This window comes from Carex rostrata, chromosome 26 (assembly GCF_964058835.1).
Source record: "Carex rostrata chromosome 26, lpCarRost1.2, whole genome shotgun sequence".
NCBI classification, from domain to species: Eukaryota; Viridiplantae; Streptophyta; class Magnoliopsida; order Poales; family Cyperaceae; genus Carex; species Carex rostrata.
In genome coordinates, this window is record NC_135943.1 from 1,569,474 (window position 1) to 1,641,562 (window position 72,089).

Below are 72,089 nucleotides of genomic sequence, written 5' to 3' on the forward strand. Positions count from 1 at the left end.
GATGAGTTAGCTAACCATACATAGAATCTGGACATGCAGATGCAGTTCTCATCAAGAATTATAAATTTGAATTCTATACCGGTGCTGGTCAAAAGCTGAACTGGTAGTGTTGCTCTTTCAAATCCAATCCCAGGTAGTTCTGACTGCAATTTGATTACATTATTTCATTCATAATTCATAATTCATAATTTTAAACGTTCGATGGATAGTAGAAGATAACATTACATATATTACTATATATTTCATGGTACACAGATTTGATAAATGCAGTGGTAGAATCAGGAATGATCGGTAGGGGGTCTAACCAGAAAACCCACGGCGTAGAGAGAGACGGAGTCGGAGGTGCCAAAGGGGGCAATACAACAGAATAAATAGGAAAAGGTCAAGGGAGCTCTGTATATTTTTCTGGGCCAAGTGGGGGCCAGGGCCTAGGCTAGTCCAGGCCTTGGTTCCGCCCCTAGATATATGAGCAAAACTAGAGTATGACGTGCTCACCAAGAGGGGTTAGTGAACACACATCAAAATTACTATTGGATTGACTTCGAACTGCGAATTCAAACTGTTCAAATCTAAGTACTTCGTGAGTGATGCATGTACATGCAAATTTTTTAAAGTTTCGAATTCATTTAGTACATGGTCAAGCGGTTAAAGGAATAATGAAAAATTAATACATAAAATAATTAAACTTATAAAATGTTCATTATTTTGACCGCTTGACCATGTGCTAAATAAATTCAAAACTTTAAAATTTTTGCATGTATATGCATTACTCATGAAATACTTGGATTTCAATAGTTTGGATTCGTAGTTCAAAGTTAATCTGATAGTCATTTTGAGGTGTGCTCACCAAACTCTCTTTGTGAGCACATTACATCCTAGTTTTCCAAACGATTATATTATTTATTTATTTCATGCGTAATTAATAATTTTAGGGGTTAATTTCTTATTTACCCTTCAACTTGTCTTGACTTTCTTATTTCTCCTTCTACAGTTCAATATATTGTATAGAGTGAGTCTATGGTACTATGCATATTACGATTTGGTACCGTGCTACGGCTCTATATTTGAGTTTTCAAATTCTAATAGTCGATCCGAACCGTTCATCTTGTTCTCCATATTAATATGTGTTTGGAGACCAAATTTAACATTTTTTTTACTATTTTCTTAGATTTATTGAAAATCACTGTTTTTGGATGGTCTAGAATTTTCAGATCAAGTGATTTTCTAAATATCTAAAGAAATAGTAAAAATTTTTCAAAAAAATGTAAAATTTGGTCTCCAAACACATATTAATATGGAGAACAAGATGAATGGTTCGGATCGACCGTTAGGATTTGAAAACTCGAATATAGAGCCGTAGCACGGTAACAACCCGTGATATGCATAGTACCATAGACTCACTCTATTGTATATGTCCTCCAACTCTTTAGCATATTTATTATTTCTCCTTGTAACAGTAATAAAAAATTTATCCTAATTAATCAAATGATATAAAGAACCATAATTTATATTTGGTTTAAAAGAAATGGACGAAAATGCCCTAAGAACTTGAACACGGTTCTTTATCTTTTTTTCGTTGTCCCCATAGATGGCATTATCTCGCATTGGACAGATGCAAGAGTTATGGATCCCAAAATTACCTCTGAGAGATGAGCGCTTTCTCCTCTTTTGAAGGTTTAGAAGCTTTCCACCAAAACCGAGACCAAACCAGAATCTGTAGAACCTAGCTTGTTGATGTTTTCCATATTGCGGTACAGAGTTAATTAATTTGAGAGGAGAAATGTTCAAAGCTTGAGAAGAGTAAGTGGATTGTTTAAAAAAAGCGCTCAGCATCTTCATGAGGAGAGTTTCACCTTAATATCTCATTCGATCAAATCTGGATTGTAAATTTTCTTTAAAAAAATAATATTTGGGATGGAATCGTCAACTTTTTTTTCCTTGTCAATCATGCCTCCATGCCGTTTATCAATAATCACATAAACATTAAAAATTAATCTGAGCGATTGCAGGCTTTTTTTTTATTGAATTCTTGCTCTTGATATATATATATATAGTGGTAGGTTAATAAACAATCGATTGTTCCTAACCTCTCGTGCAACCAAGTCGTTTTTCAACTTTTAAAGTTCAAATGATCGATCCAAACCGTTAGATGTGATCTCCATATTAAAATGTGCTAGGAGACCAAATTTTACATTTTTTGAAATTTTTTTACTATTTATTAAGCCACTTTGAAAATCGCTGATCCAACGGTAGCTTCTGATTTTACTTATTGGTTAAGCCACCGTTGGATCAGCGATTTTCAAAGTGGCTTAATAAATAGTAAACAAATTCCAAAAAATGTAAAATTTGGTCTCCTAGCACATTTTAATATGGAGATCACATCTAACGGTTTGGATCGATCATTTAGACTTTAAAAATCGGAAAATGAGTTGGTTGCAAGGGAGGCTAGAAACAATCGATTGTTTATTAGCCTACCTCTCTCTCTCTATATATATATAGAATGGCTAATATCAAAACGTTTGCACCTCGCCTCCCGTGCAACCGATTTATTTTCCGATTTTTAAAGTCCAAATGATAAATCTAAACCGTTAGATGTGTTCTCCATATTAAAATGTGCTTGGAGACCAAATTTTATATTTTTTGGAATTTGTTTACTATTTATTAAGCCACTTTGAAAATCACTGATCCAACGGTGGCTGTTTGGAACAGTAAAATCAGAAGCCACCGTTGGATCAGTGATTTTCAAAGTGGCTTAATAAATAGTAAAACAATTCCAAAAAATGTAAAATTTGGTCTCCAAGCACATTTTAATATGGAGAACACATCTAACGGTTTAGATTTATCATTTGGACTTTAAAAATCAGAAAATGAATCGGTTGCACGGGAGGCGTGGTGCAAACGTTTTGATATTAGCCATTCTCTCTCTCTCTCTCTCTCTCTCTATATATATATATATTTGAAAAATAGTGGTATATACCATCGATTTCATTGAAATCAAAAAGCCATAGCGCATCTGACATGGTACCTAAAATTGGTACCAAAAAAAAATACAGCAAGTCATTACAGCAGTTCAAAATAAAAACAAAACAAAAACAGAACAAAAGAAAATGCCAAAACATCATAGAATCCACACAACTAAAGCAACAACATAAAAAAAATACCAAAACATTATAACAAACTTAAAACTAAGTACTACAAATCTAATAAGTCTTATTCCTCCTCTTTTTCAAACATTGGATATGAGGGGTTGCCATCCCCAGAATCCTGCATTAGGAGGGTCCAAAACTTGAGTCGTATCAGGACTTTTTTGCTCGTCCAACATAATAAAATCTAGGAGACCCTTAACATCAAAAGACATTATAATATTTAATTTAAGGAAATAATCATCTCCTCTAGATTTATACCAAAACTGAATCATAAAAATAATCTTAGCACCAATAACCTAATAGAACACGAGGAACTATCATTAAGACATAATATATTTCTTGCTCTTAATATTATTCTAGCAACTAACGGGAAGGCAAAAGAAGAGGTTAACTTCAAAGTAAATATAAATTATTAGTTTGATAAATTATTAGGTTGATAACTTCTAAAGGGAATTAATGCACATAAATTAATAAATAAGAAAGAATTTGGAGCGTTGGAGGTCAAATATGAAATATTAAACTCTAGAGGGAGAAATAAAAAAATTAAGCAGAGTTGAGGATTACGTGAGAAATTAACCATAATTTTAGAAGTTCGATGAATAGTAGAAGATAATATTACATGAGGAGGGTTCAAATGCACCCAAATTTTTGTGCACCCAAATGCATCATATCTTTTTTCTCCGTTTTCAAAGTCCGAATAGTCAATCCGAACCGTTAGATGCGATATATATATTAAGATGTGCTTGGAGACCAAATTTTACATTTTTTAGATTTTTTTTACTATTTATTAAGCCACTTTGAAAAATCACTAATCCAATGGTCCAGAAAATGTAAAATCAGCGATTTTCAAAATGGCTTAATAAATAGTAAAAAAATTCCAAAAAATGTAAAATTTGGTCTCCAAGCACATCTTAATATATAGATCGCATCTAATAGTTCGGATTGACTATTCGGACTTTGAAAACGGAGAAAAATGATTTGAAAGATAGGGTGCATTTGGGTGCACAAATATTTGGGTGCATTTGAACCCTCCGCATATTACATATATTAGTATTTCATGGTGCCACTAGTGGAAAAACATGAATCAGGATCGGCCTATCTGGATCGGTTATATGAAACAACCGATACTAATACCTATCTGGATCGGTTTTCTGAACAAAACCGATCCTAAAAACTAGTTAGATCGGGTTTTTTAGTCAACCGATCCAAATTTGTGAACTATCAGGATCGGTTGTTCTAAAAAACCGATCCTGATACTATCAGGATCAGTTGTTCTAAAAAACCGATCCTAATAGTTAAACTATTAGGATCGGTTGTTTAGAACAACTGATCCTGATACTATCAGGATCGGTTTTTTTATAAAACCGATCCTGATACAATTTTTTTTTCAAAATTGGTTCTGCAAAAAAAAAAAAAAAAATCTGGGTCGGTTTTTTATTAAAAACCGACCCTATTTTTTTTTTTTTTTTTTTTTTTTTTTTTTTTTTTTTTTGCAGAAATTTTTTTGAAAAAAAAAATTGTATCAGGATCGGTTTTATTGCTAAAAACCGATCCTGATAGTATCTGGATCGGTTTTTAGCAATAAAACCGATCCTGATAGTATCTGGATCGGTTTTTAGCAATAAAACCGATCCAGATAGTTTTTTTCTTTTATTTGGAAAATCTTTTCATATGGTTATGTTTAAATAAATATAAAAAATTACATATTAGAAATATAAGTTAATTATTTAATAGAAATTTTAGAAAGCGTGCATTTTTTTTTCTCAATCCAAAATTAATGCATGTATCTAATAATCATGACTCATGAGAGATGAACCATATATATTATACGAGTAAGGCTGGGTGCTATGGATAGCATAGAGGCCTCTATGCTACGGCTCAATATTTCATATTTTAAAATCCAAACGGTCGATCCGAACCGTTCATCTTATTCTCCATATTAATATCTGCTTGGAGACCAAATTTTACATTTTTATGAAATTGTTTACTATTTATTAAGTATTTTACAAAATTGTTGATCCAACGGTGGCTGCACAAAACAGTAAAACCGTTGGATTAGCGATTTTCAAAGTGGCTTAATAAATAGTAAAAAAATTCAGAAAATTATAAAATTTGGTCTCCAAGCAGATATTAATATGGAGAATAAGATGAACGGTTCGGATCGACCGTTTGGATTTTAAAAACTTGAATATTGAGCCGTAGCATAGAGGCCTATATGCTATCCATAGCACCCCAGCCTTACTCATATTATACTTACCACTATATGTATATGAGGCTTACATCATTTGTCATATATATATATATATATATATATATATATATATACATTAATTAAAAAAAATGTAAAAGTTTATTGTCTTATTATTAATGATATTTGAGAATCTTAAAGTCATTTTGGTCGTTCTTTTGACGACCAATAACAATTCTAGTATAAAGAGCAACAATATTGGTCTTTGCAAATCTGATCATTTCAAACCGGTCAAAATATACATAGAAATTAATGAATTTGACATTGGTCGTCAATTGTTATAAATCAGAGAGAATCTCCTACATAAAAATCATATAAATAGCCATTGTTAATTTATTAACCCGATAACTGTTGTTTTAATAAGAAAGTTTCTTCCATAAATTATTATTGTAATTATACATATACCACAATATATATCTAAAGATAATCAAATTAAACATATAGCTGAAAAAAAAAAATCCCCTTCCTTCATTTTATTTAAGTGTTGAAATGGAAAATAAAATATATTATATGGCACAAGTCATTGATGCATAACCATATGAAAAGAAAATATATTATATGCACAAGTCATTTGAAAATTAAATCAAATTTTTATTAAATAATTAACTTATATTTCTAATATGTAATTTTTTATATTTATTTAAACATAACCATATGAAAAGATTTTCCAAATAAAAGAAAAAAACTATCTGGATCGGTTTTATTGCTAAAAACCGATCCAGATACTATCAGGATCGGTTTTTAGCAATAAAACCGATCCTGATACAATTTTTTTTTTTCAAAAAAATTTCTGCAAAAAAAAAAAAAAAAAAAATCAGGGTCGGTTTTTAATAAAAAACCGATCCTAATAGTATTAGGATCGGTTTTTTATTAAAAACCGACCCTGATTTTTTTTTTTTTTTTTTTTTTTTTTTTTTTTTTGCAGAAATTTTTTTGAAAAAAAAAAAATTGTATCAGGATCGGTTTTTTATAATAAAAAACCGATCCTGATACTATTTTTTTTTCAAAAAAATTAGTATCAGGATCGGTTTTTTTATAAAAACCGATCCTGATACTATTAGGATCGGTTCTTTATAAACAACCGATCCTAATGATAACTTTCTATATAACCAGCTTAGCTAGGGTTCTTCTTATTTTCATTTCGCGCCTCTCATTTTCAATTTAGCGTCTCTGTCTCTGTCTCCGTATCTCCCTCTCAAATCCTCAGTACTCTCTCTCTCTGTCTCCGTCTCTCTCTCTCCTCCGTGTGTCTCTCTATCTTTCTCTCCGTCTCTTCCTCTCAAATCCGAGCATCTCGCACCTCCGGCTCAATTGTGCCAATTTTTTATTTTTTTTATTGTTTCAAAAATGAATTAATGGTGTTTATATATTGTTTTACAGTTTTGAGGACATCTCTCTCAAGTTACTTAATCATCCGGCCGATCAACTATCATGGTATTAGCTTTATCTAATTTTCTCATTATTATACTTTTAAAACACATTTTTTTGTATTTTTTATTGGAAAATGTTTTTCTATCTAATTGTTACCTTTGTTTTTGTTTTTAGGATTTTTTTTAATCTCAAGTGATGTGATTGCAAAAGAGGTAATTATTGATTTTTTTATTGTTGTGCTTTACATTAATTGCATAATTGTGTATATTGCATAAATGTGTGTTAATTGAAGAAATAGCCCAATTAGTCACTTGTATGTTTGTTAATTAATTTTTTTTTTGGATTTAAATTTCTTGTTATAATATGCAATGCTTCACAAAACTTTGTATGAAGTACATGAATTTTTTGTAATAGTTTAAGATGTGTATGATAATTAATTTAGAATGTGTATATGATATTTAATTGATTATTGCTTCTTACTGTGCAAAAAAAAAAAATTTAGGATGCTGGCCAGCAAAATATATATGGAAGCTGGTCAAATAAATAAAAATATTTTTTTTAGCCTCAATAAAACATCAGGATCGGTTTTATATAAAAACCGATCTTGATAGTACGTATCAAGATCGGTTTTTATTCAAAAACCGATCTAGATATGTAATTTAAAAAAAAAAAATCGAAAATACTATCAAGATCGGTTTTTATATAAAAACCGATCTTGATATGTAATTTTTAATTAAAAAAAAATTCGAAAAAAATATCAAGATCGGTTTTTATATAAAAACCGATCTTGATAGTACTATCAGGATCGGTTTTTAGCAATAAAACCGATCCTGATACAATTTTTTAAAAAAAAAAAAAAAAAAAAAAAAATCAAGGTCGGTTTTTAATAAAAAACCGATCCTAATACTATTAGGGTCGGTTTTTTATTAAAAACCGACCCTGATTTTTTTTTTTTTTTTTTTTTTTGCAGAAATTTTTTTGAAAAAAAAAAATTTGTATCAGGATCGGTTTTTTTATAAAAACCGATCTTGATAGTACGTATCTGGATCGGTTCTTAGTCAAAAACCGATCTAGATAACAACTATTAAGATCGGTTTTGTTAAAAAACCGATCCTAATAGTTTCTATTTGGATCGGTTCTTTAAAAAATATAAAACCGATCCTGATAGTATCAGTATCGCCTTCAACAGGATCGGTTGGATTCCGATACTGATATGTGTATATAACCGATCCTGATTCCATATTTTCCACTAGTGTGCGTACACAGATTTAAGCTCACCAAGTTTTTTTGTGAGCTTTAACTTTAAAACTTATCAGATTGGTTTCAAACAACGAATTCAAACTATTCAAATCGATATCTACGTACTTCACAAGTAATGAATTTACATGCAAAATTTATAAATTTTGGATTGATTTAGTGTAAAGTCCAGTGGTAAAAAAAAGTTTATAAGTTAATTTTAATATATTTATTTTTATCAAATTTTTGACCGTATGACTTCATACTTAATCAATTCAAAAATTTATAGATTTTATATGTAAAGGCATCATTCGTGAAGTAGATTTGTTTCAACAGTTTAGATTTGTTGTGCGAAGTTAATCCAATAAGTTTTGAAGTTAAAAACATTCTTGGTTCTACTATATATGCAGAGTTAACAGCAGCAATTAACTTTGACTTGAGTGCATATATTGTTTTTCTGGGTTTTTTTTTTTAATTCCCCTGCTGTTTTCATCGCATCTTTAATTTCCTGTCGTTTTTTGCAGTCAGCGTTGTGGATTTTGTAGTACAGAGCAAGTATTGTACTGTTGAGAGGTTACATGGCTCCTCAAAATTTGAACGGTTAATGATGTAAGCTTGAACAAACTTTTCGAAGTTGGCATACCTAGCTAGGGTTTGACTATATCTAGATTGGTTTCACAAGCATAATTGTATTTTCTTAATCAGGAAGATCTTCGTAGACCAATTAGTTATGAAGACAAAGCAGATTGGTCAAATATCTCTTTCAGCATGAAAATTAAAATTAAGTAAATTAAATAACTAATAAAAGAACAATGCAATGCACAACAATGAAGGAAATTTTTGCGTTTTTATCAATGAAAACGAAGCAGATTGGTCAACTGTCTCTTTCAGCATGCAAAGTAGAAATAAGTAACTGATAAAACAACAATCTAATAAACAAAATTTAATGAAAAACATATAGACTCGTACGAACTATTATATATCAACCAAATCTATTGATTACCACCTTACACCTTCCTCGCAGTATTTATTGCTTATAATTTGTTTTATTTATTGGAACATAGAAACAATGTACAGCCATGTTATATGAAAATAAGGAAGAATATCAAACAAAGCATTACATAAAAGAGAGAGAATAGCAGTACATGGGCATGCACATGTATATTAATCGAGGGAATAGCAGTACATTTTAAAAGTATCAAGATTGTCTTTGAACAACGGCACGATCGCATCTATGCTTCCATCTCCCAAGCAAGAAGGGAGAAGGAACAACATTCCTTCAGTAGCAAAGTATGTAGGCATGAAATAGTGTGGGCTGCCGCTGCCGAAATCCAAATCGAAGAATGGAAATGTTAACCAACTATCCACCTCTAAGTCAGGGCTCAAAATTCTCTTGTTGATATCTTCCTTGCTAATTAAACCCTCTTTATTGACTGTGTCAAAGCTCGCAAAGTCTATGAATGACTGGAAGTAACTGCCGTTTACCTTTACCACCTCAGCACGCATCAGTTCTACTGCAAAACGGAGTGGTCGGTTAATGAGGTCTCTAACCTTAGAGCGAGGGAAAGCCCACAAAACAAGGTTGCCAAAATACTTGTTTGGCACCTTTGGATCCATTCGCATTCGTCCATTCACCGATATGCGTATTTGGGTAGTCTCGTGGCCGTGAAGGCCACGTGCTTTGGTTATAACCCTCCACAGATGAGCTAATGTGGTCTCGAATCTACTATAGGGTTTTGAGACCCCTGCAGAGGCTTTAGCCCGGAGCTTGTTGATGAACTCATTGGTGAAATGCATTTTGTGGATTACTATTTCTTCTTCATTTGATTCGTTACCAGTAATTGACATAGTTTTTGCATATTTTTCATTCATGTACTCGATATTGCAATGATCATATTGTACAAGAGGTGGCTCACGGGGTTTGAATATGGTATCGCGTGCGCGCAAAGGGATTGGATCAATTGCAAGACCTCTAGTTGCAAGACCCCATGCAACAAGAAAGTTACTGGCAGCTTGTCCGTCTCCAACTTGGTGGTGAGCTGTGAAACCGACAACAAGGGAGCCACACGTGAAACGTGTGAGTTGCACCTGCACCAACTCCTCTACACCATAGAGGCCTGGGTGGAAGTTTTGGATTTCTTTGGTTGGTTTAGAAGGAAGCACATTTCTGAGATTAGAGTCGACCGTGGCCTCAATAAATCGAACACCCTGATCATTGAGGAAAATGACCAAATTGCCCTCTGCATCCTCACCAAGCCTTCCGGCCCACTCCCGGTACTCTGCAAGGACCTTAGAGAGTCCCTTCTCAATGGCAATGTTAGGAGGAGTTGGAGGGTTGAAAGCATAGATAACCGCCATGTGTGTGCTGGAGGCAACATTGTCAAAAACACTCAAACGAACATGATTCTTTGTGCTAGGTGCGCTGCCCTTGTAGGTGGGCTTGACAATTCTAGAACTTTCTATGGTGATCTTCATGTATAATCTTGGTGGTGGATGGTATATGTATACCTAGCCAGTATGCAAAAGCCTTTTGTGTATAAGTTGTAAGCCTTTGTTTGTTGCTTTTCCTGTTTGATCTGGGTCCTTATATAGGGGAGGTACTTAGGAAGGGATAACTTTTGTACCTAATCAATTAGCTAGTGTGGATAAAATATTTGTTATGTTGCATTATAGGCTTTTCCTGCAATAGATCTTGGTCCTTATATATGGGAGGTACTTAGGAAGGGATAGCTTTTGTACCTAACCAATTCGTGTGAATAAAAATATTTGTAGGTTGCATTATAGGCTTATAGCTAGTCGATCAACTGGATTGGAATAAGGTTGCAGCACATCATCAATTTGTTTGAGTAGTTGATTTTATTTTGTAGGTGTTAGTTGTTCGAGTAAAAAAATAAATGGTGACGTTATAATTAATACTAGAAGTATATGAAGCAGTTGTTTTTACATTTATTGAATTAATCTTATATGCCACAGATTCTAAGCACACTTCTCCTTAATCACTGTATAGAGATAGACTATAGCTTGTTGTGTCTGCCTCTCTAATTCATAATCTAAGTGTCAAACGTCTCAAGTTTGTCAAGTACGTAGACTTAATTCTCAGAAGTGGAAAAATTAAAATTTAATTTGTATAAAATACTTAATTAAATTTTTAACGGACAAAAATCTCTCTAATAACATATAATCTAAAGTCTACATTTTTTTCATGATTCTGACGGTCCAATTTATTGGCAAAACGAACAATATGGCAGAAAGCTGCACATATATATTTTCTTAAGAAACATGAAGGATGAAGTTCTTATGATTTTTTTATAAATTAACCATAATAAGTTACATGGTGTACGGCTTATGTGCCAGGACAACTATATATAGAAAGTGGATCCCTTATGATAATTTTTGTGTTCAAATCTTAGATAAAGATACTCAAGTAAATAAAATTTGCATTTCAATTTTTCAGATGAACAAAATTAAGCTCAATATATAAACGTTTGTTGTATGCAATATCCCACGGGTTGAATTTAACTTGAAGAACTATTAATTAATTAAATCCAGATTAGACTGTATCAAAAATCGACAGAACCTGCTGTCATCTACTTTTGTTTTCGGAATTATTCCGGACTCTAATAGCAGCACTGTGCTGAACTATCCAATTTAAAACAGACATATCAGATCCATTTATAACATCACTGAAAAATCATCTTAAATAATGCCAGAAAGTCGATCGGGAGTATTTTTAGATTGGATGATCCATAATTGAATAGCACGATTGTGTGATCCAAATCTGGAGTAACATTAGTTAAGGAGTTAATACTGTCATCTATAATTGAATGACAGCGGCGATGAACTCGTAAAAGTAATTGAGTGCTTCCTATCGGGGTCGTTTTTATAGTAGCGTTAACTTGGATTGATTGAAACCACCTAATTATAATTTATTCATTTGGATTACTGAGTCTGATTCAGGTGAAGAGTACTTGTTATTTTTACACTTAAATTATCCGATCATATCATGTTTAGGTAGATGATTAACAATTTTTTTTTTTGAAAAAATATTTTGTGGGGCCTACCAGTTTGATTGGAATTGAAGAAAGTACACTTAGCTAAATCTAAAAACAGTACATATTTTGTTAAAAAATATATATAGATAACATATAGAGTGAGTCTATGGTACTATGCATATCACGGGTTGGTCCGTGCTACGGCTCAATATTCGAGTTTTCAAAATCCTAATGGTCGATCCGAACCGTTCATCTTGTTCTCCATATTAATATGTGTTTGGAGACCAAATTTTATATTTTTTTGAAATTTGTTTACTATTTTTTTAGATATTTAGAAAATCACTTGATCTGAAAATTCTGGACCATCCAAAAACAGTGATTTTCAATAAATCTAAAAACATAGTAAACAAATTTCAAAAAATATAAAATTTGTTCTCCAAACACATATTAATATGGAGAACAAGATGAACAGTTCGGATCGACTGTTAGGATTTTGAAAACTCGAATATTGAGCTGTATTATGGATCAAATTGTAATATGCATAGTACCATAGACTCACTCTAACATATATATATAAAACCAGGATTGTCAAAAATATGGTAGTGTTAGGTAATGACCTATCAAACATACAGTTCGCATATAATGATGGCGAAAACAAAATCATTTAGCACTATTTTTTTTTATTGTGTTCTATTACAAATGTTTTACGAATTTTGAATTTTGTAATTCTTACTTTTAATCAATATGTATCATTGATTGGCATTTAGTTTAGCTGTACCAACCATAAGTGAATTAATAAATAAGGCCAGTTTCATCCCAGAATAATCTAGAAGAAAGAAAAGGAAATTAGAAAGTGTCGAGGATTATTTAGCTATATACTAAGCGTATATCCTGGACAGTTTATACTGGTACCGACAAAAATTAAACCAAACGAAGGACATTCCTATAAAAAAACGTAATCTAGGGATGTGATATTGTGCTGAATCTTGTGCAGAATGAATCCAAAGAAGAAATTCCATTGTTTTAAGTAGATCTTCGCAGAATCTTATCCAGAATGAATACAATTTTCTTTGTAGCTTATTTCTGCAAAGAAGTTGAATGCATGGTTAATCAGACCTGTAAATTTTTTATTTAGTATTAGTAGATACATGTTTATCCAACCTAGATATTAAAAATGGGGCACCAAATTGGGCCTAATCTTTTGTTGCTCGTTTCTCAAAAATGATGATATTTCATAATCCTATGTACACCACTCCTGATCAAAATAAACTTTTTTGTTTAGTGCAATAAGTTGCAAGCCATCACCTTGCTAATTTTTTAATACTTGATTGCTGCAGGGCACCTGATTTGGTGCAATGAATGATATGTAGGTATTTGCATGTCTGAACCCTACTCTGATTATATTTAATATAAATTAAATGTCAATTTGTCATCAAACAAACACAATGTATTGTACTACATTGTGTCCTGATCTTCTACCCGATCTAAATAGGATTTGATTGCAAAACACCAAAAAAATTAAGATAATGAAGCAGATACTGTCATACAGTTATTTAATTAATTTTGTCATTTAGAGGCACAATATATTATTAATGAATAAATAGTATTAAACTCAACTTTCATCTCCATTATTATTTTCTTAATTGGCATTTATATAAATTAACAAATTATAAACCGTACCTGGTATATTAAATAAACCCAAGAGGATGAGAGTGAGTACCGGGTACTTTGAGAGATGGTGGATGTTTAGTTATTGGTTTCAGTTGTATTCAAATTCAGCTACGTACTCCAACCTAGTACAACAAATTAAATAGAAGTCCAGTGTAGTACAGGTACAGCAATATATAATATTCAATCAATTTATTGAGATCAACTACTCCAAACTAGTACAGATCGAGTAACAGCTTGATTCGAAAAATTGATAATGTGTAGTCTTACTACAATCCTGCTGACTAGCTATAGTGCAACCTAAAGATAACTTTGTATACACGAATTGATTAGGTGCCAAAGCTACCCCTTCATAAGCCCCTTCCCTATATAAGGACACAGCTGATCCATGGAGGAAAGACAATAAAGAAGACCAGCAGCTAAATAAAAAAAGTTGTTGCATATTAGGTCTTAATTTACAATCCACCACCAAAATAATACATGAAGATCACCATAGAAAGTTCTAGGGTTGTCAAGCCAACCTACAATGGCAGTACACCTAGCACAAACCAACATGTTCCTTTGAGTGTTTTTGATAAGGTTACCTTCAACACACACATTGCAGTTATCTATGCCTTCAACCCTCCAACTCCTCCTAACATTGCCATTGAGAAGGGACTCTCTAAGGTCCTTGCAGAGTACCGTGAGTGGGCTGGAAGGCTTGGTGAGGATGCAGAGGGCAATTTGGTCATTTTCCTCAATGACCAGGGTGTTCGTTTTGTCGAGGCCACGGTCGACTCTAAGCTCAGAAATGTGCTTCCTTCTAAACCAACCAAAGAAATTCAGAGCATGCACCCGGGCCTCTACGGTGTAGAGGAGCTGGTGCAAGTGCAACTCACACGTTTCACGTGTGGATCCATGGTTGTAGGTTTCACAGCTCACCACCTAGTTGCAGACGGACATGCCACCAGTAACTTTCTTGTTGCATGGGGTCTTGCAACTAGAGGTCTTGCCATTGACCCAATCCCTTTGTGCACACGTGATACCATATTCAAACCCCGTGAGCTACCTCTTATACAATATGATCATCGCAATATCGAGTACATGAACAACAAATATGCAAAAACTATGCCAATTACTGATAACGAATCAAATGAAGAAGAAATAGTAATCCACAAAGTACATTTCACCAATGACTTCATCAACAAGCTCAGGGCTAAGGCCTCGACCGGGGTCCCAAAACCCTATAGTAGATTTGAGACCACATTAGCTCATCTCTGGAGGGTCATAACCAAAGCACGTGGCCTTCACGGCCACGAGACTACCCAAATACGCATATCGGTGAATGGACGCATGCGAATGGATCCAAAGGTGCCAAACGAGTATTTTGGCAACCTTGTTTTGTGGGCTTTCCCTCGCTCTAAAGTTAGAGAGCTCATTAACGGACCACTCCGTTAAGCAGTAGAACTGATACGTGCTGAGGTGGTAAAGGTAAACGACAGTTACTTCAAGTCATTCATAGACTTTGCGAACTCTGACATCGTCAGTAAAGAGGGATTGGTTAGCACCGCTGATATGAAAAAGGTAACTTTGAGCCCTGACTTGGAGGTGGATAGTTGGTTAACATTTCCATTCTTTGATTTGGATTTTGGCAGCGGCAGCCCACACTATTTCATGCCTACATACTTTGCTACTGAAGGAATGTTGTTCCTTCTCCCTTCTTACTTCGGAGATGGAAGCATTGATGCAATTGTTCCGTTGTTCAAAGATAATCTTGATAGTTTTAAAATGTACTGCTATTCCCTCGATTAATATACATGTGCATGCCTATATATGTGCTGCACTACTGCACTACTGCTATTCTCTCTCTTTTATGTAATGCTTTGTTTGATATTCTTCCTTATTTTCATATAACATGGCTGTACATTGTTTCTTTGTTCCAATAAATAAAACAAATAATAAGCAATAAATACTGGGAGGAAGGTGTAAGGTGGTAATCAATGGATTTGGATTTGGTTGATAATAGTTCGTACGAGTCTATGTTTTTTTCATTAATGTTTGTTCATTACATTGTTGTTTTATCAGTTACTTATTTTTAGTTATTTTTTTTTTCCACGTGAACAGTATTTTCGGGATTACATCCGAACAGGCCCTATAGATTGTTATATGGGATTAGACAACTTTTACGTAAGTTTGGTACCACATACTATTTTATATATTTATTATACTTTGCAAATTCAGATCAGATAAGGTACCTGACCTTGTCAGGTTAGATCCGGACCATTTACAGAGGCGGAAGGCAGTGTTGAGAGAAGGGTGCTAAGCCCTCCCTCTTATAAATTCAAATTTGTAATTGTGGCCATTAATTAATTTTGAAAACTCTATATGCATTTTAATATCTTTTAACCCCCTAATAAAAAATAAAGTTAGATTATATTTGGAGCAAAGCTAGAATGTGATGTGCTTACTAAGAGAGTTTGGCGACCATAACTCTAAAAGTATTACGGATTGACTTTAAACGCCGAATCCAAACCGTTGAAATTCATGCACTTCATGAGTAATGCATGTGTATGAATTTTTTTGAAAGTTTCGAATTTATTTGCTACGAGGTCAAGTGGTTAAATAAATAAACTTTTTATAAGTTAATTTATAAGTTGTTTTCTATATTCAATTTTTGTTATTTCTTTCACCGTTTGACTGTGTAACAAATAAAATCAAAATTTTCAAAATTTTGCATGTACATGTATCACTCGTTAAATACATGTATTTGAACGGTTTGGATTTGACGTTTGAAGTTGATCCGATATACTTTTGGAGTTGTGCTCACCAAACCCTTTCGATAAGCACATTACACCCTAGCTTTACTCTTATATTTGAATGTTCAAGCCTCCTCCAATCTCAATTTTTTAGTTCACCGTCTGTTTAATTTAAAGTAGCAAAAAACTTAAAATTAAAGCGAACCCCTATATTCCAATTAATAGACTCGAATAGGATTTTGGCTCCGCTTTAACTGACCTGATTCCATCAGGTGCCCGGGAATGTGGAATTCTTTTTGCATTCTTACATGCGGGATGGAAGCATAGATGTAATAATTAGTACTCTTGGCTCGGTCCATCCCCTCTCTCTCATTCTCCTCTCCATTTGAGGAACTAGAGACGAGAGAAGGGAGAGAGTATCATTATTTCGAAGGTGAGGCCCGAAAGGAGTGCAAGAGACAGAATTGAGAAGTGAGAAGGGAGGGTGTGGGAGTGGCAGCTAGGTTTGCTATTTCTCTTTTTCATTTTTGGTTGGGCTCCGTGCAAGTTGTCGCTGTTCTTTTCTTTCCGGTACATGTGAATTTAATAAGCATAACAAGGGAATAATTTGGGTCTGATGCCCCATTCGCTCGGACTCAAATTTGAAATTGAGCTGTATTTGGAAATGTAAAAGACTCTTTTGTAATTAGAAAAAAAGCAATGGCTAATTAACATATATAAACATGAAACATATGTAAACTCTGTTAAAAAAAAATTTCAATCAATACAATGACCAATTTATGTTTTCAGTCCTTGCTCTGCTTTATTGTCTAAGTATTATGCAGAAAATTATATTTTCTTATAATTGTTGGTCTAGAAAGAACTTACTAATTATTAAAAACAAGAGCATGAACTCTTTTATTAATACTACAGCTAGATCTAAATTTTTTTTAGAATCAATCTTTGATCTAGTGATAAAAAAATCATGCTCTTTATGTAGAAGGTCACATATTCAAAACCTGACAATGAGATTTCTTGTGGATACATGCAAGAAAGAGTGATTCTTAATTAGCTGGTACGGTCAGCTAGCGAAGAATCATTCGGTAAATAAATGCTTTAGGGACCTCTTATTAAATGTATATCATCCTAGGTACTGTCAAGCATTATCATCCAAGGGACATTTAATTATTCTGTAATATCACCTTGACAGTTACTGTCAAGCATTATCCAAGCTATTAACAAATTCACTATCGTTATTGACATTTATCTGCCAATGCATCTATCCAGCTTTTAAACAAAAGTGACATTTTATATGCCAATTCAAGAATTATACATAGTCTTTTATTTTATTTTTTTGGAATGCTGACCGTGGCCATTAATTATGCAAGTCAAAAGACTTAAATTAATGTTAATAATTTAAGATCAGGGTTGGTGTGAGATTTTGCTAATAATTTAAACAGTTATCGAATTTGACTTTTATTAAAAAAAAAAAAAACCACTTCCTCGTATAAAGTGGACAGCCCCAATTAAATCCGTTCCAAGTCCAAAAGTTGATGAGAACTCGTTTTCCTGATATTAAAAAAAGAAAAAGAAATTACAAATAGGAAGAATTGATAGAACCCAAATTTTAATAGGTATATGCCGCGTATATACCTTGTCTACTAGCTAGAAGCAACTTATTTGAACTGAATTGGGACCAAATTTTAATAGTTCATCCACCAACTCCAATTGTGCCAGCTGTCAATTCTGTATGATTCTGATAAGTATGAACTCCATGTAAATTTGAATTGAGTGAGGCTATACACTACTAGAATCTGCACTTTTTCTGAGGGTCAAAAAATGGCTTTTTCCATCGGCGTACTCATGGAAAAAGCCCAAAAGGCGTCATTTCTGTGCGCCACCCTCAGAAATACTACCGTCAAAAACACTCTTGATGGAAATACCATTTTCCTGACTTTTTCCATCGGTTACCTTTGGAAATACTACTTTCTGACTTTTTCCGTGAGCCCCCCGACAGAAATACTACCGTCAGAAATACTTTGGCATCAAGCCCATGACTTTATTATTTCTGAGGGCAAAGTGCGTGGGTCCCACTGTATTATTTCTGAGGGCAGGACGTGTGGGTCCCAACAGGTTATTTCCAAGGTTATCTTATGTGGGACCCAGCATAGTATTTCTGAGGGCAAAGTGTGTGGGTCCCAACAGGTTATTTCCAAGGGCATCATATATGGGACCCACAGTAGTATTTCTAAGAGCAAAATGTGTGGGACCCACCGTATTATTTCCAAAAGCAAATTGTATTTATTTTTCCGTGGATATACCCACGAAAATAACTTAAATGACATTATACATGTAAGCTCTCATCTACAATTCTCCCTGTACCAATCAGGTACAATCCTCCCTGTACCAACCAGGTACTGTATTACATTCCCCACTAACACCCATTGAAACAGATAAACAAAAACACACTAATACCCATTGAAACAGATAAACAAAAACACATTTATATATAGATCTATGGAAATCATTTAATAAGCATTAACATAACAGTCTTGAAACATTGTACCAAAATATGTACAAAACAAATTACAAAATCAAAACTGTATTGCACTTGCATTTCTAGCTATACCTAAATATGCCCACCAGTAGTTAACCAAGTTTGTTCCCATTGTAGGCATAATGCCAGCACCATTAGCCCATTGCAGCTTCATTTGTGGGTAAAACCTTGCCATCCTGTGAATGAAAAGGAAACAATCATGTGTTATTTTTAAAATAGAAGAATGATATAAAATGTGGTAAGTCTTAAGTTATTAAAAAATGCATCTAATGAACTGTAACTTTACACTAATGTTAATTGAGCAATGTGTATATATATATATATGAATTTCTTAGTTAGTTATATCTCACTGTATATTGAGCACATTTCTTAGTTTAGCCTAATATACACTAAATAGCATCATATGCCATACCTAGAGTCCATTTGTCCTATACTAAAATCTAGTATTTGGACTAGGGTTTGTTTACAAAAGTCTAAGAGAACATTATCAAAATTCAAGGAAAGGATGAGAGTTCAATTCTCTGTCAAATCTAGGGTTTGTTCATGAAATAAAAAACTCAACATTTAAACCTACTTCATAGCAGGTTTTTTTTACTTTCTAGCCCACATCTTTAAGGAAAACAAAATAATGGTAACTCATTAAGTCAAAATTTTGTACCAGTCCATCAACACATAACCATTGACTCTGAATTCAAATTCTAAAATAAATAGAAGTTTAGAATGGTGTAACACTAATCTCACAAGAAATATGAAAGAGTGGCAGTTCTTACCAGCTTAATGAACCAAGAACTATAGTCTTCGAGATGATACTCCTTGTATCAAAAAAAGAATGAAGAGAACTAAGCAAAAAGAAATAGTTGGTGGTAAAGAAATTAAAAATTGCATTGCAATTTATATTCCAATACCTAAGTCCTCGGGCAATATGACCAGACCACATGCAGCCTGGTATCGTGTTCTTTTTTTTAGTTGATATGTTCATTCTCAATAGTGGTGAAATGAAATGAACATGGTGTCTTTTGATGAAAATATATTGCTATAAGAAATTGTAAACTTCAACTTACTATTTGTGAAATGGTAGCAGGACATTGCCAAATAAGTTCACAGTTCAATCTAAAAAGGAAAAACAGAAATTCACAGTATTAGTCAGCCACTGTATTGGTCTAAGAAACAACCCGGTTATTACAGTAACTAATTAGACAGCCACTTTATCACAATTCAATCCCGGCTGTCTTTGAATGGTTCACACCACAAAAATGAGAGGAGCTAGGTACAGGAAAAAGGCAGTGATACCAACAACAATTCAATCCCGGCTGTCTTTCAATTTCACACGCAATCGACAGTGATACCAACAACGTGTAATATGTGAGAGAAAGCCCCAAATCAATTTTGAACCTGACTCCTTGAAACTTTAGACACCAAGAACACTTCATTGAATCTGCGGTATGTTCTACACAAAAATGACAAGGTAGCATGCTAGAAAACATGAAAAACTGGTACCAGCTTAGGCTGGTACATAATCTGATCTGCACAAAAACACTAGTTCGACCCAGCTAGAAAATTTAGAAAAGAATGAAACTTAACAGAGATGTAGATCATGAGTTTCTTGAATTTCACAGACCAAGAACACCCAATTCAGAGTTATGAGCTGTTCTACACAAAATTCACAAATCAGCTTGTCAGAAAATAAATAAAAAAAACAGCAAACAGTGGCTGGTTCAAAGGAGCAAAAGCATACCCAAAATACTCCTAAAAATCCCACCAAAATAACAGAACACCCATAGACCCTCCATAAGCCTTGCGGTGACCTCGAACTAGACCCTTATATGAAGAAAACCAAAATGAGAATGCTAAATATGATGAACAATCATGCTGAAAAATATAAGTATCTTGCCTCTTTGTCAATTGAATAAAACCTAAGGGCTTGATTGATAACTTCCCTAAATTCTTGGAGACCTAGACAAACATGTATACAAGACAGCCGCAAACTTGAAACAATTAAATCCGGTCACCAAAGTTACCAAATCACGTCTTGACACAACACCACAACTTTCTCGTTTCAAGTCCAAATCAACCCCAAATGAACCCAAGTTAAATGTAACGTTTTTGTATAGTTAAATCATCATCGAACTAAAGCTTTTTGTATAGTTAATGTAAGGTTGTTTGTCTATTTGTTATGTTGATGTCTATCAACTATCAACACTGATATGGTTACAAAGATAATAGTGCTTCGCCCAAATCTATAATTATTTACCCCAAATTGACCAATTAGACAGCAGCTTGACCTACTTTAGCGGAATTATCACTGAGTTGTTTTACAATTCATAATATTTTTTAGGGTAACATTAGTTGTTACAACAGGATCGGACAACCCAAATCAAAACTTAAAAGGAAAACTAAATCCTAACCAGTTCAGATGCTACTAGAAAGCCAAGTCAGTGCTACTTGGATATTTTTCTTTCTTCAAAAATATACAAAAATTTATTCAAATTTTGAGAAAGAGCTAGAAAGAAGAAAGTTTGATTACCTGGAAACCTTAGCGTGAGGCTGATGTGGTGCGAGGCTGACAGGACTGAGAGCACCGTTGAGCAGGAGATAGCAGCGTCGGGGGAGAGAGATTGCTTTAGAGGGTCGGCGGCGGAGGACCGGTACTGGGTGAGAGAGCCGAGCACCATATCGCATCCAGAATCCGTATCGGCATCGGTTTAGAAAGCGGGAGTGAAATATCGGGAGGGAAAGGTGAAAATATTGGTGGCTAGGTTTAGAAAGGAAGAGAGGGAGCGGCAGATGATAAAAATTTGTAAATTATGGATGAAGAGGGATATCGGGAGTGAAATTTTGGGAGGGAAGGAGGTGAAATAATTTAGGGTTTGGCGGGGATTTAGGGAGGAATTGAGTGGGAGAGGATGGAGGGAAATTGAAATTTCTCCGAGTGTGATGGGGAAATTGCGATCTAGACGAGAGGGCAAACTTCTCTCTGGTTTTGGATGTGATGGGAGAAGGAAATATTTTGGAAGTACTGATATTAACAGAGTAATTTTAGCTTCGAGCAGTGTATTAGATATATTGGATGCTCTGTAAATTATATTGGCCATGCGCTGCATAAAATCTAAACTTCTCTGTTAACAAAATCGTCTCAAATTTAAAAGTTGTGTGACAAAAAATTGAGAGAAGTAAAGTGAAATTAATTATACTTGTTCATTTAAAAGTAATTTATTAAAATAAAATTTCTACATTATGTAAATTTTGTAATATTTTTAATAGTGAAAAAAAAAATTATGATTTACATGTGTATAACAAAATTTTTAGAAAGATATTATGAAATGAAACAAAATAAAATTAGGCAATGCATATACTGTTATATTCCGAAATTCTAAAACATAATTAAATTACTAAATCGATCATTTGGCTTAAATAAAAATTTTAATTAACTTAACGATCGTTCAGAAATTTTCTGATTGACTAAAACGAATCTAAAATTTCGAAATATAAATAATGTATGAAATTATGTATATTAGAATTTAGAGATTTAAAAATAAAATGAAACATAGCACAAGGAATAAAATTATAATTATTCCGTAAATTAGAAACTTAGAAAAAATCCGCTACAATTTCTTTGAATTTTTAGAAAAGAAGAAATTGATTTAATTAGATTCGTGTGAATAAATAAGTAATTGAATTCCAAATAAAAGTAAAATTATACGAAAATATTCGTACAAATAAAATATAGATTTTATAAAACCCGTTCATTTAGAACTTTTAGATAATTAATTGAATATACATAATTATATAAAATGAAATCAAATTATTCGAATCTTAAATTGAGAAATAAATATACGAATTTTATGTGCGAATATAGTTACAAAAATTTACGAACTTTCGAATTGAATTTATGAAAGAAACAAAACTTAAACCAATTAAATGAAACTATATTGAAGTTTGGAATTATTTGGACCATTGGATTCTATCCAGCACGAATCTTAAAGCAAACCCATTATTAAAACCCATTTTCTCTCTTTCTCCTCTCCCTCCCTGTCTGTGCGTGAACCCCACGCCAAACCCCCTCTTCTCTTCCTCTTTTCCCCTCTGTCCGTGAGAACCACCCCACAGCCCTCTCCTTTTCTCTTTCCGCCATCTCCCTCCCCTCTCCTCTCTTCGGCCACTGAGGCGACACAGCCACAAAACCCCGCCCCATTCTCTCCTCTCCCTCTGTCCGTGAAGCCCCCACCAGCCCCCTGCCTCTCGTGAAACCCTAAACCGTGCCCTTCCTCGCTGACCTGCGGCTTCACCACGAAAACCTCCATCTCTTCTCTCTCGTTTTGAATCTTGTTGGATGTTACCACTCAAGCAGTATGGGGCAGCAGGACGTACGATCATGGATCTCGAGGCGAGGCTAGAAGCAAGGTGGAGAAGGCAACAACCGACTATGACTACCGACCTTCGCCACGACGTGAGTCGGAAGCACGAATCGAATCTGAAATTTCATTCGGTAATGTTCTAAATTACTTAGTTGCTTCTTTTAAATGTGAAATTTTATGTTTTTCGTATGCGGGTTAGGAAATGATCCTCATGACAACCTTTCTTTGTTTTAATGTTTGTACCGTGTGCCTCTATTGATATAAATTGTAACCGGTACCAGTTTGGTACCAGCATTTTATGATTCTGGTACTGTTAGGGGCTGTTTTGTAAGCTTCCAGCTTTCTGCAGCATTATAGAGTAATTCTGCAACGTTCCAGGGTCTGTTCTGTAAATTTTCAGTATTTTGACAGCTCTGGGTCAATTCTGGTAAATGACAGGGTTTGTAGTGTAAAATTTCGGATCTGACAGGGTTCAGGGACTGAACTGTGACAGAAAAATTAATTTGTTTAGAAAACAGTCCCTGACTAGGGACCTTTTTGTGACAGGATGTAAAAAGTTGTATGATAAGCCTTTTCCAATGAGAATTTCATAGAAATACTAGTTGCAAAATGTATAAAACTTAAGTAATGTTTTCAAACATAAATTTGAATAAAAGAAAGAATAGTTTTGAAGTTTATTTGATAAATTGTGAGCACGGATAATTATTTAGAAACGATAATACAAGTGATCAAGTATTGATAAATAACTATATACTTAAGTAACTCAAATTGTAAACAAAATAAAAATGAAAGTAACAGTTGTATTATTTAGCGTGTAATTATCGCTAAACTAATATAATTAATACACCTAATCTATTATAAAAATAGACAAAAGGAAATGGGATTGTTCGCTGATTTGGACCGAAACAAATAAGAATTTTTAATTTTAATTGAATTGGGCTTTTGATTACTAATTGGATAAGAAATATGAAATTGGATATTTTCTTGTAGATCTATAAAACTTTTAAGTGAAATTTTCTTGAATAGTCCGGAACTAGATTTGAAAATTTTAATTATGAAATTCAAACATGTTTCCTTTTTCTTGAAAAATGATTCGGTGACTAGCTAAGTAATTAGTAGTTTGTTAATACCTAGATGAATATTTTTTTTTTCTCTTCTATGAAATTATATTAAATCACCTATATATATTTTGTATGTAAAGATGTATTAATTATAAATGTCTAATATATATATTAACAATTTATTTAAGACCACAATTATTATATGATACATGTAACATATATATCTATGGTAATCGTATCCAAAATTTGCATGATATAAAATAACAAATTAGAAAAATATACGGAATCTTAGATGTAGATAACTAAGTCATATACTAGTATAGTGTAAAGAGAAATAGGAACTTTAAGTAACTATATTATTTTAGATTATTTTAAAGTGTATGAACCTGAACCAAGGTACTTAAATAAATTCAAAATTTCATACTAATCAATAGACAATAAATAAGAAAACACTCAACCCGTAGTTATATAAAAGTTGTGTTATAAAGTTTAATTCAAGACATAAAACGGTAGGTGATAATATAAACGTAAGATTAAATTATGTACATTAATAACTACTTTAGAATACATGTGTATAAGTTCAACTAAATACTATTTTCATTATAACACCATGTGGTACATGAATATTATTTAGCATGTAATTTAGTGACATATAAGTATATAATTTTATAAGAATAGATTAATTAAGTAGAACCCGTTTAAATTATCTAAACTCATGATAAGTATTTTTGCGAAGAATTCAATGTTAGAATTTTTACAAGCAATATATCTTCCAATTAAATTGTTAGAAATATAAACCATTTTAGGATTAAATTAGATTAATTTAGATCAAAGTGAATGATCAATATATGACGAAACTATAAAATTAGATTAATGTTAAGCGATGGCATGAGACTAAATAACTAGTATTTGATTAACCGGTTCAGTCAGACTGACTGAATCGGTAATTTTTATAAAATTGAAATAATCGAGAATTTAACTTGCGCATTAATTGGGACGAGGGTTAGAATAAATTTAGCGTAGAATTTTAATTAGTTTAAATTACGTGATCACAGATCAGTGAACTCCGTACGAGCCCGACCCGTGGGCCGATCCGACTGACCCGCAGATCGGAGCATACGCGGAGTACGCTGATTACTAGCGACAGAGACTCCAGCCCCCTCAGGTGTGGGATATCTGAATTATTTTCTTTCGTGGGCGTACTCTTACCAGTCGATCCATCTGACCTGACATCCGCACTTTATTTTTAAGTAGTTGCATTAAAACTTTAGAGCATGTTTATCCTTTCTGCACTGTATGTAGAATTGCATAAACCCTGAAAAACTCGAATTTACTGTATTTTAAGAGTAGAGTAAGTAAATAATATTATACATATATCTTATTAGAATATTAGGTTATTAGTTGTCTTCTTCTCGTAGAAGACTATATTATTATTTTACGTGCATACGCATGCATTGGTGAGAGCAGAGCAGAGCAGAGCCGAGTGACTTCGTTCCGTCTTGGTGTCACTTGGCATGGGACGGCCCGACAGCCACTGAGCTGAGGGTCACTTGATCCTTGGATGGCTTTAGGACTATATTATATGTATAAACCTTGATTATATCATTTTTCGATCATTTTTGCTATTTGACGTGAGCAGTTCCGATCTCGAGTTCTGTGGCACGGACGATTCGGGATGTTTCCCACGCCTACATTAGGAGCTACATGCCTAGAACGGGTTACCCCACCACGGTTCCGATCTCGAGTTCCGTGGTGGCATTTTTATAACTTGAGACTGCACAGTTCCGATCTCGAGTTCTGTGTAGGTCTGTTTTACGCTACCGCATGGTTCCGATCTCGAGTTCCATGGCGGATTTTGTGATTTGGTGTGGCGGGTGTTGGTGTGGCGGGTGAGGGCACAGTTCCGATCTCGAGTTCTGTGGCCCTGGTGATGATATTTTTGCGACTTGCATTGTATGATTTCTCCTATTGAATATGTTTGGCTTATGAATCGTCTAGGTGAGATGACACACCGAATTTTGATATAACCATCGGCTAGTGTGCAGTTCTTGTGGGCAATGCGCGATGTCATTAGGCAACGTGTATCATTGTTCCCTGATCACAGTCCTTGGATTATATTATTCAGATTCTTTTTGGTAAAGGTATAACCATCGGCTAGTGTGCAGTTCTTGTGGAGCAATGCTCGATGCCACTAGGCATCGTGTATCATTGCACTCTGATCACAGTCCTTGGATTATACTATTCGATTTCTTTTGATACTATTGGCACGGCACGGGGTGATTTACTTTATCCATATTATTATTATTATTATTGTATTTGGGCACACAGTGCAAGGAGTACTGGATTCCGACTTGATTTATATCCGATATTACACTTTGATTTTATTTTGGGTTTATTTCGCATGTTGGCATAATAGAATAATCGCATCATGGCATCACTCAGAAGCATTATAAATTCTTTTAGCTATTAATATAGGTTCACACATGTGCAAATTCTTAATTGTATTCATTTTATAAATAAAAGTGCTTTGACCGTAGAGGATCCCTGAGGGGATAATTCTGGGTCACATACTGGGCGACTCGTCGCTCACCCACAAGTTGTTTCGTGGGTTTTAGGTACAGCATCTGGCGATCCGCAGCAGGAGTTGCCCCCGATGGCCACATCGTTTGATTAGCTAGAGTTAGACTTTTGATTTGGTTTACGAGTCTCGTATTTACTGTGTTATATATACGAGCTCGACAGATCATGTACCCCCTTCTATAGATAGTGTTATTTGGATCCGAGATGGATCGAATTATATGTTATGTATGTGTATGTTTAATTATTTGCTATGTGACTGATGCTTGATATTTATATTATATTTGCTTCCGCTGCTGTTTGAGTTATTATTTATGGTTAGCCTTGCGTGCTTAATGATTAATTAAGCACGAGGCGAGGTTGATCACATCTTAATCCAGAATTCCTGGTTTGGGGTGTGACATATACAATAAATAATATGAAAAATATAAAATATATATTTTCAAATTTGTTACGATTTTTATAGTCAAATCATATTTATAATTTCAATTTTATAGAATATCATTATTATTTTGTCCCTCATCATGTGCTAATATTTGTGGACCATTTATTTTCATGTGAGTGATCAACGGTTGATTTGAAATGAAATGAATCCAAATTATTATGAAATGATCAAGATAAAATATTGAACATAATCAACAGTTCGGATCGACCAACGGACGATACGTTCCCGTACATCTTCATGAACTCATGAAGTGAGAGTTTATGTTCTATGAAACACCAACTCTTGCTATGTGAGTTAATGAAGACCCACGGGATTGCATCGTCAGCTGATCGATCGGAACCGTTGAAATGAAAATGAACTGAATTTATTTTATCGTATCAAAATTTGATGAAATTTTATTTTCATTAACATATCCATCAAGTTGACGGAATATTGCAATATCGAATGGCTATAAACACTTCATGTCGGATCGAAGCTCAAACATGATCAAACTTCATAACTTTTATGTTGGTTATGTTCAATATTTTGTCTCGATCATTTCAAAATAAATTTAAAATCATTTTGTTGCAAATCGACCGTTGATTACTTATGTAAAAATGAATGGTCCATAAATATTGACTCAATTTTAAGAGACAAATAACGATAAAATTATATAAATTTGACATTTATGAGTATGATTTAGTCATAGAAGATATAAAAAGGTTAACATAATATTTTTCAAATTTTTCTCATATTATTTGTTGTACAATTATTATCTAATGTATATATTTGCAAATCAGACCCGTCCGATGGGTGATGAAGAGCCCTGATTTCAAAGGATATCTCCATTTTAGAAGCTGTACAAAGGATTCAATATTCTCTGTTGTAACATAATAATTCTGTTTAGATCCATTCTAGGTGAAATGCAATGGATCCTTCAATATCTGTGCGAAATCTGATCAGAAGGCCCCAATCTAAAATGGAAAAATTATGTTACCTCAGTTGATATGAATTTACGAGTAAGAACACGAATATGCATACAGAGATAGTTGATACCGAGTGACTTGGCGTTTTTTTTGCAAAACTAAATTGAAACCTCTCTGCTCTACACTCTCTCTCTCTCTCAACTCTGCAAGCAAACAGATCGGAGCCCCTTCTCCAACGCCAACCCCGGTCCCTTCTTCTCACTGTCTCGATCCCACCGTACCCTGTCAAGTCCCACCGCCGCCGCCATTCCTTCTCCATGTCGTCCTCGATTTCTCCATGCCCAACTCCAACTCCAACTCCAACAAGGTGTTTGATGAAATGATGTAAGTGTAAAAGTTTTTAGTAAACTGATAATTTTTGCCTACTTAATCGATGTCTGTGCTCGATAAATTGTTGTCGATTCCTTATGTTAGGTGAAACTAATTTATGGTTTGTTTCCTCTGTGTAATTGTGGGATAACTTGATGTCAGTAAATTTGTTGCATTGATGGATGCATTTAAAGTGTTCGACAAAATGCCTGAACCAAAATACTAGAATTTCAGAGCCCAATTATGATATGTTACCTTCATGGTTAGTTCAACTTTCCACTATTTGCAGTTATGTGAGCTTAATTGTGGTTATTTGATGACTTAATTGGTGCGATGAAAAAGTATTCAGCTCTCTTCCAAATATTACCCAAAAAAAAAAGAAAAAAAGCACATGTGCCGTGGAATAACAATATGTGCATATATTTCTGTTCTTTTGCCGACAACCAAGACAGCCCTTTTTGACTATAATGCTACTTAAGCCCTTTTAGTTTTTTTTGTTGTATACCGATGTTTGATTATGTGCACACAAGGTGTTTGATGAAATGGCATAAGTGCACAGTTGATTATTTATATCTTTTAAAAAGTTAGCAAAAAAGAAATAACTAATACCTTTGCATCTATGCTACTGGATTGAGTGTGAGACTCATATTAAGTTAATGTCAATACATAGCGCAAAAGCAACATGTACTATGGGTCAGTTTGTAGTCTCCTTAATGCTCAATTTGATAATTTTATCACAAAAATGTATGCACAACTTACTCAAAGATCTTCATACAACCTTTGTGCATGTTTTTCTTATTTTTGCAATATTTTTAACATTTTATTTCATCACTTTTCAGTTTGTGAGGTGCTGTTTGGATGATTCTGACATGTTGTGTTTCTTATTTTTGTGTAGAACAAACCATAGATCCAAATTGGATGCTTTTTTATCAAGAATTTTTAGGAAGTCATGATCTACACCCATAATTAATTTCAACTCATTGTATTGCCTAAAGCTATTCCAAACTTAAGTTTTTCTCAAGACCAGTTTTGTACCAGTTTTGGTTCTGTATCAATTTTTATTTTCTGACAACCAGTTTTGCATAATTTGAACATGACAAACTACAACTTCAAATTGAGTGTTCTTGGTACCAAAATTCTCAAGAAATTAAGATCTTTCACTATGATTTATTTCACATTTTTATAGATTTTCTGACTGGGTTGAATTTAGAGTTTTGCATAGGGAAGTTCTGCACCATCATCACTATTGTATATGCGACCTTGTTAGAACAGTAAATGAGAACTTTACACTTGGGTCCCTATATTATGTCATTTTTGTGTTTTTGTTTAAAAAAAACAATGAATATCTATATTAAGAATCATAAGATGCTCTTCATGAGATAGTCTCATTTCAGTCCTTGCATCTTCATCTTCATTTTTCTTATTTGCATATAAATCCTTTATAAATGTTGTATTTTCAAAAGATGATATAATTGTTATAAGACATTAACCATCTTGTATTGTTTTCTATTAGAAAATAACTTTATTTACATGACCTTGTTAATCTAGTGTACTTGTGCATATATAGATCACTATTTATTTTTTTAATTTCAAAATCACATGTTTATTATTACACACCCCTTCTACCTATTTAAGTCTTACGAGCATCAATTTGCTCAAAGGTCCAAACTCGTTGATAGTAGCATAGTTATTTTACAAAGAAATCCTTTGACAGTGTTCAATGGACTTGATGAAACCATGGTTTTGTAGTGGCCAATATTGTGAGGTAATTCAAAGCCAGTGAATTGGTAAGAAGGCTTGTTTACTAGTAATGAATTTGTGGGCCCTATAACCTAGAGTTCCCTTGTCAACTCTTGTTATGATAAACTATACCGATAGAAACTTACTGGTTGCCTATAATGAACTTTATAATTCTACCATTTCCTCTTGTTGCTTGTATACCATTTATTATCTTCTTTTTACTTTATTATTAATATGGTCTATTTCCTCTCTTTTTTTGGTTTTTAACAGGTGTTTACACAAGAATCATTCAAAGGGAGATCTTATCTATTGCTTGCATTTGTCAAAATGTTTTGTATCTAAATTAAATAGATTGGCTAAATCCAAATAGCAAAATTTATGTTTTCAATTAAATGATTCATTTTAAATATCTCAATGAGATACATATCCTTTTTTGTTAATTTCCTTCTTGTAAGCACTGTTTGCTTGAAGACCCAGTACCTTTCCAAAGCTATAGTGATGATATTACTAAACTACTATCTAATTCAAGTACTTTTCTTATTAATTAGGATGTGTTATATAAATTATTTTGTTGATTAATGAGGTATATCATTTTGGGATTATATTCTAAGTTAATTGAATGTTCGTGGCTAGCAAAAATGTGGAGGGCTAGCCAATTGCAAAAATGTTGTTGCCAAAATTCTTAATAATACACTAACAGTTATAATTAAAAACAATTAGCAAAAATCATTAAAGAAATGAATAAACACAATAAATTATACTTAAGATTTCAATTAAATGTTTCATTTTAAATATATAAATTAAATACTGCTTGCTGCTGTGATTTAGTTTTGTTTAACATTTAAAGGGAGATCTCAATAAATAGAAATGCTTCTGTCTCCATGAGCTAAACATTTCCAACGGTAGTCTCATGAAAATAATTAGTATAACTATAAAAAAAATATTAACTGTATCAATGAAACTTTTCCAAGAGTATAGTAGCCAAGTATTTATGTGGGCCTAATATAAATATAATAACCAAAACATTTCCAAGGGTAGCTCATGGAAATAATATGTGTTACAACTTCCAAAACATTTCCAAGGGCATGGGGTTAACAATTTCCAAGGGCCATCAATAAAAAATAGTATTTGATTTGTTTGGCGGGTCATAGCTCATCCAAAAGTATTTCTGAGAGCAGACATGAGACATTTCCAAGGGTGGACAACAGGGTTTTTCCATCGGCAACAATTTCCGTCGGCCTACCGATGGAAATTTTAAGTGTGTCAGAAGTGCGTCAGAAAACACCATTTTATTTCTGAGGGCCTCTCTTACCCTTAGAAAAAGCTAAACTTACCTTCAGAAAAAGTGCAGATTCTAGTAGTGATAATACTATGCATAACGACGGATTGATTCGTGCTATAAAATAGTATTATGTTAAAATAAGCACGGATAAAAGACTTTAACTGACAATTGTTTATGTTCATTTATTTATTATGTATAAGACGCCACTGTTTCACTTATTAATTATTAGGGAGCTGATAATAGTATCCGTGCTACAGTACCCGCACTGTACCCGCAGGGGGACCACCGAAAATTAAATATTAAAATTTAACTGCACAATTCGAAATCTTTTTCCTAAATATTAATACCTATGAATGGAAGTATTTATACCTATGTACAGAAATATTTATACTTATAACATGAACAATTATTTATTGTGTGGATTATGTAGCACCAAGATAACAATACCTGTCCAAAAGTTGATGAGAACTCGTTTTCCTGATATTAAAAAAAGAAAAAGAAATTACAAATAGGAAGAATTGATAGAACCCAAATTTTAATAGGTATATGCCGCGTATATACCTTGTCTACTAGCTAGAAGCAACTTATTTGCACTGAATTGGGACCAAATTCTGTCTAGGATGGAACAAGAATTTTCCATTTATGTTCAACGGAATCAAAGTTTGGTAGGTTAGATTTGTTTTTTTTATATGCTGGTAAGCAGATCATATCTAGTGAAATCCTTAATGAATTGGGACCAAATTCTGTCTAGGGAGTGTGATGAAATTAATTGAAACTTGACCTGATTTTACTTTTTTTAGTTCATCCACCAACTCCAATTGTGCCAACTGTCAATTCTGTATGATTCTGATAAGTACGAACTCCATGTAAATTTGAATTGAGTGAGGCTATAATACTATGCATAACGACGGATTGATTCGTACTATAAAATACTATTATGTTAAAATAAGCATGGATAAAAGACTTTAACTGACAATTGTTTATGTTCATTTATTTATTATGTATAAGACGCCACTGTTTCACTTATTAATTATTAGGGAGCTGATAATAGTACCCGTGTTACAGTACCCGCACTGTACCCGCAGGGGGACCACCGAAAATTAAATATTAAAATTTAACTGCACAATTCGAAATATTTTTCCTAAATATTAATACCTATGAACGGAAGTATTTATACCTATGTACAGAAGTATTTATATTTATGATGTGAACAATTATTTATTGTGTGGATTATGTAGCACCAAGATAACAATACCCGTGCTACAGTACCCGCTCTGTACCCGCGCTACAGTACCCGCACAGTACTCGCGCTACAGTACCCGGGGACTACCGAAAATTAAATGTATAAATATAACTTCCTATGAGAACTACAAAAACTCCACAATTTGAATTTTTTTTAAAGTATTAATATTTATGCAAATTCTCTTCCAAATGAGATCCATGATGACGTACTTTCAGGCTCGTCGTCACGCAAGTGTTTATACCTCGCCATATAAGTATTTATACCTTTGCAAGTATTTTTTACATATGACACTGAAAGTATTAATATCTAAATATTGAAAGTATTTATACTTATACACTGAAGTATTTATACCTATGAGGTCAACTATGTTTATTAAAGGAAAGTTGATGCGGGAATGATTGGGGAACTCTAAAATAGATTATCATAACAAGTTACGCATCAAAGTATTAACATCTTACTTTTTTAAGTGCTAATATCTTATCTTCTAAGTATTTACATCTACGAAGGTATAAATATATAAGTATTTTTTATATACGACACAGAAAGTATTAATATTTAGACACATAAAGTATTTATATTTATGCATTGAAGTATTTATTTTTATGAGATCAACTATTTTTGTTAGAGAAAGATTGATGCGGAATTAGTGCCGGGACTTTGAAAGGGGAACCATATAATTAGTAGGGACCATAGAGAAAGAGTACTGCTGGGATTTTAGAATAATAATTAGTGAACACAATATAATTAGTGGGGATCATAACACATTATTTTTTTAAATGCGGGTACTGTAGCACGTTACTGTAGCGCGGGTACAAAAATAATTCTTCTAATTATTATTGGAGCGGTATGTATTAATTAATTCTATTGACCTCGTTTTGCAAAACAAGAGAGAAACCATACTCCATCAAATTAGAAATTTTGATTTGATCTAGTCTGCCTTACAAGGAAATAATTAAAAAAAAATGTTACGAGAAAATAAGTATGTAGTTCGGTTTCAAAGGCGCTTCAGAAAGATTATGTATTTGCCTTTTCTGAAAAAAGAGTTGGAAGGTATATGGAGGGAGATAGCTACTATAGGAGAATAAAATGGTGTTATTTAGCTCAACATAATCATTAATTTGTTTTTGTACCATTATAGGAGAATTGTGGTAATCTGAGGTAACATAAAATTTCTGTTTAGATCCACACCGTTTGATCAAAATTCGGATCAATTCAGTACGAGGTAGAATGCGCAGACCCCTTTTAATATTCATACAAATTCTGATCGAAGTGGAATAGAGATATTCTTGTGACTTTCAATTACATGTTGAAAAACTTTAATTATTTTTTAAAGAAATGATTCCAAGAAATTTGAAAAAATGATCATTTCCTTAAAATAATTTCAAAATGCCAGCTTATATTATATGTTGAAAAACATTAAAATTTCAAATCTGAAAAATTTGAAATTTGAAAAAATTTGAAATCTGAAAAAATTTGAAAGTTCAAAAAATTTGAAATTTAAAAAAAAATGAAATTTGAGAAAAGTTGAAATTTGGAAAAATTTCAAATTTTTTTCAGATTTCAAATTTTTTCAGATTTCAAAATTTTCAGATTTCAAAATTTTTCAGATTTCAAAATTTTCAGATTTCAAAATTTTTCAGATTTCAATTTTTTTCAAATTTTTTCAGATTTCAAATTTTTACAGATTTCAAATTTTTTCATATTTCAAAATTTTCTGATTTCAAAATTTTTCTGATTTCAAATTTTTTTCAGATTTCAAATTTTTTCAGATGTCAAATTCTTTCAGATTTGAAAATTTTCAGATTTCAAATTCTTTTCAGATTTCAAATTTTCATATTTCAAAATTTTTCATATTTCAAATTTTTCATATTTCAAATTTTTCAGATTTCAACATTTTTCATATTTCAAATCTTTTTCAGATTTCAAATTTTTTCAAATTTCAAATTTTTCAAATTACAAAATTTTTCAAATTTCAGATTTCAAATTTTTGCTTTTTCAAATTTCAAAGTTTTCAACATGTAATATGAGTCGGCATTTTGAAATTATTTTAAAAAAATGATATTTTTTTTCAAAATTTCTTTAGATCATTTCTTTAAAAAATAATCAAAGTTTTTCAACATATAATTTAAAGTCACAAGAATATCTCTATCCCAATTCAATTATTTCTTTAAAAATAATTAAATGATCATTTTTTTAACATGTAATATGAGCCAGCTCACGAGCTCGCGAGTCGAGCCAAGTGTTTACATGAGTCGAGCCGAGCCGAGTTGAGTTAGGGCATTTTTTAGTTTTGAGTCCAATTCGTTATGAAATATTGAGCCGCTCAACTCATTGATTCGCGAGCCGGCTCGATTCATTAGCAGCCCTAAGTACATAGGCATGCAAATATATACATCGAAAAAAAGACCCTGTCATTCAACAACTACAGATGTACAGTATTAAGTCCTTAACTAATGTCACTCCGGATTTGGATCACACAATCGTGTTATTTAATTAAGATGAGTTTTCGTTGATGTTATAAATAGATCTGATATGTTTGGTTTTATTGTGGCAAGATGTTTGACATGGTGACTGTGCCCTTTAACTCACTTTCCCTTTCTTGTATGATTTATATGCTCCTCACCTATGGTTACTGTTCAAGAAGTTGTGCTTACTCACAGGGACGGATCTTAGTGTAGTTCAAAGATGGCTAAGCAACTCCTATGATTTTAATTTTTTTAATTATGTATATTAAAATTTAATTTAATTTTTTATTTTCTTAAGTTGTTATGTAACTTAGCCCCCTCATAAAAGAATAAGTATTTTCTTGTAGCCTAGTGGTTAAAGTTAATTGGATTGTGAGAGTTCTTGAATTCAAATTTCACTTCCCACATTATATATTTTTACATTTTATTTTCCAGCTACTCCTATCTAAATTTTCTAGTTCTGCCCCTGCTAACTCAGAATAAAAGAAGGGTTTTGTTGGGTGTATTATTACAAGAATGGCACCGGGTTCTCAATATATTAAGCTCCATTTCATTCACTCATGAACTTGATAATATTGCTTGGAGTTGGGAAGTTAGTGGGCATTTCACTATTAAATCAATGTATTCTTTCTTAAATTTCAGAGGAATAAAGGTACATAACCCACTCATTTGATGAAAATTATCAGTTCCACCAAAAATCCAGGCTCATGTGGTTAGTAGCAAAACACTAGATTTTGACCAAAAACAACTTGCAGAATAGAGGTTGGGTAGGTGATTTGACTAGTCAGTTTTTCTGATTTGAAAGAAACTTCTAATCATTTATTTTTCAGGTGCTTCTATGCACAACAAATATGGCATTGGATGGGAGATTGCTTCCATTATTAATTACCAGAACTAGCGTTCGATTGAGGATGTAGTCCTTTTTGCCCTAACACTATCCAAGTTTCACCTTTCGGGGCTACTTTTTTCTTAAATTTTCCGAAATGAATTTTGATATCTTTAACTCGCGAATAAACTTGTTTACCAGTCAGTGGAGGACGAGCTCGTGCAATCTCAATCTCACCATTGAAAGCTGTCTTCTTCTTACTGTATGGGTGATTAGGAGGAAGAAACCTACGGTGACCTATGTACACTGTTTTTTTTGCAATTTTTTAACTGAATGTCAACCGTATCATCTTCACAAACAGGGCAAGCTTGCCCCCCTTTGTTACTATAACCCGACAAATTACCATATGCCGGAAAATCATTTATGGTGCAAAATATCATTGCTCGCAATTTGAAATTTTCCTTACTGTATGCGTCCCACACTTGCACCCTGTCGCACCATAATTTTTTAAAGTCCTCAATCAACGGTGCTAAATGCACATCTATGTCATTTTCCGATTGTTTTGGGCCTGAAATTAGTAACGTCATCATAATGTACTTGCGTTTTATAGTTAACCAAGGAGTAAAGTTATAAATACACAATAAAACCGGCCATGTGCTATGTTGACTGCTCATGTTACCAAACGGGTTCACTCCATCTGAACTGAACCCAAGCCTTAGGTTTCTTGGTTCATCACCAAAATTCTTTTTGAACTTTCTGTCAATATTTCTCTATTCTGGTGAATCAGCAGGGTGTCTGAGTTTTTCATCTTTTTTCCGGACATCGGCAATGCCAACACAACAACTGCGCATCTTTAGGATTTTTGAACAAACACTTGAATCTTGGTATCACGGGGAAATACAATATCACTTTCGATGGAGGTCCTTTTCTATCCGTATCATCATTACCGTCAGTTTCTTTCTTTCTTTCTTTAATAACTAGATTTACCACACATGTTGGACAAATTTCACATTTCTCGTACTCATTCCGATACAATATGCAATCGTTCGGACATGTATGTATTCTTTCTACGTTTTGACTCAAAGGACACAATATTTTTTTCACTTGATAACATGATCTTGGTAACTAGTTCTCATATGGGAGCATATCTCCTAAGAGTTTTAATAAGGTGATAAAACTTTTATCACTCTAACCATTACTTGCCTTCAAATTATATAATTGTAATATAGCATGTATTTTGGTAAAAGTTTTGCAACCAGGAAACAATGGTTTTTCATATTCATCATACAGCTCATGTAAATTGTCATCCTCATCACTAAACATTTATCCTAAATTGTCATTCGGGTTGAAATTATTATTTACATCCATTTCTTGATCACTGTCAACACTAGCATCCTCACCCTCCTAGTCAATCTCAGCATTAGTAGCAGTTATTGTTCCTCCATAACTCTCTCCATGCCAGTCCAATGTGTATATCGCTCTTTAAAACCACGACGGATCAAATGGTTTTTCACCGTTTCAATAGTGCGAAACCTCTTCAAGTTCAAATAGTCTTTACAAGGACACGAAATTGTATCATCACCCTTTGCCTTCATGTCTTGCTCAGCAAATTTTATGAAACTTTTCACACTCTCCAAATACTCAATGGTATTACGATCTCCATACATTCAATCTTGATCCAACTGTAATTACAAAAATAATTAGGTAAGAGATCAATGGCGCTTATAATTACCATTTGGGGCCGGTGCACAATCTTAACTCACTCTTTGAATGTTTTCTCTCATTAATCTGACTCGTGCATCAACAAATTTAAATAAATTTAAGAGTAAACAAAGTTACCTATAACCGCAGATAGAGAGTGTGATCAATATGCTTGTGGTGGAGAGAGTGATAAACATGATTGGAGTAGAGAGAGAACGCCCAACAAAAGTAGAGAGAGAGAGAGAGAGAGGAAAAAACACTATTTGAGGGCTGAAATGCAAAAAACGCAAAGAAATAGATTAATGGCGGCTGGAATTGGGAGAAAGACTTATATAATTTCAAAAATAAACCAACACTAATTGTTAATAAGATAAAACGGCCAGTAAAAAGATCAACAGTGACGGTTTTGTTAAACCCGACAGAGAGCTAGGTTTTTTATGAAACATAACGGAGAGAAACACTGACTGGTCAATTGAAAAAACAGTTGGTGTAGAGTATACTATCAACACTGACGGTTTTTTTGAATAAACAGTCAGTGTAGGTTGAGACAACATTGACGCTTCGTTTAACAAAATAGTCAGTGTTGGTGTACCGCCCAACACTGACGGTTCTTTTGAAAAAACAGTCACTGTAGGGTGAGGCAACACTGACGCTTCCCTTAATAAAACAGTCAGTGTTGGTGTACAGCTCAACACTAACTGTTTATAATAAAAGGGTCGGTGAAGGTTGTGATCAACACTGACGGTTAACAAACAAAAACAATCAATGTTGCTTCACTGACGGTTTTTTACAGTTGAACTTGAAATTCTTCTTATTTACGTACGATTTTGCTACTCAGTTTTTACACTGACTGTTACACGTTAAAACTGTCGGTGATTGAGGATAAGTGAAAGGGTTTTTTTTACTAGTGATTGTATATACAGGACTATGCATTAACTTGGTTTGTAATTCGGACCCGCCTAATTATAATTTATTCATTTGGATTAATGAGTCTAATTCAGGTCAAGTACACTTAGTTAGATTATCCGATCATATCATGTTTAGGTAGATGATCAATATTTTTTTTTTGAAAAAAATTGTTGTGTGTGGCCTACCAGAGTACCAGTTTGATTGGAAATGAAGAAAAACCAGTACTGCAGATTTTGTTAAAAATATATATATTGAAAACACGGATTGTCAAAATAATATGGTAAGGTTAGGTAATGACCTATCAAACATACAGGTCGGATAGCACTATTTTTTTTTGTGTGTTCTATTCAAAATTTGTTACGAATTTTGAATTTTGTAATTCTTACTTTTAATCCCGATTGTTTTATTTATATCAAAAAAAAAAATTAAAAATAACCAAAGAGGCTGTATTTTCAAAAGTACCCAAATCGAAATTTTTTTTCCTGTTTTAGCATCAATTACTGAAATTTTTTTCCGGAAACTCATTATAAATCCGGAAAAAAAAATTCTGGTATCCCAATTTCAAAATTTCTTTTTCCGAATTTTAGTCCCAAAATCGGAATTTTTTTTTTCCGGAAATGAGATTTCCTGGTCTCCAAATTTTTTATTTTTTATAAACTCTTTTTTTTTTATAATATATGTATAATATATATATATATATATATATATATATATATATATATATATATATATATAGAGTTAGGTTGGGGTGCTATGGATAGCATAGAGGCCTCTATGCTACGGCTCAATATTTGAGTTTTCAAAATCCAAACGGTCGATCCGAACCGTTCATCTTATTCTCCATATTAATATATGCTTGGAGACAAAATTTCACATTTTTCTGAATTTTTTTACTATTTATTAAGTATTTTACAAAATTGTTGATCCAACGGTGGCTGCACAAAACAGTAAAACCGTTGGATTAGCGATTTTCAAAGTGGCTTAATAAATAGTAAAAAAATTCAGAAAATTATAAAATTTGGTCTCCAAGCAGATATTAATATGGAGAATAAGATGAACGGTTCGGATCGACCGTTTGGATTTTGGAAACTCGAATATTGAGCCGTAGCATAGAGGCCACTATGCTATCCATAGCACCCCAGCCTAACTCTATATATATATATAGAGTACGGCTAACGCGCTTCCTCTAGCATATGGGCCGAAATGCTTCCAGTGAAAATTTGAAATTTCAAAATCCAAAAAGTCGATCTGAACCGTTCATCTTCTTCTCCATATTAATATCTGCTTGGAGACCGAATTTTACATTTTTATGAATTTTTTTACTATTTATTAAGCCATTTTGAAAATCTCTGATCCAACGGTAGCTTCTGATTTTTACTGTTTGGTAAGCCACCGTTGGATTAGCAATTTTCAAAGTGGCTTAATAAATAGTAAAAAATTTCAGAAAAATGTAAAATTTGGTCTCCAAGCAGATATTAATATGGAGAAGAAGATGAACGGTTCAGATCGACTTTTTGGATTTTGAAATTTTAAATTTTCACTCGAAGCATTTCGGCCCATATGCTAGAGGAAGCGCGTTAGCCGTACTCTATATATATATATATAGGGCCTGGCTAAATTGCTGCCGGCCCTTTTTCGTGTTTCTGATGTCCAAACAACAAATCTAAACCGTTAGATGTTTAATCCATATTATAATCTACTTGGAGACCAAATTTTACATTTTTTGGAATTTTTTTACTATATATTAAGCTGGTTTGAAAACCGCTGATTTCAATGCTGCAGAAATTGACTGAAATCAGCAGTTTTCAAACCAGCTTAATATATAGTAAAAAAATTCCAAAAAATGTAAAATTTGGTCTCCAAGTAGATTATAATATGGATTAAACATCTAACGGTTTAGATTTGTTGTTTGGACATCAGAAACACGAAAAAGGGCCGGCAGAAATGCTGCCGGCAGCAATTTAGCTAGACCCTATATATATATATATATATATATATATATATATATATGAGTACGGCTAACGCGCTTCCTCTAGCATATGGGCCGAAATGCTTCCGGTGGAAATTTAAAATTTCAAAATTCAAAAAGTCGATCTGAACCGTTCATCTTCTTCTCCATATTAATATCTGCTTGGAGACCAAATTTTACATTTTTATGAATTTTTTTACTATTTATTAAGCCACTTTGAAAATTGTTGATCTAACGGTGGCTTACCAAACAGTAAAAATCAGAAGCTACCGTTGGATCAGCGATTTTCAAAATGGCTTAATAAATAGTAAAAAATTTCAGAAAAATGTAAAATTTGGTCTCCAAGCAGATATTAATATGGAGAAGAAGATGAACGGTTCAGATCGACTTTTTGGATTTTGAAATTTCAACTTTCCACCGGAAGCATTTCGGCCCATATGCTAGAGGAAGCGCGTTAGCCGTACTCTATATATATATATATATATATATATATAATAAGGCTATCCTACTTTGCAAAGTAAACAGTCCCTTTTACTTTGCATTTTAGACCGTTGGATTTGCTTTAAAAATCGCATGGATGAATAAGATCGGAACTCAAAATTTTCGCTAAATTTGTTGGGAACGCTTCTCCATTTACTGGAGCGTCCAGTCGAGTAAATTGTGAGCCAGCCCTCTCTCTCATAGGCCATTTCTTACGCAAATGGCAAGTCGCCTAGGCATTTCCTAAACCCGGAACGGGTAGAACCCGTTTTGCCCGGCCCGTACCCGTTACCTGTGGTACCCGTACCCGTTGCCCGGGTACAAACGGGTAGACGGGTACGGGTAATAAACGGACCGGATAACATGATTTAAAAAATAACCCGTTGTACCCGTACCCGCCTACCCGTACCCATCTACCCGCATACCCGTTACCCGTACCCATCTACCCGCATACCCGTACCCGTTACCCGTACCCGACTTGTTTCACTTCAAAAAAATTTGAATTTTTTTAAAAAAAACAGAAAAAAAGGGAAAAAACAGAAAAAAAAAAAAAACGGGTTTAGGACCGGACCCGTACCCGCGGTACCCGTACCCGTCAACCCGCAACGGGTACGGGTAATAAACGGACCGGATATAGGTTTTGGCCCAATTACCCGTCTACCCGTTATGGGTTTTACCCGTACCCGACCTACCCCTTTACCCGTCCTACCCGTTACCCGTAACGGGTAACCCGGAACGGGTCACGGGTTACCCGTTAGCAAATGTGTCGCCTCTCCCCTCCCGCTCATCTCCTATCTCTCACTGCGCATCGCCGCACCACTAGTCCCGCTCCTCTCCTTCTATAGAGAGTCTTCTCTCATCTCTCTCCGCTTAATTTCTGCAACTTCTCCGACCGTCAGATCTACTCGAGATTTGCACAGTGATTATGAAATTCGCCTCCCGCTAAATCGCCTCCCCCTTTCGTATCCAGGTAGTTTCCCTCTGTATGTCCTTCTCTTCTTCCTTTTTGGTTGTAACATATTGTCATGATTTGGTTGATTTGAGTAATTTTAACTGATTTGAACCATGTACCAGTAGTAATATTGCTACGAGATGATGCTTGCTTTACACTAATTTACACTAATTAGGATACCCTCAACTAATATTTCAATAGTGGAATAGTGTTACAGAAAAAGAAAGCCAAGCTGATGAACAATTTCACAAATGCCAAGTTTACATTTTTTTATCTCCATTTCAGTCGTTCATATGTGTCTTCCCACAATCCCACTTGCTACCAGTTCACTACCTGAAGATACAAGAGGTGATTGTAAAAGAGATATTCAAAGGTAGAGTTCACAAGTAATTTGATGCTTATGGTTTATTCAAGGTAGAGCCGGCTAAGGTGGACCTTGTCTATGAGACGGTGGTTAAGAAGCTTGGCCAAATTGTATCCATCTTTGAAGTTTAGGATTTTTCATTGTATCCATTTTTGAAACTGTATTGTTATGTGGATTTGGATGTAATAGAAGAAGATTTTTTATTCTTTCATGTAATTAACTAAAGTAGATGATGCTTTGAAGCGGATCAGCCTTGAAGCAATAATGAAGCATAATGGATGCATCTTTAGTTGAAATTAGTATTTTGATGCTTCATGTAATTTGATGTTTTGTGAGAATGAACTGCACATGAAAATGTCTATGGCGGCAAGAGGCGTGAGGTGGCTGCAATGCGAGCAAGAGGAGAACAGTCGGGAGAGGAGAGATCGGGAGCAGATACGAGAGAGGAGAGTAGCCGAGAGATATGAGATGCAAAAATCGCGAGAGGAGAGGGCCTGCCGGTGCTCGCCGAGAGCGTAGGAGAGCAGCGATCTGATTTTGATTTAGAGCTGGTCAGCTGGGTAAGAACACGCGTGAGAGAGATGGAGAGATGGGATTTTAATTACTGGATGCCTCCAGGCACTGGAGATGCGTTTTTACTCATTTCAGCGATATTTTCTTGAATCCCATCGGATTGATCCACACGATTTGTAATGCAGATCCAAAGGACACAAATGCAAAGCAAAATGAGGTGTTTACTTTGCAAAGTAGCATAGCCTTACTCTATATATATATATATATACGGCTAACGCGCTTCCTCTAGCATATGGGCCGAAATGCTTCCGGTGGAAATTTAAAATTTCAAAATCCGAAAAGTCGATCTGAACCGTTCAACTTCTTCTCCATATTAATATCTGCTTGGAGACCAAATTTTACATTTTTATGAAATTTTTTACTATTTATTAAGCCATTTTGAAAATCGCTGATCCAACGGTAGCTTCTGATTTTTACTGTTTGGTAAGCCACCGTTGGATCAGCGATTTTCAAAATGGCTTAATAAATAGTAAAAAATTTCAGAAAAATGTAAAATTTGGTCTCCAAGCAGATATTAATATGGAGAAGAAGATGAACGGTTCAGATCGACTTTTTGGATTTTGAAATTTCAAATTTCCACCGGAAGCATTTCGGCCCATATGCTAGAGGAAACACGTTAGCCGTACTCTATATATATATATATATATATATATATATATGTGTGTGTGGAGGGTTCAATTGCCTCCATTTTTTAAAACTTTAATAACTCAAAATTTAAAACTTAAAAAATCAAAATAAAATCGTTAAATGTGATATATATTATTTTCTCTATGTGCTCATAACAAACTATCACATTTTAATTTTGTTTTTATGTGAATTAATAAGTTCAAAAATCAACGTCTAGAAATCATCCATATTAATGCATTTTTTACAAGCTCTTTATGACAATCAAAATAAAATTGAAATGACATAATATTTTACACGTGCATAGATAAAATGACGTAGATCATATCCAACGGTTTTATTTTGACTTTTAAGTTTTAAATTTTGAGTTATTAAAGTTTAAAAAATGGAGGCATTTGAACCCTCCCCTCTCTCTCTCTCTATATATATATATGTATATTAACAATATGCTTTCGGTCTCTAAAATCTATCGAATCAGCTTCAAATGACAAATCTAAACTGTTCAAACCAATGTCCTTAACGAGAGCTTCGTTTCCATATAAAAAAATTTAAGTTTCGAATTTATTTACTATCAAGTCAAGCGGTCAAAAAAATGACCAAAATAGTGCATTAAAATGCGCATAAAATCATTCATCTTTTGACCGCTTGACTTGATAGTAAATAAATTTGAAACTTAAATTTTTTATATGAAAACGAAGCTCTCGTTAAGGACATTGGTTTGAACGGTTTAGATTTGTCATTTGAAGCCGATTCAATAGATTTTAGAGACCGGAAGCATATTGTTGATATACTAGAGGAAGCGCGTTAGTCGTACTAGACACACACACACACACATGTATAATATATACATATATACATGTATAATACATACATATATACATATACATATATTATATTTGAGGAGGGATCAAGTTACAACAAGTTATAACAAGCATTTTCTACATTTTTAAAGTCCAAATCGTCGATCCAAACCGTTAGATGTGATATCTATAATAAAATATGCTTGGAGACCAAATTTTACATTTTTTGGAATTTTTTTACTTTTTATTAAGATGGGTACAAAAACTAGTCAAATTCAAACCATTGAATTTTGTACCCATCTTAATAAATAGTAAAAAAATTCCAAAAAATGTAAAATTTGGTCTCCAAGCACATTTTATTGTAGAGATCACATCTAATGGTTTGGATTGACGATTTGGACTTTGAAAATGTAGAAAATGCTTGTTGTAACTTGATCTCTCCTCATTATATATACATGTATTAGAGGAAAACCGTACTTCGTGAGTCATGCATGTGCATGTAAATTTTTAAAGTTTCGAATTCATTTAGTACATGGTCAAGCGGTCAAAAAAATGATAAAAAATTAATACATAAAATAATAAAAAAGTTAACTTATAAAATGTTTATTGTTTTGACCGTTTGACCATCTGCTAAAAATATTCAAAACTTAAATTTTTTTACATGTACATACATCACTCATGAAGTACTTGGATTTCAACGGTTTGGATTCTTAGTTTGAAGTTAATCCGATAGTCTTTTGGAGGTGTGCTCACCAACCCTTCTTGGTAAGCACATCACACCTTAGTTTTGCTCCATGTATTATATTATATATACATATATTATAAAAAAAATGAGTTTATATAAAAAAAACCCAAACGACGTATATAAAAAAAACCCAAATGATGTTTATAAAAAATCCAAATATATTGAAAATGAGTTCATACGCCCTAGTCCGACTTTTCTAGCCAAAGTTATGACTATTTAAATTTTTTTCGAAAGTTGAACTTTGAAAATTCATAATTAACTGTAAAAAAAATCCAAATATATTGACATTTGTGTCAATTCTGTGTATTTTTGAATGCTCTACATGCTGGTGTAATTACTTTTGCAGTTTGGTCCCTGTATCAGTCCAGACTTGCTGATTTAATAGTAGAGGTCAAAAAATTCCCGGTCTTAACACCAATTACCGAAAAAATTTATATGTATAATATATGTATATCTAATATAATATATGTATAGGGTCTGTCTAAATTGCTGCTGGCAGCATTTCAGCAGAGGTGCTGCCGGGGCTATATTTAGCCGTGTGATGTCCAAACAACAAATCCAAACCGTTAGATGTTTAATCTATATTATAATCTACTTGGAGACCAAATTTTATATTTTTTGGAATTTTTTACTATATATTAAGCTGGTTTGAAAACCGCTGATTTCAGTAAATTTCTGCAGCATTGAAATCAGCGGTTTTCAAACCAGCTTAATATATAGTAAAAAAATTCCAAAAAATGTAAAATTTGGTCTCCAAGTAGATTATAATATAGATTAAACATCTAACGGTTTGGATTTGTCGTTTGGACATCAAAAAATAGAAAAAACAGTGGCAGCACCGCCGGCAGCAAATTAGCCACAGCCTATATGTATATGTATATGTATATATAATATAATACATTTATATGTATATATAATATATATATATATGTATATATATATATGTATATATATATATATATATATATATATATATATATATATATATATATATATATATATATGGAGTTAGGCTGGGGTGCTATGGATAGCATAGTGGCCTCTATGCTACGGCTCAATATTCGAGTTTTCAAAATCCAAACGGTCGATCCGAACCGTTCATCTTATTCTCCATATTAATATCTGTTTGGAGACCAAATTTTATAATTTTCTGAATTTTTTTACTATTTATTAAGCCACTTTGAAAATCGCTAATCCAACGGTTTTACTGTTTTGTGCAGCCACCGTTGAATCAACAATTTTGTAAAATACTTAATAAATAGTAAAAAAATTCAGAAAAATGTAAAATTGGGTCTCCAAGCAGATATTAATATGGAGAATAAGATGAACGGTTCGGATCGACCGTTTGGATTTTGAAAACTCGAATATTGAGCCGTAGCATAGAGGCCACTATGCTATCCATTGCACCCCAGCCTAACTCTATATATATGTATGTATATATATATATATGTATGTATATATATATATATATATATGTAATACATATTATACATATATTATAAAAAAAAAATTTGGAGACCGGGAAATCCCATATTCGGAAATTTTTTTTCCGGTTTTGGGACTAAAAACCAGAAAAATTTTTTTCGGAATTGGGATATCAGAATTTTTTTCCCGGTTTTAGACATGAGTTTTAGAAAAAAAAATTTCTGGTTAGGATACTTTTGAAAATACAGCTCCTTTTGGGTTATTTAAATTTTTTTTTTTGGATATAAATAAAAAAATTGGTTTTTAATCAATATGTATCTTTAATTAGCATTTAGTATAGCTGTACCAACCATAAGTGAATTAACAAATAAGGCCAGTTTCATCGCAGAATTAATATTCTAGAAGAAAGAAAAGGAAATTAGAAAGTGTGTTGAGGATTATTTAGCTATATACTGAGCGTATATCCTGGACAGTTTATACTGGTACCGACAAAAATTAAACCAAACGAAGGACGTTCCTCTTAAAAACCGTAATCTAGGGATGTGATCTTGTGCAGAATGAATCCAAAGAAGAAATTCCATTGTTTAAGTATTTCGCAGAATCTTGTGCAGAATGAATACAATTTTCTCTGTAGCTTATTTCTGCTAAGAAGTTCAATGCATGGTTAATCAGACTTGTAATTTTTTTTATTTAGTATTAGTAGATACATGTTTATCCAACCTAGATATTAAAAATGGGGCACCAAATTAGGCCTAATATTTTGTTGCTTGTTTCTCAAAAGTGATGATATTTCATAATCCTATGTACACACCACTCCTGACAATAAACTTTTTTGTGTTTAGTGCAATAAGTTGCAAGCCATCGATCACCTTGCTAATTTTTTAATATTGATTGCTGCAGGGCACCTGATTTGGTGCAATGAATGATACGTAGGTATTTGCATGTTTGAACCCTACTCTGATTATATTTAGCATAAATTAATTGTCAATTTGTCATCAAACAAACACAATGTATTGTATTACATTGTGTCCTGATCTTCTACCCGATCTAATTAAGATTTGATTGCAAAACACCAAAAAGAGTAAGAAATATAATGAAGCAGATACAGCTATTTTACTTAATTTTGTCATTTAATTTAGAGGCACAATATATTATTAATGAATAAATAGTATTAAACCCAACTTTCACCTCCATTATTATTTTGTTAATTGGCATTTAAATAAATTAACAAATTATAAACCGTACCTTGTATATTAAATAAACCAAGAGGATGAGAGTGAGTACCGGTTACTTTGAGAGATGGTGGATGTTTAGTTATTGGTTTCAGTTGTATTCAAATTCAGCTACGTACTCCAACCTAGTACAACAAATTAAATAGAAGTCCACTGTAGTACAGGTACAGCAATATATAATATTCAATCAATTTATTGAGATCAACTACTCCAAATTAGTACAGAGTAACAGCTTGATACAAAAAATTGATAATGTGTAGTCTTACTACAATCCTGCTGACTAGCTATAGTGCAACCTAAAGATAACTTTGCATACACGAATTGATTAGGTGCCAAAGCTACCCCATCCTAAGCCCCTTCCCTATATAAGGACCCAGCTGATCCATGGAGGAAAGACAATAAAGAAGACCAGCAGCTAAATTAAAAAAGTTGTTGCATATTAGGTCTTAATTTACAATCCACCACCAAAATAATACATGAAGATCACCATAGAAAGTTCTAGGGTTGTCAAGCCAACCTACAATGGCAGTACACCTAGCACAAACCAACATGTTCCTTTGAGTGTTTTTGATAAGGTTACCTTCAACACACACATTGCAGTTATCTATGCCTTCAACCCTCCAACTCCTCCTAACATTGCCATTGAGAAGGGACTCTCTAAGGTCCTTGCAGAGTACCGTGAGTGGGCTGGAAGGCTTGGTGAGGATGCAGAGGGCAATTTGGTCATTTTCCTCAATGACCAGGGTGTTCGTTTTGTCGAGGCCACGGTCGACTCTAAGCTCAGCAATGTGCTTCCTTCTAAACCAACCAAAGAAATTCAGAGCATGCACCCGGGCCTCTACGGTGTAGAGGAGCTGGTGCAAGTGCAACTCACACGTTTCACGTGTGGATCCATGGTTGTCGGTTTCACAGCTCACCACCTAGTCGCAGACGGACATGCCACCAGTAACTTTCTTGTTGCATGGGGTCTTGCAACTAGAGGTCTTGCCATTGATCCAATCCCTTTGTGCACACGTGATACCATATTCAAACCCCGTGAGCTACCTCTTATACAATATGATCATCGCAATATCGAGTACATGAACAACAAATATGCAAAAACTATGCCAATTACTGATAACGAATCAAATGAAGAAGAAATAGTAATCCACAAGGTACATTTCACCAATGACTTCATCAACAAGCTCAGGGCTACGGCCTCGACCGGGGTCCCAAAACCCTATAGTAGATTTGAGACCACATTAGCTCATCTCTGGAGGGTCATAACCAAAGCACGTGGCCTTCACGGCCACAAGACTACCCAAATACGCATATCGGTGAATGGACGCATGCGAATGGATCCAAAGGTGCCAAACGAGTATTTTGGCAACCTTGTTTTGTGGGCTTTCCCTCGCTCTAAAGTTAGAGAGCTCATTAACCGACCACTCCGTTACGCAGTAGAACTGATACGTGCTGAGGTGGTAAAGGTAAACGACAGTTACTTCAAGTCATTCATAGACTTTGCGAACTCTGACATCGTCAGTAAAGAGGGATTGGTTAGCACCGCTGATATGAACAAGGTAACTTTGAGCCCTGACTTGGAGGTGGATAGTTGGTTAACATTTCCATTCTTTGATTTGGATTTTGGCTGCGGCAGCCCACACTATTTCATGCCTACATACTTTGCTACTGAAGGAATGTTGTTCCTTCTCCCTTCTTACTTCGGAGATGGAAGCATTGATGCAATTGTGCCGATGTTCAAAGATAATCTTGATAGTTTTAAAATGTACTGCTATTCCCTCGATTAATATACATGTGCATGCCTATATATGTACTGCACTACTGCACTACTGCTATTCTCTCTCTTTTATGTAATGCTTTGTTTGATATTCTTCCTTATTTTCATATAACATGGCTGTACATTGTTTCTTTGTTCCAATAAATAAAACAAATAATAAGCAATAAATACTGGGAGGAAGGTGTAAGGTGGTAATCAATGGATTTGGATTTGGTTGATAATAGTTCGTACGAGTCTATGTTTTTTTCATTATTGTTTGTTCATTACATTGTTGTTTTATCATTTACTTAACTTTAGTTTGCATGCTGAAAGAGGCAGTTGACCAATCTGCTTCGTTTTCACTGATAAAAGCGCAATATTTTTCTTCATAGTTGTGCATTGCATTGTTCTTTTATCAGTTATTTAATTTACTTAATTTTAGTTTGCATGCTTAAAGAGACATTTGACCAATCTGCTTCGTTTTCATAACTAATTGATCTAGCAAGATCTTCCTGATTAAGAAAATACAATTCTGTTTGTGTAACCAATCATGATACTATGATATATACTCAAACCCTTGGTCGAACTTTTTTTATAAACCATAATTAGAAAAAAGATTTATGTGAAACTTACTTTTTTTTTTTTTTTTACAAAAATCATAAGAACCAAAATGACATTTCGGTTCTGAATTTTTTTTTTTTGGGACCGAATGGCAATTCGATCTCAGGTATTTTTACAATTTTTCAATGTATTTTTTTCTCGAAATCTGCTAAAATGGCTGGGACCGAAATGACAATTCGGTCCCAAAAAAAAAACACGTACGGGACCAAAATGACATTTCAATTTTTATGATTTTTGTAAAAAAAATAAAATAATCATGTTGGTTTCATAAAAATCTTTTTCTAATTATGGTTTATAAAAAAATTCCCCTAGGTCAGCCAACTTTGTAAACTTTGTGCAAGTTTACATCATTAACAGTTCAATTTTTAGGAGCTGGTAAACTCAACCCTTCAATTAATACTTGTTCTGTAATAAATAAGTAACACAACGCTGACTAGTACTGTAAAAACCAACACGAAAAGATGTGATGAAAAGCAATAATATATATACCCAAATTCCCGGTAAATGAGCCACTTCGATCCATATATTGAAAAACATCAATTCCTCTGTTTCACCATGTCCATGGAACAGAATATTGGTTCATAAAGAAATAGAGAAGGGACCTAGTTGTAAAAAACAGAAGTTTGACTACAAAAATTCAAATCCAATTCCACTCAATTCTTTTCTTATTTGGCGGGAATAAAACATCTATTCCTCATTTTCACACTTGTCGAACAGGCTCCAAACTTTTAAAACTATCAATTTATGCATGAATATTATAATCATTTGCAGTGAAAATTACCTATGAATCGAATTTGAATTGAGCAACACTACCAGTTAAGCTTTTTACAAGATGATAGCTTGTAATTAATTAGAGGTGCCAGAGTCTGAGTGTAATGTAACTCTTTGTAAATACTTTTTTTATTTAATAATATTATTAGTGGCATAATGTCGTCTAACCTTAAAAAAAAAAAAACAGTTCAGCTTTTTACCAGTACTGGTATAGAAATTTAAATTTATAATTCTTGATAATAACTGATCTGCATGCCGTGTAATACGGTTAGCCAACTCATCATCACCTTTTAGTTTCATCGCTTTCTCTATTTTAGGCCTGTTCGGCTGCACAGTGGGAATGGAAATAGGAACGGAAATAAAAAAAGTTTGAACTGAAATTTACTGTTCACGTGGAAAAAAAAAATTCAGTCTGAGTGAATTTTTTTTTTCCACGTGAACAATATTTTCGGGATTACATCCGAACAGGCCCTATAGATTGTTATATGGGATTAGACAACTTTTACGTAAGTTTGGTAGCACATACTATTTTATATATTTATTATACTTTGCAAATTCAGATCAGATAAGGTACCTGACCTTGTCAGGTTAGATCCGGACCATTTACAGAGGCGGAAGGCAGTGTTGAGAGAAGGGTGCTAAGCCCTCCCTCTTATAAATTCAAATTTGTAATTGTGGCCATTAATTAATTTTGAAAACTTTATATGCATTTTAATATCTTTTAACCCCCTAATAAAAAATAAAGTTATATTATATTTGGAGCAAAGCTAGAATGTGATGTGCTTACTAAGAGAATTTGGTGACCATAACTCTAAAAGTACTTCATGAGTGATGCATGTATATGAATTTTTTTGAAAGTTTCGAATTTATTTACTACGAGGTCAAGTGGTTAAATAAATAAACTATAAGTTAATTTATAAGTTGTTTTCTATATTCAATTTTTATCATTTCTTTCACCATTTGACTTTGAAACAAATAAAATAAAAAATTTCAAAATTTTGCATATACATGTATCACTCGTGAAATACATAGATTTCAACGGTTTGGATTTGACGTTTGAAGTTGATCCGATATATTTTTAGAATTGTGCTCACCAAACCCTCTCGATAAGCACATTACACCCTAGCTTTACTCTTATATTTGAATGTTCAAGCCTCCTCCAATCTCAATTTTTTAGTTCACCGTCTGTTTAATTTAAAGTAGCAAAAAAACTTAAAATTAAAGCGAACCCCTATATTCCAATAGACTCGAATAGGATTTTGGCTCCGCTTTAACTGACCTGATTCCATCAGGTGCCCGGGAATGTGGAATTCTTTTTGCATTCTTACATGCGGGATGGAAGCATAGATGTAATAATTAGTACTTTTAAAATGTGCTTCTAATTGCTATCCCTGCATTAGTTCGAGTGTTTGTAATTGTTTCATCAGTTATTAATATCAACATATATTGAAGATAGTCAAATCCAAACCCAATTCAATTAGGATCTTTGCAATCCGCAACCTTACAAATATAACCCTGTAATTTAGGAATATACAACTGATACATGTGAATTTTTTTTGAAGGTAAGTTTCTTTAATGTTTATTAACAATTTCATTAATAAAAACGTATTATAATGAATCAAATGACACTCCTTGCTAGATTTAAACTCATTTATTCTTAAAATAACATCTAAACTACTATAATAAACTAATCCTACTTATCTATACTCTTAAACACTCTATTATTTCATTATTCATGTCGCTCCACGACCTGATCTGCTTTCGTCCGATAGCTACGACGCTTCGACGGTATGCACTCTTGACTCTGATCTCTGACGATACCACACTCTTGGCTCGGTCCATCCCCTCTCTCTCATTCTCCTCTCCATTCGAGGAACTAGAGACGAGAGAAGGGAGAGAGTATCATTATTTCGAAGGTGAGGCCCGAAAGGAGTGAAAGAGAAAGAATTGAGAAGTGAGGAGGGAGGGTGTGGGAGTGGCAGCTAGGTTTGCTATTTCTCTTTTTCATTTTCGCTTGGGCTCCGTAAGTTGTCGCTGTTCCTTTCTTTCCGGTACATGTGAATTTGATAAGCATAACAAGGGAATAATTTGGGTTTGATGCCCCATTCGCTCGGACTCAAATTTGAAATTGAGCTGTATTTGGAAATGTAAAAGACTCTTTTGTAATTAGAAAAAAAGCAATGGCTAATTAACATATATAAACATGAAACATATGTAAACTCTGTTAAAAAAAAAAAATTCAATCAATACAATGACCAATTTATGTTTTCAGTCCTTACTCTGCTTTATTTTGTCTAAGTATTATGCAGAAAATTATATTTTCTTATAATTGTTGGTCTAGAAAGAACTTACTAATTATTAAAAACAAGAGCATGAACTCTTTTGTTAATACTACAGCAAGATCTAAATTTTTTTAGAATCAATCTTTGATCTAGTGGTAAAAAAACCATGCTCTTTATGTAGAAGGTCATATATTTGAAACCTGACAATGAGATTTCTTGTGGATACATGCAAGAAAGAGTGATTCTTAATTAGCTGGTACGATCAGCTAGCGAAGAATCATTCGGTAAATAAATGCTTTAGGGACCTCTTATTAAATGTATATCATCCTAGGTACTGTCAAGCATTATCATCCAAGGGACATTTAATTATTCTGTAATATCACCTTGACAGTTACTGTCAAGCATTATCCAAGCTATTAACAAATTCACTATCGTTATTGACATTTATCTGCCAATACTTCTTCAAGAATTATACATAGTCTTTTATTTTATTTTTTTGGAATGCTGACCGTGGCCATTAATTATGCAAGTCAAAAGACTTAAATTAATGTTAATAATTTAAGATCAGGGTTGGTGTGAGATTTTGGTAATAATTTAAACAGTTATCGAATTTGACTTTTATTAAAAAAAAAAAAAAAACCACTTCCTCGTATAAAGTGGACAGCCCCAATTAAATCCGTTCCAAGTCCTAAAGTTGGTGAGGACTCGTTTTCCTGATATTAAAAAAAGAAAAAGAAATTACAAATAGGAAGAATTGATAGAACCCAAATTTTAATAGGTATATGCCGCGTATATACCTTGTCTACTAGGCTACTAGCTAGAAGCAACTTATTTGCACTGAATTGGGACCAAATTTTAATAGTTCATTCACCAACTCCAATTGTGCCAGCTGTCAATTCTGTATGATTCTGATAAGTATGAACTCCATGTAAATTTGAATTGAGTGAGGCTATAATACTATGCATAACGACGGATTGATTCGTGCTATAAAATAGTATTATGTTAAAATAAGCACGGATAAAAGACTTTAACTGACAATTGTTTATGTTCATTTATTTATTATGTATAAGACGCCACTGTTTCACTTATTAATTATTAGGGAGCTGATAATAGTATCCGTGCTACAGTACCCGCACTGTACCCGCAGGGGGACCACCGAAAATTAAATATTAAAATTTAACTGCACAATTCGAAATATTTTTTCCTAAATATTAATACCTATGAATGGAAGTATTTATACCTATGTACAGAAGTATTTATACTTATAACATGAACAATTATTTATTGTGTGGATTATGTAGCACCAAGATAACAATACCTGTCCAAAAGTTGATGAGAACTCGTTTTCCTGATATTAAAAAAAGAAAAAGAAATTACAAATAGGAAGAATTGATAGAACCCAAATTTTAATAGGTATATGCCGCGTATATACCTTGTCTACTAGCTAGAAGCAACTTATTTGCACTGAATTGGGACCAAATTCTGTCTAGGATGGAACAAGAATTTTCCATTTATGTTCAACGGAATCAAAGTTTGGTAGGTTAGATTTGTTTTTTTTATATGCTGGTAAGCAGATCATATCTAGTGAAATCCTTAATGAATTGGGACCAAATTCTGTCTAGGGAGTGTGATGAAATTAATTGAAACTTGACCTGATTTTACTTTTTTTAGTTCATCCACCAACTCCAATTGTGCCAACTGTCAATTCTGTATGATTCTGATAAGTACGAACTCCATGTAAATTTGAATTGAGTGAGGCTATAATACTATGCATAACGACGGATTGATTCGTACTATAAAATACTATTATGTTAAAATAAGCATGGATAAAAGACTTTAACTGACAATTGTTTATGTTCATTTATTTATTATGTATAAGACGCCACTGTTTCACTTATTAATTATTAGGGAGCTGATAATAGTACCCGTGTTACAGTACCCGCACTGTACCCGCAGGGGGACCACCGAAAATTAAATATTAAAATTTAACTGCACAATTCGAAATATTTTTCCTAAATATTAATACCTATGAACGGAAGTATTTATACCTATGTACAGAAGTATTTATATTTATGATGTGAACAATTATTTATTGTGTGGATTATGTAGCACCAAGATAACAATACCCGTGCTACAGTACCCGCTCTGTACCCGCGCTACAGTACCCGCACAGTACTCGCGCTACAGTACCCGGGGACTACCGAAAATTAAATGTATAAATATAACTTCCTATGAGAACTACAAAAACTCCACAATCTGTTGTTTATTAAAGGAAAGTTGATGCGGGAATGATTGGGGAACTCGAAAATAGATTATCATAACAAGTTACGCATCAAAGTATTAACATCTTACTTTTTTAAGTGCTAATATCTTATCTTCTAAGTATTTACATCTACGAAGGTATAAATATATAAGTATTTTTTATATATGACACAGAAAGTATTAATATTTAGACACATAAAGTATTTATATTTATGCATTTAAGTATTTATTTTTATGAGATCAACTATTTTTGTTAGAGAAAGATTGATGCGGAATTAGTGCCGGGACTTTGAAAGGAGAACCATATAATTAGTAGGGACCATAGAGAAAGAGTACTGCTGGGATTTTAGAATAATAATTAATTGAAACTATATAATATATTTTTGGAATAATAATTAGTGAGGATCATAACACATTATTTTTTTAAGTTCGGGTACTGTAGCGCGGGTAGAAAAATAATTCTTCTAATTATTATTGGAGCGGTCTGTATTAATTAATTCTATTGACCTCGTTTTGCAAAACAAGAGAGAAACCATACTCCATCAAATTAGAAATTTTGATTTGATCTAGTCTGCCTTACAAGGAAATAATTAAAAAAAAAATGTTACGAGAAAAGAAGTACGTAGTTCGGTTTCAAAGGCGCTTCAAAAAGATTATGTATTTGCCTTTTCTGAAAAAAGAGTTGGAAGGTATATGGAGGGAAATAGCTACTATAGGAGAATAAAATGGTGTTTTTTTTTTTAAAAAAAAAGGCAAAAGCCCATTTTCCATTAACCGGAAAACATAATTACAAAAGGGGTAATCACCAGCATAACAACCAGAATAAAATGGTGTTATTTAGCTCAACATAATCATTAATTTGTTTTTGTACCATTATAGAAGAATTGTGGTAATCTGAGGTAACGTAATATTTCTGTTTAGATCCACACCGCTTGATCAAAGTTCGGATCAATTCAGTCCGAGGTAAAATGCGCGGACCCCTTTTAATATTCATACAAATTCTGATCGAATGGTCCGGATCTAAACAAAAATATCTTAGGTGATATGAAGTCATTAATTTCACGGATAGATAGAGGCACTTACATATAATGATGAGTACCGTTTTAAGATATGTACACACGAAAATTAAAACAGATATGTACGGATTTTAAAATAAATATAATGGTCTTGAAATCTATCGAATCAATTCTTAAATAGGTCCTCAACTCCTCATTGAACCTACGCTCCAAGTGATGAGATGGATAGTGGTATATATTTTTGTTACCAACACAATTCAGGTGAATCTGGGCTCTGGCCAGGACTCCTTGGGAAAACATTTGTGTTATAGGAGTAGATTCCTCAGACCGTCGCCATATCAAGCCCAAATTTATTGGCCCAATTAAAAATTGATTTACCTAAAGCAGGCCTCAGAAAGACGCACATTCGTTATTTACTTCTTGTTCTAAGGATTGGATTATTGGAAATGCCATGTTAAGCTTGCAAGTTGGATGATAGACTACCATGAACATACATAAAAAATAAAAATAAAGGAAAGGAAAGAAGTTGCATAAAAAAAAAAAAACTTTGGTAACAACTCTAGAAAATGGATCCCCTATTTTGTCTAACTGTTTCCATTGGAGTAGCTAAACCCGCCCAGCTTTAGGTATGCATTACAGAATCATACTTTTTGTATGCAAATCTAGATACAATAGAAAAAAAAAAACCCCCCTCAAAAGTTGATAAAATTTGTCAAAATTTTGCATTTCAAATTTTCACATCAACTTATTCAAATGTTTTTTTTCCCAATTTCCCACGAGTTGATTTTAACTTGAAGAACTATATATAAATTAAATCCAGCTTAGATTTTATCCAATATCGATTTACACCGAAAACTCATCTTAAATAATGCTAGCAATTGCAAGTCGATTGGACCTATTTTTAGATTGGATGATCCATAAATTGAATAGCATGGTATTGTTCTATCATGAACTCGGAATAACAATACAGTTAGTGGAGAACTAGCATTTGATCTAGTGATAAAAGGTACATAGTCTTTATGTGAGAGGTCATGGGTTCGAAATCAAGATATGAGAAATCCTTTGTTATAATAACAAGGTTATTAAATAGTTGGCACCAGTGGAAAAACTGGAATTAGGATCGGCTATTTACACACATTAGTATCGGATTTTAACCGATCTTAATCAAGGCGATACTAATACTACAATAATCTGGATCGGTTCTTTAACCGATCCTAATAGATACTATTTGGAGCGGTTGTTTAATCAACCGATCCAAATAGTAACTATTAGGATCGGTTGTTTAATATAACCGATCCTAATAGGCTCTTATCTGGATTGGTTCTATAGAATAACCGATTCTAATATATATTAATCTGGATTGGTTTTTGTAAACAACTGATCCAGATTAATATATATTAGGATCAGTTGTTTAGTAGAACCGATCCTAATATTTTTTTCCCCGTTTTTTTAATACCCATTAGGAAATATAAATTAGGATTGGTTGTATAGAAAAATCGATCCTAATACAGACTATTAGGTTCGGTTGTTACATACAACCGATCCTAATTGTTTTTTTGAAGTTTTTTTTTTAATAAAAATTGGTATCTAGATCGGTTTTTTTATTGAATCTGGAAAAAATATTTTTATTTATTTGGTTAGCTTCCATATATATATGCTGGCCCAATATGCTAAATTATAATTTTTTGCATACAAATCACATACACATCCTAAATTAAATATCATAGACAGACACATCCAAAATTAAATATCATACACAAATCAAAAATTATTACAAAAAATTCATGTTCATACAAATTAAGTTTACACATCATATCCTAAATTGTTGTACTTCTTCTCGGCTTTACCTCATTTAGTAAAATTTGAACCCACATTAGGCGAAGGTTGGCCAAGCATTGTACAGTATGTTTAGTGGAAATATCCTGCATTTTTTAAAAGATAGAAGAGCATGCACAATTAATTGTGTATTTTATTATATTTGAAGCAACAATGCTTACTTTTGAAAAATATATAAATACATATATACCTTTAACTTCGAAAAATCCTCGAGGAATTCCTTTATTATGTCTTGCATGAGTAACATGACATAATATGCACATTCCCAGCCGATAGGTTGTTGTGGGCACTATATAACAAGTTTGAAAATATTGAAATGTATGTTAATGAGCATACAAATGGCTTATATGTCTAGATATTCATAAATTTTTGCATCTAGGTCCCTATAATCATATCTCAATAGAAACTATTACCTTGCAATCGTTGTGAACCGTTAAAGAAGTACCCATTTTCCTGATGAAGACACTGTTGAAATATGAATACATTGGACAATCAGTACTTACGAGAAATATTTGAAATGATTAAACAATTAAAAAATCATTAGCATTCTAAACCAACGTAAAGTTTAGGAAGGCACTTACTCCTCGACCGTAGCAGTGATCATTAGCATTCTTTTACTCTTCTTATCAGAATCGTATACTTACAATGCACTTTCTCTTGGCATAAACACGACCAATATAAGATTTAGGGTTTAGGGTCTTGAGCCGAATCAGAGCCTATAAGTGGTGCTCCATTAATAGCAAACTTGAGAAAAGAGATGATCAATTAATGTACCTGAGAACAGAGAGCTGAGATAGCTGAATTAATGTAGGGCGAGATAGCTGCTGCGCTAATTAAGAGAGGCGAGGCCTAGGAAGAGAGACACGCAAAGATTCTGACAAGAATCAGACCGAATTAACTCTTAATATGGACTATTATGATCGGTTGTTCTAAAAAACTGATCCCAATTAGCATTAATTAGGATCGATTTTTATAAAACACCGATCCTAATAGTATCAGGATCGGGTTTTATCAACAATCGATCCTAATTAATTAACTATTAGGATCGGTTATTTGTTAGAACCGATCCATATACTATCAGGATCGGATTTTATAGTCAACCGATCCTGATAGTAACAGGATCGGTGCTAACAAACAACCGATCCTAATAGTTAATTAATTAGGATCGGTTGACTATAAAACCCGATCTAAATAGTTTTTAGGATCAGTTTTTTTAAGAAAACCGATCTAGATAGGTATTAGGATTAGTTGTAACAATCCAGATAGGCCAATCCTAATTCTAGTTTTTCCACTAGTGTGGGTGGCTTGACCTCCAACCTCTACTCAAATAAAATAATATAGTTAGTGAATAAAGCGACGACATGGCTTGATTGAACCCGTCTAATTAAAATTTATGCATTGAATTAACGAGTGACATTCAGGTCTATTATTTCTTATTTTCACATTTATCCGATCATATCCGGTTATCACCTAACCTACCATATATTTGACAATTACATTCCATCTTTTTTATATGTTACATTGTTACTGTTACCCATCTATATTTTAACAAAATCCTTGGTTGTAGATGATTAATAATAATAATAATAATAATAATAATAATAATAATAATAATAAATTATGGTGGGGCCTACCTAGGGGTGTCAATGAGTATGATACGGATAGGTTGAAAATATTTTCATAATTATACCTACTAAGAATTGATCTTACCTATACTCTATACGTACTCATTAAGAATTGATCTTACCGTACTCTATCCTTACCCACTAAAACCCTAAACCCTAATAACATACACTAAATAACAAAATTATATCACTAATTATTGTTCAAAAACTATCATTTGAAATATTGCCCAAATAAATTTTATCATCACTAATTATTGCTCAAACATTATCATATAATTTTATTTTATATAATTATCTTATAGGGCAACGGGTACGAAATAGCCTTTCCTTATCCATTTAGCTAACGAAAAAAAAAATACTTATCCATACCTATAAGCTAATTAATAAAAAAAAAATCTTACCCATAACTGCCTTATCAAATACGGTACGGGTAAGGTAAACAGTCAAAACGGTATCACTGACACCCCTAGGCCTACATGTTTAATTGGAAATGAAGAAATAACAAGTCAATCTAAAACGACCACGGATTTTGTTAAAATAAAGATAGATAACATATATAGAACATGAAATGTAGTTGTTAAAATATGGTAAGGTTAGGTAATGACGTCGACCACGACGGCATGATATTATATATTCATTCAGCACTATTTCTTTTTTTCCCTTTCTGTATTCTAATACAAAATTTGTTTAACATTTTGTAATTCTTTACTTTTAATCAATGTATCGTTGCATGACATTTAGCCGTAATTACAACCTTAACTAAACTAATTAATTATCCCAGATTAATATTCTAAAGAAAAAGAGAGAAATTAGAAAGTGATGAGGTTTATTTAGCTACACTGAGTGTAGTCCTGGATAGTCGATCTATACCGGTACCTGTACCGACAAAAATTAAACCAATCTATAAAAGAGAGAGGAAATAACGAAACTAGAAACTGGACGTGCAGATGCAGTTCTCATCAAGAATTATAAATTTGAATTTCTATGCCGGTACCGGTAAAAAAGCTGAACTGGAAGTGCTGCTCTTTCAAATCCAATACCAGGTAGTTCGGACTGCAATTTGATTATATTATTTCATGCATAATTAATAATTTTAAACGTTCGCTGGATAGTACTAGAAGATAGCATTACATATATTACTATATATTACACAAATTTTCAAAGTTGGCTGACCTAGGGTTTGACTATCTAGATTGGTTTCACAAACATAATTGCATTTTCTTAATCAGGAAGATCTTGGTAGACCAATCAGTTATGAAGACAAAGTAGATTGGTCCAATATCTCTTTCAGCATGAAAATTAAAATTAAGTAAATTAAAAAACTGATAAAAGAACAATGCAATGCACAACAATTTGAAGAAATTTTTTGCGCTTTTATCAATGAAAAAAAAGCAGATTGGTCAACTGTCTCTTTCAGCATGCAAACTAGAAATAAGTAACTGATAAAACAACAATCTTATAAACTGTTACATCTGAAAAAAAAAAAAAAAAAAATTTTTTTTTTTCGTAAAACGTTATGTAACGTTTTTCACTGTAAAACTTGATAAAAATGACAATTTTATGAAACCTGGATTCAATTAAAACGTCATAACGTTTTCAGAAAAGATTATAACGTTTTATACACTAAATTATGCGTTTTATACACTATTTCTTACGTTTTTCACCAGCTAAATCGTTATAACGATTTACCAAAACGTTATAACGTTTTATGCGACAATGTGAGGGTCTATTTAGCAAAATTCTGTGTCTCTTTCTCTCTCACTCCGTCCCTTCTCCCTGCCTGGTGTGTGTTCCGCCCCAAAGAGAAAAGAGAGAGAGAGAGCTCCATTATTTCACGAAAGTTCGGGAAATCGAAGGTAGGAACGAGAAATTTGACGTGGATCTCATCTAGCTCTCCCATTTGGTATTCCCTTCTCTCCTCTTCTCCCTCAAAATTCGAATTTCACCATTGTTATGGTTTTTCATTGTAAATCTGAGATTTGTGTTTGAATTGCTTGTAGACTGGCTCCTTGAGCCTCCTTGGTTGTTTATGTGTCGATTCTTTTCCCGATTTCATTTCGATTTTGGATTTCCATTTCTAGGGTTTTTGGTACCAAATCCGAAATTGGGAAATGTTGTTGATCGCTTAGGCTAATCCGACCAAATAGACATGTAATCGGTAAACCACTTTCTCAACCTTGACATAGAGCGATTAATTCAATTTTCGACCAAATTAGGGTTTAATTAATCGGCAAATTGAATTGTTACGAGAACCAAAATAGTGAGACGGTAAAAGAATTGTTACCAAATTGGAATTGTATATGGTCTAGAGGACCCAAACGTGAATATGAGAATTGATAAGAGAGGTTAAGTAATTAAGACCAATGAAGAAAGGGTTGACACCAAAATATATGAATTTCGTTAAGGAAAGTATAAAGAGATTAATACAACTCAAGCAATCATTCGAACAAAGGTTAAACCAAGGGTACATGTAATATAGGTGTAGGCTTGGTCGAGCAAGACTTTGCGGGACATTTCGAGACGTCTAATCCATAACTAAATGGTACGCTCGTCGTAATCAGGTGCGGGGTTCTTGGACTTGTTTGATGTTTCATTTTCAGAAATTAAATTATCTTTTCCGATTGTCATGTTGTGTGATTGATTGTTGCATACTTGGAATTGTCATGTTGTATGTTTGATTGTTGCATAATTAGAATTATGTGAATTGTGTGCATAATACATCTAAAATCGAATTGTTGCGGTATGGTTGATTTGCATATTTGTATGATTGTCATTTTGATTGTTCTCTTATGAGTTGACTATGGATAAAGGTCACCACAAATTGATGATTGTGAAATGATATGTGAATGAAATAGCAAGGTTGAGCTGTATCAGCTAACTTTGAGATGATATGTGAATGAATTTGCAAAGTCTGCTAGCTGGCTTTGATCCCAGGATCCTAATGGCCTTAGGTGAACGGCCCTCGAGGTATCCCAGTACCGGTTGGGACTAGGGGTGGGTGACTATATGTATATGTTGATTGTGATTGTGGGTGACCTATGTGTGACGTCTGTGGCTCGGGGGCATACCCTACGTGGTAATGCATTTGGACGGTCAATTGACTATGACGACATTCTAATTTATTTCATGTGAATTTTCATTGTATGACTTGGAACCAGACTTTAGTAAATGGTTAAGCCAAAGCATTTATAGATGGGTGTCAGATAAAGGGTCCAGCTCGGTGGAACATCTGTAGGTGCCAGTAACCCTACAGATGAGGGTTTGATAAAGGGTCCAGCTCGGTTGAACATCTATAGATGCTACTAGCCATAATAAAATGAGTAAGGCCAAAAATGTGTTTGTTTGAACTTCATTTTGGAAATTTCTTAAGTTGTTTTTCATTCGATTATTGTTGTCGAGTACATGCATTCATTTATATATATATTGTTATAGAACTGCTAATGTGATTTTGTATGGATTTCATTTTTGAACATGGAGTCTGATTGCAAGTCCAATAATCTAACTGTGGCAAATTTCGCACTGAGAATTTATTCTCACCCCCTCCCTTTGGGTCATTTTCAGGTTTATTACACGAATACAGAGAGATGGTTCTGGATTGCATCTAACAGCATAACCACATGAAATTGGGGATTTGGGTGGTTGAAACTGACAAGATGCGGGAGACAATTCTAAATTATAGTTTGCCGTATTCTGTCAGATAAATCTTGTAAGGAATAAAGGGATGTGATTATTATGTAAAGGTGTTATTGGTAATGCATATAAAAGATCCACTGCCTTGCGTATATATATGTCTTAATAAATATACGCGGCAGACTGTTATACTCGGGATTCGGGGTGTGACATAAACAAAAATTAATGAAAAACATATAGACTCGTACGAACTATTATCACCCAAATACATTGATTACCACCTTACACATTCCTCCCAGTATTTATTGCTTATAATTTGTTTTATTTATTGGAACAAAGAAACAATGTAGAGCTATGTTATTGTCTAAAAATAAGGAAGAATATCAAAGAAAGCATTACATAAAACAGACAGAATAGCAGTACATATAGGGCTACTAATGATTAAGGTTCGGCTCAAACTCGGCTCGGCTCAATGAGAGAAGTAAAATGATTCGGCTCTAACTCGGCTCACTTTTAATAGAAAAAAGCTCAGCTCGGCTCGGCTCATGTAAGTACTTGGCTCGACTCGTCTCGGCTCATGTAAGCACTTGGCTCGACTCGGCTCGTGAGCTCGCGAGCCGGCTCATATTACATGTTGAAAAAATAATCATTTAACTATTTTACAGAAATGATAAGTGGAATACAGATATTCTTGTGACTTTAAATTACATGTTGAAAAACTTTAATTATTTTTTAAAGAAATGATCTAAAGAAATTTGAAAAAACGATAATTTCTTTAAAATAATTTCAAAATGCCAGATTATATTACATGTTGAAAAACATTAAAATTTGAACTCTGAAAAAATTTGAAATTTCAAAATAATTGAAATTTGGAAAATTTTCAAAATTTTTTCAGATTTGAAATTTGGAAAAATTTGAAATTTGAAAAAAAATTGAAATTTGAAAAAAGGAGAAATTTGGAAAAATTTTGAATTTTTTCAGATTACAAATTTTTCAGATTTCCAATTTTTTTCAAATTTTAAATATTTTCAGATTTCAAATTTTTCAGATTTCAAATTTTTTCAGATTTCAAATTTTTTCAGATTTCAAATTTTTCAGATTTCAAAATTTTTCAGATTTCAAATTTTTTTAGATTTCAGATTTTTCAGATTAAAAATTTTTCAAATTTAAATTTTTTTCATATTTAAAATTTTTCGGATTTCAAATTTTTTCAGATGTCAATTTTTTTCAGATTTCAAATTTTTTCAGATGTCAATTTTTTTCAGATTTCAAATTTTTTCAGATTTCAAATTTTTCAGATTTCAAATTTTTTCAGATTTCAAATTTTTCATATTTCAAATTTTTTCAGATTTCAAATTTTTTCAGATTTCAAAATTTTTCAGATTTCAAATTTTTCAGATTTCAACATTTTTCATATTTCAAATTTTTTTCTAATTTCAATTTTTTTCAGATTTCAACATGTAACATGAGCCGGTATTTTGAAATTATTTTAAAAAAATCATATTTTTTTCAAATTTCTTTAGATCATTTCTTTAAAAAATAATCAAAGTTTTTCAACATATAATTTAAAGTCACATGAATATCTCTATCCCAATTCAATTATTTCTTTAAAATAATTAAATGATCATTTTTTTAAAATGTAATATGAGCCGGCTCACGAGCCGACTCGCGAGTCGAGCCAAGTGTTTACATGACTCGAGTCGAGCCGAGCCGAGCTTTTTTCTTTCAAAAGTGAGCCAAGTCGAGTTAGGACATTTTTTAGTTTAAATCCAATTCGTTATGAAATATTGAGCTGCTCAACTCATTGATTCACGAGCCAGCTCGACTCATTAACAGCCCTAAGTACATAGGCATGCAAATATATGCATAAAAAAAAGACCCTGTCATTCAACAACTATAGATGTACAGTATTAAGTCCTCAACTAATGTCACTCCGGATTTGGATCACACAATCGTGAATTATGGATCATCCAATCTAAAAATACTCCCGATCGACTTGCAAGCTAGCGTTATTTAATTAAGATGAGTTTTCGTTGATGTTATAAATAGATCTGATATGTTTGGTTTTATTGTGGCAAGATGTTTGACATGGTGACTGTGCCCTAAAACTCACTTTCCCTTTCTTGTATGATTTATATGCTCCTCACCTATGGTTACTGTTCAAGAAGTTGTGCTTACTCACAGGGACGGATCTTAGTGTAGTTCAAAGATGGCTAAGCAACTCCTATGATTTTAATTTTTTTAATTATGTATATTAAAATTTAATTAAATTTTTTATTTTCTTAAGTTGTTATGTAACTTAGCCCCCTCATAAAAGAATAAGTATTTTCTTGTAGCCTAGTGGTTAAAGTTAATTGGATTGTGAGAGTTCTTGAATTCAAATTTCACTTCCCACATTATATATTTTTACATTTTATTTTCCAGCTACTCCTATCTAAATTTTCTAGTTCTGCCCCTGCTAACTCAGGATAAAAGAAGGGTTTTGTTGGGTGTATTATTACAAGAATGGCACCAGGTTCTCAATATATTAAGCTCCATTTCATTCACTCATGAACTTAATAATATTGCTTGGAGTTGGGAAGTTAGTGGGCATTTCACTATTAAATCAATGTATTCTTTCTTAAATTTCAGAGGAATAAAGGTACATAACCCACTCATTTGATGGAAATTATCAGTTCCACCAAAAATCCAGGCTCATGTGGTTAGTAGCAAAACACTACATTTTGACCAAAAACAACTTGCAGAATAGAGGTTGGGTAGGTGATTTGACTAGTCAGTTTTTCTGATTTGAAAGAAACTTCTAATCATTTATTTTTCAGGTGCTTCTGTTATATTCCGAATTTCTAAAAACAAGATTAATTAGCTAAACTAAAATCACGCCTAAATTAAATTTTTATTTAAGTAAATGGTGCATCAAACGATATTCGAGTAATTAAAACAAAACTAAAATTTCAAAAATAAATGATCATAGGATTAAAAATTTCTAACTTAAGATTTAAAGATAAAATTTTAGAACTTATAAAACTAAGATAAAATTCGAAATATTCGAGAAATTCGAGAAATCAAATAATTGAGAATGAATTCATTACTCGTGAATTATTAGAACATGATTAATCGATAAAATTAGATTTACTAATAACGAAAATAACCGGATTTATGAGGTTAATACATAATAAATAAAATTTGAAACTAAACTATAAAACTTAGGAACTAGTTTTAATATTCGAAAGATTCGTAATTATAAAAATGTTACTAATTTATAAATTAGATATGTTCTCGTTTCAATCAGATAGTGAAATAAAATATTGTATAGTTTTTAAACAAAAGTTTTGTTAGTTCGATTTGATTAGAAGACCAATTCCATTCTTTAAATTAATGGAGATCTCAACCGTTCAAATGATTAGCACTAACTCAAAGCCATTTCCCTATTGAATGTTTGGAGCAAATTCACTCTTAACCAAATTGAAATTTTGTTCGGATCCGCACCTTATAGCCCTCTCTCTTATTTCATTCCGGGAGGAATCTCAACCATTCAAATACAATTGGCACGAATCTTAAAGCATCAATTAATTAAAACCCCCCTCTCTATTTCTCTCTTCCCTCTCTGTTCGTGTAACCCCACCCCCGCTCCTCTCTTTTCTCTCTTTTCCGCCTCCTCCATCTCTCCCATTCAAAACCCTAGCTCACTCTCTCTTCTCTCGCTGACCCGCGGCCCCCACTAAGGAAATGCCCTCTCTCGTTCCTTTCAGGAGAAGGATCTTGGATTCGATTTTCCCCACTCTCTCCCACTGTCCTGTCGCAAGTCAGAACGCCCACGCCCCTTTTGGGGCGAATTTATTGCGAAGCTGTGAATTTCGCCGTTGTCTCTTCCGTTGTCAGTCGGTCGTACGGGTTGTCCCTGTTGCGTGTAGTTCCTCTCTTATTTCGGGTATATAAACCCTCCCCTCTCCCCTTTGGTTGGTTGCTCTCTCTCTCTCTTTCTGCCTCTCTCTCATGTGTTGAGAAAAACCCTCTTTTGAATTCGATTTTTCTGTTGTAATTGTGAATCTGTGTTGTTGGTTGTTCTTGAGGCATTTCTAAGAAACGGGCATTTCAATGGTGCGAAAAATCAATTTAGACGGTCGAGACGCGAGCCGTGCTTGGAACCGACTGTTTTTCATCTCCATCTCTTCCCTTGCTTATTCGGTTAATCTTTCGAAATGCCTCGTTTTATTTGATTGATTTGTGCCTTGTCAAGTTATAATCGTTAGAATTGTGGCTTGCTCGGGTTGTTGATTTTCCCGGCAAGCCAATGCACGTGGCTGTGTTGCCTTGCCCTCTGACCTGTTGCTTTGTCTGTGCTTGCCTTGCTCCATTCTGGTTCTGTTTGCCTTGACTTGTTTCCTTGCTCTGTTTTGTTTCGCTGGGTGTTTTGCCCTTTGACCTGTTGCCTTGTTCTGTTCTGTTTTGTTGGCCTTCGTGCCTTGAGTTACTTGTAGTGTATGGCGCTGGTTTTACCAGTATATGATTTGCCGGGGGCCTTGATGTAATTTCTAAAATTTAGGTGGGGTGATATGCTAATTGCCCTTGTTGTGTTAATAAATTAAAAGAGAGGGGCCTCTATGCAAATCTGATATGAAACATGGTAATTTCGGCCTTGAATTGATGTATATTAATTAGACTTTGGGCCTCTTCCTTGCTGGGCCAAAATGACATGTATAAAAATATAGATAAATGGATTAAGGGCTTTGGGCCTTTAATAAATACATAGTTGAATTGTTAAAAATTGAATTGGGCTTGAACTTAGCATTTGAAATAAAAATTATGGTATTTGGTTTAAAAGCTAAGATGCATAATTGTTAGATTAAACTAAAACACTCCCCATGTTAAATAAAATAAAAGTCTAATAAATAAGTTTTAATTAAAACTTTTAAACTTTTCGAAACTTTTATAAAAACTTCGTTGCTAATTAATAAAAGGACCATTAATTAGCAACAAAAAGTATTGTTTTATACTTAGATTCGAAATGCTGAGATAAACGTAAAATTAGAGTAGTTATAAAATATCGAATTGTGCGACTTAGCTCGAAATAATTAAAAACATGTAAACATTTCTTTTTCTAAAATTTTGTAAAATCAATTTACGTATCTAAATTATAATATGACTAAAAGCATATTATAATACTTATTAGTTTAGTAATAATTACATAATTTATGCATTTTTATAAGAATAGTAATATTAGGAATTTTTAATAATAAATTAACTTTCAAAACTGCAATTCGATCGGTTAGAATAGTTATAGTTAAGTTGGAATAAATCAAATAGGTAAGTAATCAGGATATATTAAATAGGTAAGAACATGTATAAAATTTCTGTAACTCACGAATAATAATTTTGCGAATATTTCGACTTTAGAATTTTTATAAGCAATTTATCTTCAAATTAAATTATTAAAACTATAAATTATTTAGAATTAAAATTTGGATAATTTAAATCAAAGTAAATAATTAATATCTGACTAACCGGTTTAGTCAGACTGACTGAATCGGTAATCTTTATAAAATCAAAATAATTGATAATTTAATTTACATATTAACTGGGACAACGGTTAGAATAATTTAGAGTAGATCTTAACTAGTTATAATTACGTAATTTCAGATCAGCAGATCCCGTACGAGCTCGATCATTGGGCTGATCCGACTGACCCGCTATTCGGAGCATACGCGGAGCGCGCTAATTATTAGCGACAGAGACTCCAGCCCTACAGGTGTGGGATATCTGAATTATTCTTTTCGTGGGCGTACTCTTACCAGTCGATCCATCTGACCTGACATTCGCACTTTATTTTTAAGTAGTTGCATTAAAACTTTAGAGCATGTTTATCCTTTCTGCACTTTAGGTAGAATTGCATAAACCCTGAAAAACTCGAATTTACTGTATTTTAAGAGTAGAGTAATTAAATAATATTATATATATATATATATTATTAGAATATTAGGTTATTAGCTGTCTTCTTCTCGTAGAAGACTATATTATTATTTTACGTGCATACGCATGCATTGGTGAGAGCTGAGCAGAGCCGAGTGACTTCGTTCCGTCTTGGTGTCACTTGGCATGGATCGGCCCGACAGCCACTGAGCTGAGGGTCACTTGATCCTTGGATGGCTTTAGGATTTATATTATATGTATAAACTTGATTATGTATTCCTTTCGATTCATTTTACCATTACGCGCGGGCCGGACTTGAGCCCTGAGGCACGGACGATTCGGGATTTATTCCTTCCCTACATTAGGAGCTACTTTGCCTAGAACGGGATTCCAAGCCGGGTAGTGTTGGGTAGAATCTTGTACGGGGTTCTAGCACCGGTTTGGGTAGAATCCAAAACGGGATTCTAAGCCGGGTAGTGTTGGGTAGAATCTTGTGCAAGGTTCCAGCACCGGTTTGGGTAGAATCCATGTGTGGTGTCCTATTGGTCTGGCCGGACGGTAGAGTTCTCTTCTGCTCATGAGGAAAGAGATTAACTTTTTACGACTTGCATTGTATGATTTCTCCTATTGAATATGTTTGGGTGATGAATCGTTAGGTGAGATGACACACCGGATTTTGGTAAAGGTATAACCATCGGCTAGTGTGCAGTTCTTGTGGGCAATGCGTGATGTCATTAGGCAACGTGTATCATTGTTCCCTGATCACAGTCCTTGGATTATATTATTCAGATTCTTTTGGTAAAGGTATAACCATCGGCTAGTGTGCAGTTCTTGTGGAGCAATGCTCGATGTCACTAGGCAACGTGTATCATTGAACTCTGATCACAGTCCTTGGATTATATTATTCGATTCTTTTGATCCTATTGGCACGGCACGGGGTGATTTACTTTATCCATATTATTATTATTATTATTATTGTATTTGGACACACAGTGCAATGAGTACTGGATTCCGATTTGATTTGTATCCGATATTACACCTTGATTTTATTTTGGTTTTATTTCGCATGTTGGCATAATAGAATAATCGCATCATGACATCATTCAAAAGTATTATAAGTTCTATTAGATATTAATATAGGTTCACACATGTGCATATTTTTAATTGTATTCATTTTATAAAATAAAAGTGCTTTGGCCGTAGAGGATCCCTGAGGGGATAATTCTGGGTCACATACTGGGCGATTCGTCGCTCACCCACAAGTTGTTTCGTGGGTTTTAGGTACAGGTTCTGGCGGTCCGCAGCAGGAAATGTCAGGAGCTGTCCCCGAGGGCCACATCACTTGACCTAGTTAGGGTTGGGCTTTTGATTAGGTTTACGAGTCCTGTATTTTCTGTGTTATATATACGGGTTCGATAGATCATGTATTCCCTTCTATAGATGGTGTTATTTGGATTCGAGATGGATCGAATTATATGTTATGTATGTGTATGTTTATTTATTTGCTATGTGACTGATGCTTGATATTTATATTATGTTGCTTCCGCTGCTGTTTGATTTATTATTTATGATTAGCCTTGCGTGCTTAATGATTAATTAAGCACGAGGCGAGGTTGATCACACCTTAATCCAGAAACTCCTGGTTTGGGGTGTGACAGCTTCTATGCACAACAAATTTGGCATTGGATGGGAGATTGCTTCCATTATTACCAGAACCAGCGTTCGATTGAGGATGTAGTCCTTTTTGCCCTAACACTACCCAAGTTTCACCTTTCGGGGCTACTTTTTTCTTAAATTTTCTGAATTGAACTTTGATATCTTTAACTCGCGAATAAACTTGCTTACCAGTCAGTGGAGGACGAGCTCGTCCAATCTCAATCTCACCATTGAAAGCTGTGTTCTTCTTACTGTATGGGTGATTAGGAGGAAGAAACCTATGATGACCCATGTACACTGTTTTTTTGCAATTTTTCAACTGAATGTCAACCATATCATCTTCACAAACAGGGCAAAATATAACCCGACAAATTACCATATGCCGGAAGATCATTTATGGTGCAAAATATCATTGCTCGCAATTTGAAATTTTCCTTACTATATTTTCCCACACTTGCACCCTGTCGGACCATAATTTTTTAAAGTCCTCAATCATCGGTGCTAAATGCACATCTATGTCATTTCCGGATTGTTTTGGGCCTGAAATTAGTAACGTCATCATAATGTACTTGCGTTTTATAGTTAACCAAGGAGTAAAGTTATAAATACACAATAAAACCGGCCATGTGCTATGTTGACTGCTCATGTTACCAAACGGGTTCACTCCATCTGAACTGAACCCAAGCCTTAGGTTTCTTGGTTCATCACCAAAATTCTTTTTGAACTTTCTGTCAATATTTCTCCATTGTGGTG

The 72,089-nt window shown here is 33.4% G+C and overlaps 2 protein-coding genes, 2 long non-coding RNA genes and 1 pseudogene across 4 annotated transcripts; 3 read left to right on the top strand and 2 right to left on the bottom strand.

The window, feature by feature from the left end:
* Positions 1-9,096: 9,096 nt before the first annotated feature.
* Positions 9,097-10,487, bottom strand: LOC144544683 (agmatine coumaroyltransferase-2-like). Its single transcript, XM_078293238.1, has one exon. It carries the CDS (start codon positions 10,474-10,476, stop codon positions 9,166-9,168), a length of 1,311 nt encoding a protein of 436 aa, XP_078149364.1. The 5' UTR covers positions 10,477-10,487; the 3' UTR covers positions 9,097-9,165.
* Positions 10,488-14,141: 3,654 nt separating this feature from the next.
* Positions 14,142-15,452, top strand: LOC144544689 (agmatine coumaroyltransferase-2-like; annotated as a pseudogene).
* Positions 15,453-19,056: 3,604 nt separating this feature from the next.
* LOC144544540 (uncharacterized) lies at positions 19,057-21,004 on the bottom strand. Its single transcript, XR_013508251.1, has 4 exons — positions 20,514-21,004; positions 19,994-20,042; positions 19,703-19,744; positions 19,057-19,108 (listed from the first exon to the last, which is right to left on the bottom strand). It is a non-coding gene; the product is annotated as an uncharacterized LOC144544540 (long non-coding RNA).
* A 1,969-nt stretch (positions 21,005-22,973) lies between these two features.
* On the top strand, positions 22,974-31,021 carry LOC144544158 (uncharacterized). Its single transcript, XR_013508154.1, has 4 exons — positions 22,974-23,418; positions 25,404-25,513; positions 26,964-28,659; positions 30,655-31,021. It is a non-coding gene; the product is annotated as an uncharacterized LOC144544158 (long non-coding RNA).
* A 17,429-nt stretch (positions 31,022-48,450) lies between these two features.
* Positions 48,451-49,774, top strand: LOC144544684 (agmatine coumaroyltransferase-2-like). The gene has a single exon (XM_078293239.1). The coding sequence runs from the start codon at positions 48,451-48,453 to the stop codon at positions 49,759-49,761; it is 1,311 nt and encodes a 436-aa protein (XP_078149365.1). The 3' UTR covers positions 49,762-49,774.
* Positions 49,775-72,089: the final 22,315 nt, after the last annotated feature.

Coding starts and splice junctions, on each gene's coding strand:
- LOC144544684 (XM_078293239.1), top strand. CDS start 48,451: ATGAAGATCACCATAGAAAGTTCTAGGGTTGTCAAGCCAACCTACAAT.
- LOC144544683 (XM_078293238.1), bottom strand. CDS start 10,476: ATGAAGATCACCATAGAAAGTTCTAGAATTGTCAAGCCCACCTACAAG.